The 72,089-nt window shown below is 43.4% G+C and overlaps 1 protein-coding gene across 2 annotated transcripts; it reads right to left on the reverse strand.

Annotated features, from left to right (window-relative positions):
• Nucleotides 1-13,559: 13,559 nt before the first annotated feature.
• Nucleotides 13,560-37,111, reverse strand: kazald3 (Kazal-type serine peptidase inhibitor domain 3). 2 transcript variants are annotated; one of them, XM_084307540.1, is made up of 5 exons: nt 36,826-37,111; nt 36,108-36,650; nt 25,965-26,125; nt 18,469-18,616; nt 13,560-18,176 (listed from the first exon to the last, which is right to left on the reverse strand). In XM_084307540.1, the coding sequence occupies exons 2-5, from the start codon at nt 36,634-36,636 to the stop codon at nt 18,082-18,084; spliced, it is 933 nt and encodes a 310-aa protein (XP_084163666.1). In that variant the 5' UTR covers nt 36,637-36,650; nt 36,826-37,111; the 3' UTR covers nt 13,560-18,081. The 2 variants fall into 2 exon arrangements, with proteins under 2 accessions (XP_084163666.1, XP_084163667.1); XM_084307541.1 differs by having other exon boundaries at nt 36,817-37,111.
• Nucleotides 37,112-72,089: the final 34,978 nt, after the last annotated feature.

The following is a 72,089-nucleotide window of genomic DNA, read 5'->3' on the forward strand; positions in this document are numbered from 1 at the left end:
GAACGGCAGCCTCTGGTACTCGTACGCTAAGCCCTGCAAAGGAAGCGTAGGTAAGCCCTAGGATGGAAGATCGGGATGCGAACACGCATCCTACAGGTCTATGGAGGAGAACCAGGCCCCCTGACAGCGTCTAACAGGTGGTAGACGGTCAAAATTCTGAACCTTCCATAGGACAGGTGCAGTATGGGTCCGATTTCTCGGGCACCAGAGAATACCGGGAGGAAACGCCACGCATCGCATCCTCCTTTGGGACCACGACGATGGCTTGCTTTGCCCACAGAGATTGGATCTCGTCGGCCAGAGCTGTCACTGCTGTTGACCCCGACAATAGGGTCTGTACCAAACCTGACCAAACAAGTCCCCACCTCAGCGTTCTCTCCATCCACCTTGACATATGGCACTGCTGTAGCCATATGTGATGATAATGCCAAGCGCACCCGCCGCCACTTGGCGCTGGTCCGCCAGGAACCTTAGATAGGCAGCCCGGTCCCACCCGCTGTGCGTTGCCAACCCTGGACTGGCCAACCGCGCGAGCAGGGCGTCTCGTGGAGCTGGGATACCGCACCCCGACACTACCAACGAGGCAATCGCACCCAAGGGGGGACCCCGACAGAAAGGGCCGGTTTGATACGGGGGAAGCTGACATCACACTGGGTGACAAAAGCTCCCCCACTGAACACCTCCCCGGCATGGATTGCTGAGGAACTGTTCTACAGCTGGACATGCAAGACGTGAGGTCCCCACACTGCCCGATAGGGTGGGTTCCTACACACCGTAGCCCTGCAGTGATATTACTACCACCCAAATCACGCGCGCCTGCCAGACCACCGCCGGTCTTCCGGCCGTGGGAGGCACTAACGTGATACCCGGCCTGGCGAGGGCGGGGCTGGGGGAACTCGCGCTGCGACCCCAAGGGCCTCGAACTCCCCCGCTGACAACCTTTGTTGTTGACAGACACAACACCAGGCTCACCAAACACAGACGCAGAACGTGTGGCGTGGGAGCCGCTTGACAGCACAACATTCTCACGGACAGACCCAGGCCTAGCCAGCAACTGGGTGTCAGCCCCTGTCCCCAGGAGAAGCGAAATGTGGGGCCGCTTGCGCTTCATTGAAGGCACGCGGCCCGCAGCCAAAGGAAACAAATCAGAGCCCTTATCCCGCTGGTGTTGGGGGGGGAGTGACCGGAGATCAAGCTAGACACAGCTAGACGGCGACGGTTTTTTAGGGCGTGCTCATCTAATGTAGCCGATCCCTCGGCCGCCAAGGCTGTTGGCCTTGTGATCACCTGTTTTCTTTGTGTACAGGGTACCTCAGGCGTGGGAAACATGGCAACTGGTTGAGGGCCTCGCCACAGCCGCTGGCGAGGCCGCGCCCTCACCTCTGGCTTTGCGGTGTGAGGCGGTGTGGGGCCTAGGTCAAATACCGCTTGCACTCCTGCGGAAAGACCAAAGTCACTCTGCGGAGAGGGGAGCCCTGAGGAGGGAAAAAACGTCTCTCTTCCTCAAGGGGAGACTGATCCAACCAAGATGTCTGTAAACAAGCGTTGACAGCATCCTAGCCCTCCCTGCGGTTATAGCTTGCGGCTAGGTCAAAGCTAATAACGTCAAAACCTTGCGCGATGTTTCGACGTCGGCTGGCCCTAAGGCCCCGCCACCCGACACCATTTTTGACAGAAAAAACAGCAATTCGAACAATGTTACTAGTCGCTGCTAATTCTATAACGTGGCGGTTTAGGCTTAACAGCCCACCAGCCACCTGCCGGGCTGACTCGCCTCATGGCGTCGGCCGGGCGGGACACCGTTCCACCATGTCAGAGGCAAAGGACTGATGCCACCTGCTTCACAAGCACGGAGCACCAGTGGTGGCTGCAACAAAAAACGACTACTAGTGAAAGCACTGCCTCACTAGTAGTAATGCAGCAACCTCCACTGTGGTGTGCACCCATGAAGGGGTAAATGAATAAATGAACGAAAACTCCACTAACACACTGCAGAATGGGCTAGCCCATACACACAATGTTAAGGGGATGCAGACCAGAGAAACACCAGTCCCGCACACAATTCATAGATTCACAAAAAGCACACCAGCCCTAGGCCTCAGCCCATCCACCCATGAAATGGTAAACAAGCCCCCATCAAAACTCCCAACAGTAGACACCGATTGACCATCAGCATGAATGGTTAAGAGGAGGGAAGACCTTTTAAAAAAGACAGCCCTCGGCGGGGAACAAGAATGGAGACCCAGCATTGTAGCATTAGCCGCGCGCACTAGGATAGCCGGGAAAACACCCAAAACAGAGTCATGACGACCATGTTTTCCCAAATATCCTGCCCCTCGCACCAATACACAACTCGGCTGTCTCATGGGACAACGAGCAGTATCACAAATGCTAGCATTAATGCCTGGCAGCGCAGGCCCTACCTGTGCGCGACCTAGCCCGACAGCTAGCCACCACGCGACGTCCCTCGGTCCGCTGTCACGAGACGAGGAAACCCAGGACAGGCCCGATGCGCTGTTAGGATGTGCCGAGAAGATTCCAGGGGCTGGTGAATCTCTGGCGAAAACCCAGCATTGTTCAATTTCTCTCTGCATTTCATAACAACTAGTTCATGGAGTGCACTGCAGCGTCCATGATGGAAACGAAAAAAAGAGGAAGGGGGAGTGTGACCATGTCCGGCGTCTTATAGGAGGACGCCGGGGCGTGGCCTGGTCAGGTGCATGGGTGCATTTGTTTTGTTCATGAGCACAGTAGGTGCTGGAGATAAGAGATATCTCATTATGGCGAAGAGCGAGACGCGATTGCCAGTAATGCTATATAACATAATATAACAGATAGAACATAAAAGAACAGAACAGAGTAGAACAGAACAGAGTAGAACAAACTACTCTGTTCCGTTCTACTCTGTTGTGTTCTGTTCTCTCCTAGTCTGTTACGTTCTACTCTGTTACAGATGTTCTGTTCTACTGTGTTCTGTTTTGTTCTATTATGCTGTGTTTTGTTTTGTATTTCCAACCACATAGTTGCAACACACCTCCATCAGATCTTAGATCGGAACTCTGGTTACTTTCAACAACAGGTTAAACATGTTTATATTAATATTTGCCTTTAATTTAATTGTTAATCACTGCTAATAACTGCACTCTGAATCGCTTTAATGTTCAGCTTTGCAATTTGTCTTTTAATCTTTTAATAATTTTAAGCTATTTCCTTTTTATGTATTTTATGTAAAGCACTTTTAAATGCCTATGTATGAAATGTGCTATATGAACAAATCATGCCTTGCCTTGTCTTTAAACCCTTCAAATACTCCCTGCCCCAGAAGTGAACAAGAGACTAGTGTTCTGATTTAAGACTGGGCTTTGAGGCTGAACCTTGAAGTGATGAAACCCAGCTCAATGTTTCACTAACATTTCAAAAAGTAAAGAAAAAAAACGGCAGGTCTAAGAGCAACAAACCAACAAAATGCTACAAATAGTATTTGTCTTGACATGAGATCCTTAAGAACAGTGTAAATCACAGTGGGGGGGGGGGGGGGTGAGTAATCCTGGGAACAGGGCCAGGAGGGAATCATGAGGGTTAGAACTCAACGTGCCAGCATCCCACCTCCCACAGTTAGACAAACACCAGGGAGGAAATGCCGGCAGCCTCCGATAGGGGGACTAAATGGATCCAGCAGATGTCTGTTTCCTGTGTTTTCCTCACATCGTTTGCAGTGAAAATGTTTTTTTTTGTTTGTTTTTTACAGCACATCATGAAATAGTTTACTGGCCATTGGTTTTCACACACAGGTCAAAGGTCAGCGACACATGGGTCAGATGTCAGGGGGATAGCCTGTCGTCGTGAGTGAGACAGAATCTGGTGGATCTGTACGCCAACTCTGTGCCCCAGTCAATTCAACCGATAGGTAGCCATAGTACCAAAGAAGAAAATGATAATAACAATAATAAATAAATTATACAGTACAGGCTTACCACCACAGATGAAGAGAGACTTTTAATGAGTCTTAAGTTCATAGCCGATGATAAACTTCACAACACATAAATGTGCAATAATAAAATAATCACCCAGCAAAGTATCCTACTCATACATGCTAACAAGCTCACGTTTACACCACACGACTCAACTGTACATTCTATGGCAGTGATACATGATAACGCATCATGGTTGCCAACAGGAAATGAAGTGAGAATGAGGGGGAAATATAGAACGTATCTAGGCAACAAGAGTTTGCCATGCAATCAATACAAATAGAGAGAGAGAGAGAGAGAGAGAGAGAGAGAGAGAGAGAGAGAGAGAGAGAGAGAGAGAGAGAGAGAGAGAGAGAGAGAGAGAGAGAGAGAGAGAGAGAGAGAGAGAGAGAGAGAGAAAGAAAGAAAGATCTGTCCCTATTGCTAACTAAATGCTATTGGTGTTTGCCGACGTGGCTTTAGTGTTAAAATGGGAAATATTTCACACCAGGCGGAGAGAAAATTGCAGGAATATTTTGAGTCATTTTGAGAGCCTTGTCCTCGTCCATTTTCAACATGTGACTGCACACGGTCACTAAGGGTTAGGGTTCGTTTCCAGGTTCACTCAGGGTTTGTGGGAATAGATTAAGCACAGTGTATGAAGGAGATTCTAACAAGTCTATCGATCTGATCTGGAACACAAATCTCACACAGAAAGCCAGATGTAATGTGTGTCACTACAGTATGTAATTAGCCATCTCAGCACCCAAGGTGCTTTTCAAACCATCGCACCACTTTTATGGAACCCCCTCCCCTTATCTGCAGAATCAGAATCTTGTTGTTCGTTTAAAAGCCAGCTAGAAATGTTTGTATTCAGGCAGGCTTTTAATTAAGCATCATTGATCTTTCTTTTATCTTTGTATCATGTGTGTGGTCATGTCTTTCTGTCCTGTTTCAGCTGGTTTTAATATGCTCTTACTTGATACCGTTAGCTACTGTGTCGTCTGTTTTATTGCTTTTGTTACAGCCACAGCCAGGGCTTTTCTCTCCCCTGTGTGTCAGCAGGTTCCCAGGTATGACAACCACTCTGTCTACCTGGTGGCCTACAGACCTGAGAACCCTCACATCATCAAGGATAAGTATAGGACTCTATTCAGACCTCAGTGTTCATGGAATCATGTCTTCTTGTGCTCAGTGACTATTGCTCTATACTAACTCTTGTTCTCTGATGTCCAGGACCTCACCTCTCCGGACTACACCTCAACCACGGATCCTGACCAGCCTGAACCATCATGGACCTCACACAAACACACACACACACCCAGTCTGTCACTCCTCCACTCCTTGATCCTTGTCTCTGAGCTCCTCTCACCACCTTGGACCTTGCTTCCCCATACTCCAATTAAATATTTTAAACCACTCTATTCTCCTGTGCCTGTATTCTGCTCCTGGGTTCTAGAAAAGACAACTCACCCTAACAGGTTTCTGCTTTTAATTATATGAAGCCTCTTGTGATTTTGTATCTGTGAAAGGTGCTGTACAAATAAACTGTACTTACTTACTAATAACAAAGGGAGTGCAGCGTTTGGATGGTCTTTAACCCTTTCACTACCACACTACAGAAGATGAACCCTTTCACTACCAAACTAGAGACAGCCGTCTGTAGTGTGGTAGTGAGACTACAGACGGCCTTCTGTAGTGTTGCAGTGAAAGGGTTAACCATCTGTAGTGTTGTAGTGAAAGGGTTAACCTTATGTAGTGTGGTAGTGAAAGGGTTAACCGTATGTAGTGTGGTAGTGAAAGCGTTAACAGTCTGTAGTGTGGTAGTGAAAGGGTTAACATTCTATAGTGTTGCAGTGAAAGTGTTAACCTTCTGTAGTGTGGTAGTGAAATGGTTAACCTTCTGTAGTGTTGCATTGAAAGTGTTAACCGTCTGTAGTGTGGCAGTGAAAGGGTTAATGTTAGCTACAGTAGCCGTAGTACAATACCAATTGTATTTTATCTGTAGCTGGGATCTTTATTAACTACAGAAGCCTTTAAAAGAGTTAAATAGTTAATAGTAAAGATTGTTCCATTTCATTGATAAAGTAGAACAGGGCGTCAGGCTCCAGATGGAGTATTATGATTCCACTGCTATTGTGGGAAAACACCTGACTTCAATTTGTGTCTTCTTTGTTATTTCTGTTTTTCTTTTTTCCCCAGTTGAAACTAAAGGTACCGGGTTCTTCATGTGCCGAGTAAGAACCTCGAGAACAAAAGGATGTTCCAGAAAATGTTTTTTTCAGAACTTCAGAAAAAGCTTTTAATAGATGTTTTTTTATAGTCACAGTCGGCTGGTTTCTATTCCCAAGGCAGCGGGGGGTTTAACTGAGACAATGATTTTACTGTATCTGGCGGAGCTGGGAGGAATAAAAACCTTCAATATCAAGTCGTGGAATGACAGTCAGTGATATATATAATTACCAACAACATCTCAGAAGTTGTTAGATACTATTACCGGTATTTAGAGTTTAAAGCTGACCGCTTCCCTGGAATAGCCTCTGGTGTATCTGTTTAGCTGTGGCTGTGGTCAGGCCCTTGTCAAACTACTCCTCCAGAGGGTGGGGTGACTGTCCCGCAGCAGAGGACACATACGTCAGAGAGACAGTAATAGTGTAATAATATTACACTATACAGTAAACCATAAGACAGACTTTGGTCACAACTGGAAGCAGTACAGACAGTGTAATGTACCGTATATGAGACAGACTTCCAGCTATAGGACAGCAACTTCAGTCACTAGACCTCCATCATGGCGGCAGTAGACAGTGTAATGTACCATATATGAGACAGACTTCCAGCTATAGGACAGCAACTTCAGTCACTAGACCTCCGTCATGGCGGCAGTAGACAGTGTAATGTACCATATATGAGACAGACTTCCAGCAGTAGCACAGCAGAATCAGTGTCTAGACTTCTGTCATGGCGGCAGTACAGACGGTAATAATATATTTTATACGAGGCAGACTTTCAGCCGTAGGACAGCAGAATCAGCGGCTAGACTTCCACCATGGCGGCAGTATATAGACAGTGTAATAATATATTGTATATGAGGCAGAATTTGGCCACAGCTGTAGGACTTGAGATTCACTTCTTGGAAACGGAACATGCTGCAGTATGGTTTCAATTCCCCCATAAGGAGAGTAGACTCAGGAGAGTTGTGTTTATCGGTTATGTTCCATATTTATCCCAGAGCCGGGAGACTTGAGCCAGTGCTGGTCCTGTGTGTTGGCTCCTGTGGTAAATATTGACGTTGAATTTCATAATTAATAGGTGTGAATAATTAGAGAGTCATAATGTAGGAGAGACAGACATTCCACACCAACCCCCTCTCATAAGAAGACTGCTTACCCAAATGGTATGTAGGAGAACAGTTGCGGTAATAAAAAGCCCCTCAAGCTAATGTAATCAGGGGACAACAAAGACTATGTAAATAAGTTGCACCCCACAGACGAAATGGTGACTCACTCTAAATCCTGGTATATTTATCACAGTTATATTATCTGGTAAATAAAGGTTGGTGTAGGTAACTTACAAAGAATACTACCATTTAGAATGTCACATGAAAGGAAGGGTGATTACACTCTTGTTATAGAAGTCTGGTATAAGTCATCACAGCTACTCTGGCCACAGCTACTCTGGCAACAAGCAGAGTGGGTTTTCAGTGTTAAATATGGATGGATACAGGGGTGACAGAGAGCCATTCTCCACCCCCACACGAGACTGTAGTACTGTATGGTAATAGGCCCCTCTGTTCACTGAAGTCAAGATCCACCACATCGACGGGGGCCACCAAGACCCCCCTTCTGTTCACTGGAGGACGACAACAACGGGGGCCATAGGCAGGCCCCCCTCTCTGTCAAAACATGAGAAGCCATAGCCCAAAGGAGGGGGCTATTGACACCAACCCCCACCCGTGGGGAAAGACCCAACCTCCCACAAGAAGAAGCCGGATTGGACCAACGATATTAGGAAAATGTGCTATTATTGGCTAGAAATTATAGGATATAAGGGCCGACATAGTGTTATTCTGGAGCCCAGACCCCCCCCAGGTCTGCGGCTCCAACCGATCCCCACCGAGAGACTACTGCTGAGCTGTTTTAATGTAAGTAAGCCGAATGGAACCACCATGTTTGGTTAGAATAGAATGTAAACTTAGCTTAGAAACCAGGCTTACTTATATACAAAAAGGGCTTACAGTATTGTCAATGTATGTTCAAATTATGTTAACGAGTGACTGTTTTCTGTACATATTGGGGTTTGAGATGCAAACCTTGTTGTTGATTCCTGTACACGGCAGCCATGTTAATGTTTTCTGATAATCCTTGTAATGTGAAAGGCAACCTTTTATTCACTCTTGGCCCCGGCTCAAATAAATGTTGAGTTGAACTATAGTTCTGGTTTGTCTGGCTACACGTTTATTCTTCATCTGCTTTAAGTCAGATGAGGAGACCAACAATTCTATCACGTATGAGTTCCATTTCTCCTCCTTCCAGATAAGCAATCCCATTGTACTGTACTACAATAACCTTAGATTATTGTAGGATTCTGTAGGAATATACTACACTCCTCTATTAATATGGACTAGTATCTGGTATGTAGTTATTGTCTACACAAGCACCACAGCTATTTAAAATGTAAGAAACAGATATTTTCCCTTGGCTGAGGCCCTTCTGTGTTCTATACTGTTTCCTAATCCCTGAATCCCTGTTGTACATTCACGGTCCTGGTGCTGATTACTGCTGCTGCGAGGAGCTGCTTCAGAGCGGGCAGGGTCTGCTGAAGTTGTTAGCTGTCAGGGTCAAGGTGAAGAGATGGCTCTTTGAGAGGATGGACAAGACACCTTGATGCAGTGCTACTTATAGATGAGTTTCTCGCCCACGTCAGACTCAGTGTGCGGACAACAAGGAGGCAAAAAGGAATCCTGGTCAGAACAACGGGCGGATTACAATATACAGTATTTGCATTTTATTAGTCTAAAAAACGATCAATCCATGCCAAACCTAGATATCGCTGCTGTCGGGACAAAACCTCATAACTCCAAAAACCCAACTTTTCAGCAGATGAAAAAAACTAACACAGATTTGAGGGTGAATAGAGTTAAGAGGTTTAGACAGATGATCGGTTTAATGCTTTCCCATTGTTTAAACTTTGTAAAACCCACACACACATATGGAGGATGATCTACGGAGTTGATTTATATAATAAAAAATAAAATAAAAAAATGGAGTTATGAGGTTTTGTCCCGACAGCAGCGATATGTGAAATGTGAGAGACTCTCACTCACAGCCATGCTGATTGGCTAAATGATATCCAGCCATTTTCACTCGCCTGATTTAAAGTACTGTATGATGGAGCTCTATGGAGAAACCATGGCACTCCCCTGACTAAAAGTATAATGGAGCTCTATGGAGAAACCATGGCACTCCCCTGACTAAAAGTATAATGGAGCTCTATGGGGAAACCATGGCACTCCCCTGACTAAAAGTATAATGGAGCTCTATGGAGAAACCATGATACTCCCCTGACTAAAAGTATAATGGAGCTCTATGGAGAAACCATGGCACTCCCCTGACTAAAAGTATAATGGAGCTCTATGGGGAAACCATGGCACTCCCCTGACTAAAAGTATAATGGAGCTCTATGGAGAAACCATGATACTCCCCTGACTAAAAGTATAATGGAGCTCTATGGAGAAACCATGGCACTCCCCTGACTAAAAGTATAATGGAGCTCTATGGAGAAACCATGGCACTCCCCTGACTAAAAGTATAATGGAGCTCGATGGAGAAACCATGGCACTCCCCTGACTAAAAGTATAATGGAGCTCTATGGAGAAACCATGGCACTCCCCTGACTAAAAGTATAATGGAGCTCTATGGAGAAACCATGGCACTCCCCTGACTAAAAGTATAATGGAGCTCTATGGAGAAACCATGGCACTCCCCTGACTAAAAGTATAATGGAGCTCTATGGGGAAACCATGGCACTCCCCTGACTAAAAGTATAATGGAGCTCTATGGAGAAACCATGATACTCCCCTGACTAAAAGTATAATGGAGCTCTATGGAGAAACCATGGCACTCCCCTGACTAAAAGTATAATGGAGCTCTATGGAGAAACCATGGCACTCCCCTGACTAAAAGTATAATGGAGCTCTATGGAGAAACCATGGCACTCCCCCGACTAAAAGTATAATGGAGCTCTATGGAGAAACCATGGCACTCCCCTGACTAAAAGTATAATGGAGCTCTATGGAGAAACCATGGCACTCCCCTGACTAAAAGTATAATGGAGCTCTATGGAGAAACCATGGCACTCCCCTGACTAAAAGTATAATGGAGCTCTATGGGGAAACCATGGCACTCCCCTGACTAAAAGTATAATGGAGCTCTATGGAGAAACCATGATACTCCCCTGACTAAAAGTATAATGGAGGTATATGGGGAAACCATGGCACTCCTCTGACTAAAAGTACATTATACAATGGCATGCAAATTTCGTGATTCTGATTGGCTGAAACAGTCAGGTTAGACGTTGTTATTTCGTATAACACACTCCACGTGACCCCAGATCCCTCCCACAACCGAATTACTTTTTTTTTCTGTCTGAATGAATCCGCCATAGATAGACAAATGGAAGTATGAATAGCCTTTCAAGTTAACGAATCCTCCAAAAAAGATACAGTCAACTGGAATATGTTAGTTTGTTACACATATGTTGGATTATGTAATTGGTTTGTCATGACCCATTGTGAAACAAAAGAAAAATTGCGGACTTAAAAAAAAAGAAAAATGGCTGTAGATCTTTTTCTTTCAGACCAGTGGATTTGATTGATTGATTGATTGAAGATTGTATTAACAGATTGCAGAATGGGTACAATACAGTACGGCTCAATACACACAATTGTTAAGGGGATGCAGACCAGAGAAAGACTTTCGTCTTGTTTACATCAGGGTCCCCCATTTTCAATCCATCATAACATATATGACATGATACATGACATACAGATAGACAGTACTGCTACATCTATACATTTATGACATATCAGATTTACAAATACAGTACTGTTTGTGATACAAAGAGTCTAAAAAAGAGAGTATATACATTTGACGAGGAAACTGTACATTAGAGGAGGTTGGGTAGGTGGGGTGGAGGTGGGGTTCGGTAGGTGGGGTGGGGAAACTGTACATTGGAGGTGGTTGGGTGGGGTAACTGTACATTGGATTATCGACGAAACCTTACTTGGTCCCAAGAAGGGGGTCTTGTGTATTATTGGGTTAGGACATTTACTGGAGGGGGTTGGGTTAGGACATTTACAGGGGCCAGTTTCGAATTGCAGTCTCCTGTAGGTGCTCTTTGAGAGTGGTTTTGAAAGTGGGTAGTGATTCACATTCCTTTACAGCTGTGGGTAGGGCATTCCACATTGATGTGGCATAATTGCTAAACGTGTTTAGTCCCTTGTTTGAGCCGAATCTGGGTTTAACATGGTTTGTGGAGCTCCCTCTGGTGTCTACTAGTGGATCTACTATTGGATCTACTTTCTCTGTGGATGGTTTTGTGAATAAATCTCCATTATGCTTCAATTACTGTGTGTTTATTGTATAGCAATAAGGTTGGGTGAATTGGGCCATTGTATAAAAGCATTATATCACTTGAAGTCGTGTGTTATACAAATTAGATCACGCTTAGGGGGGTCTAACGACCCTCCGCTGCGTGTCGGGCCTAACAACCACCCCTAGGCGTGATCTAATGAGTATAACACACTCCTGCGTGTGATGTAATGCTTAAGTACAAGGGAGCTCTATTGGTAAACCATGACACTCCCCTGACTAAAAGTAGTTTTAAACAAAAACAGCTGGATGCCATTTTGCCAAATCAGCATTGGCTGAGTGTGAGTCTTTCACCCTTTACATATCTAGCTTTGGCATGGATTGATTGTTTAGATCGCTAGCATGGCTAACAAATACAAATATGTTGTAGTCTGTCCTGTACTTCTGACCAGGATTACATTCCTTTTTGTACCATGAATACACATGCACACTAAGTCCAACATGTTCGGGAAACCAGTCTATAAAAAAGTCGGTAATCGTCGTACCCTAACCTCTCATGTGTGTGTGTGTAATGCTCACGATGCCTCGTTGAGTCATGACTATAAATGTAAAACGTAATTGTTAATGATACAAATATTGTCGTATTTATAATTATTATTATAATTATTTAATTCCGAGGATGTCTGTAGAATCGACGTGAACGCAATCACCAATGATTTCTCCCAAATTAAGCCCAAAACATTGTATGTTACTACTGCACTTTACTGTTACATTTGTACTCTGGTTGGACGCCAAACTTAATTTTGTTGTGCTGTATGATGACAACATTTGAATCTAATCTAATCTCATTTTGATCAGTCGCAAATTGCTTTCGCGTTGCCTCTGGACTCGTCATAGGTCATGTAGGTCACAGGTCATGTGCACACAGTCCTCACAGAGGGTAAGCACAACGGGAGGTGCAATGTTTAGCCTCTCCTTATAAGGAGCTGGCGGGGCGTTTCTGTATGCAAATTCAGGTGTACGAGAATGCGCTTCCAGTTTAAGAATGAGTGACGTTCTTCATTCATGGGAAGCCAGCTGCAATCATTTTGGCCACTTACGAAGACCTTTTCACACGTTCAGGCATCCGGAGGAGGATTTTTGTAAATTTGTTCGTACGAACTTCTTGTTCATGTTTGATCATGAGGTCCAATGTTCTCAGGAAGTTTCAGTCAGTTTTGGGCAATTCCAGCGTTATGTTACATTCAGAGAGAAAATTGGAAACTTAACTTAACATTGACAAGGCATCGATTTGAATTGGAAGTATAATTTACACATTTTAGTTACACTTATTGAGATAAAGATGAACCTGCAGTAAAAAATCATTTTACCTTTTGGATTTTGAGATAGGTGACAAAATACACAGCGTTATAGATGTTATGGAAATGGACAAGCTTTTTGGACTCACTGAACACATGATGAAAACTCTGTGAATATCTTTTTCAAAGAATAACATGTTTACTATCACTTTGTATGGAAGGGTTTGAGGTACCCAAAAAGCACATTCAGGAAAACCTGGCATTTCCTCTCAAGGAATGAATCACAAAAAAGTGCCGTTATGGATGTTACATTTTTGCGTTATGGATGTTACACGTCTGAAATAGACAAAAAACACTATCAAAAATAGGGCTTTACCCACATGTGTTTGACTTCGGTGGACCATTTTGAGGGTCAAACCAGTCTGGATTCATGTTGTAGTCTGAAAAACTTTCAGGAAATGGTACTTCCGGTTTTGCACTCAAACAGGAAGTGGACCGGAAGTAATGTTACTGTGACATCACAAATGTTCTAGAATGTTTGATTATGACATCATACTGTGACATCACAAATGTTCTAGAATGTTCTATTATTACATCATACTGTGACACCACAAAAATCACACAAAAAAAAATAATAATATATATATATATATTTTTGGTCTTAAATTGTTTCAAAATATCAGTCATTTCTGAAAATAAATTACAAAAAGTTTTTGGAAAATAGCTCTTTATTTGATTAACATAAAAAGTGTTTTCTATACAGAGATATCGACATTGGTAAATATCGGTATTGGCCAGAACAGCAATATTATTATCGGTTAAATCAGAAAATGAGTTTTGGAGCAATTCCTGTGAACCTCACCATGAAAAAGAAAGTTATAAAAAATCAAGTCCAATTCACTCTGCCTGGACTGGTTCAGAGAAATGGTATCTCCCTCTTTTAACCATGTGAGGATTGAGGTGTTCACGAATCTGATCAAAACTGACCCAGGACTTGTCCTCTTTGGTTGGAAGTGCAAAGACCAGGCCCGATTTGTAATTTTTTCGGAGAAATTGAATTTCAGCCCCTGTGTTGTCTTGCTGTGTGACCAATCCTACAAATTGCCTGTTTGTTTTGTTTGTTGTCTCAAACTCAACGAGGAGACAATCCCCTGTCTTGATGGTAGGTGGGTGACAGTCGACCTCGTCAGAGGATACAGGTGGTGGACGTCTGGCCTCCTCAATGTGACTACTGGCTTGTGTGCACGAGACAGCTGGGGGTCTGGCTGTTGACAAGAGAGGTGGTCTTGTCAGAGGAGACAGGTGGTCTGGCCAATTCAGAGGAGGAGAGAAAAGTGTGATGGTATGATGTATCAGCGGTGGAGTACAGCTTGTGTTTGATCTTCCCCCATGATACAACCGCGATGTGATGCACTCCCTGTGTGCCATGAAGGGTGGGGACATCTGCCCACTTGGCCTCCAGCTCCTGTTTCTCACTGAAGCTCTTGATCGCCTCAGGTATCACCTCGTCAACAGATATGTTTGGGCACCTCTGCCCAGCGACTCTGGCAAAGTCGGCAGCAGTGTTGACAACTCCCGCCTGTCTGCTGACCACGGCTATGCTGACTGCTCGCTTGACCGTGCCTCCTACTCCGTCAACGGCTCCCTTGCCATGGCTGGTGGCAAAAAAGTGCCACTCAACGTGGAGGTTGGGGAACATTTCCCGGAAACTTGACGATAAAAAGGCCCACACATTTTTTTTTTGAACTGTGTCATGTGGGGATGTTTTCTCCTGATGTTTTCTACAATCTTTCCCATAAAGGTTGCCACAGCCTTCTTGTCATGGTCCAGGCTGTCACTCACCACCACATAGGACAAGGGATCGGCGTCAGACCAGGCAACGGAGGTGAAGATGGAGATCTGCTTCTGATTCCAGTGGGCAGACTGGATCTCATCCTGGTACGCCGCCGTGTAGTTCTCTGCGAAGTCCACTTGCAGAACCACAGAATCTCCATCTGCTTGGGTGGTCGCCTTCTTCTCCTCAAACGCAGCACTTTGTTTTCTTTTTATGAAGCAGTGCTTCAGAAATTGTGGTGCACTGCTTGTGAGAAGACGAAGTACATCTCCTAGTACCCCAGTCTTCTGGACCTTCATTTGCACTCCACCGACCGTCTCCCAGGCATACCAGGTGGTCTTCAGTTGTTTATCCTCATCTGGTATGTGGTCCACAATACTGTTCCGGAACAGTTTTGCATCTCTGCACTCCTGGCAAGTGTTCAGCATGCATTGTGGCTCATCAGTGCTGCAAACCACGGAACTGACTAATTCTGTCGAGCTCTTAAAGACTTTGCGAGGAACATGGCGCTGCACACATTCCAGGAGAAGGGTAGTGTTTTCATGGTACCTACACAGACACATGTTCCTTGGCGTTTCTGAACAGAGACAGACATGAGGTGGCCGGAGTTCAGCAAACTTGGATTTGCCAATTACAATGTCGGGATTGTCCTCCTTAAAACAGCGGTAAGCCTCCATAAGGGACATGGACATGTGGCGTTTCTGAACCCTCTGCTTGACTCCTTCTCTTATGGTCACTGCATCCTTCATTCCTGGGGCCTGTCTTGAAATGTCGTCCCTGGAATAATACTAATTTACTTTCTGTTTGGTTTCATTTGGGGTTTCTGTGTTTTTTGGGGTGGGTTTCTTGTCACAATACTCGGCAAAACAATAACAAATACACATGTAGGCTGAGCAGACGCGAGGGGGAGATGGTCGACAGCAGCCGATTAGCAGTAGGCTAACGTGGACACTGCTTTGCCTAGACCAACAATGTGTGAAAAAGTTGTGTCTGGAAATATGTTGGATTTTAATCAAACAAGGAGTCATAAAATACTTCTGATTTAAATCAAACAAAGGGGTCATAATCGGACTTAACAACACACATTCGCAATGTAACATCCGTCACTCGCAATGTAACATCCGTCACGGTAACATCCATAACACTTGTAAAGAATACAAAAAATAAGACCAGAATGACTAATTGTTGCTAATATGTCATCTTTATAAAAGTTAGCTTTGCTTAGGAAGTTTGGTTGACATTGCATTCCAGATGCATGTTTTATGACAACTTTTCCTGGAAAACGTTATGGATGTTACATTCGCTGTCCCATAAAGGGGCATTATAACAGCATGCTTCACCTGCCAATAGAAAGACACAAAGTACATAATTGATTCACATATTGATACAACAGACCTTCATGACCAAAGGTGAGGTTAGAAAAATATCTCTTGATTTTTTTTTTGCCATTCTGGCCATTCAGAAAGTCATACAATTAGGTTTAGGAAATTAGGAAATTATTTTTTTTACATCATTGTGTCTCCTCCTGTAGTGTGAAAAAACATGCATTCTCATAAATATTACGATCAAATCTATTTTGTACTTCAAAATATAGACCTTGATGATACATTTGAAATTGGTTTGGTTATGATCATGTTATTTAAATTTTTTCATGGTGAGGCTGACAATTGCATGGAATTGCGCTTTTACAAGAATTGCTACTACGGGGGAAGGGGGTTAAGAGGAGCTACTAAGTTGGACATCAAGCTAAATCAGCTGGGTAGAGAGAGAGAGAGAGAGAGAGAGAGAGAGAGAGAGAGAGAGAGAGAGAGAGAGATAGATAGATAGATAGATAGATAGATAGATAGATAGATAGATAGATAGATAGATAGATAGATAGATAGATAGATAGATAGATAGATAGATAGATAGATAGATAGATAGATAGATAGATAAATAGATAGATAGATAGATAGATAGATAGATAGATAGATAGATAGATAGATAGATAGATAGATAGATAGATAGATAGATAGATAGATAGAGAACGAGAGAGAGAGAGATAATGGAGATGTCTCGCTACGTCATTAGAATTTTGCTCAGCTCTGACATATGATCACAAATGATGATGAAAAGAAAAACAAAACTACACCTGTGGTAACCAAAGAAAAACATTAATTTAGACCCAGCTTCTAATCCAGACCAGCCTTTATTAGTCAAAATAGTGTAGATAAAAGGTAAAGGGGACTTAAATGAAGTTTCACGGTATGCAGGGTCTATTATAAACCCACATTCACACTTTTATGTCTCTTTCTGTCCATTTCATGTATTATTATAATAACATCCGAGGTCTCAGGTTGCTGCCGCTGTGCTGCTCAGCTGGCCTCCTAACTGTTCCCAAGCTAGTTTAGTTCCAACTGTGCTGCTCAGCTGGCCTCCTAACTGTTCCCAAGCTAGTTTAGTTCCCACTGTGCTGCTCAGCTGGCCTCCTAACTGTTCCCAAGCTAGTTTAGTTCCCACTGTGCTGCTCAGCTGGCCTCCTAACTGTTCCCAAGCTAGTTTAGTTCCCACTGTGCTGCTCAGCTGGCCTCCTAACTTTTCCAAAGCAAGTTTAGCTGCAAACATTTAGGCTTTACATGTCGTGATGCCTGGCCTCACAGCGCCAACTGTGGATGGGTTTGTGTGCTTTTACTGATTGTCAAGCCAGTAACAACCAGTGCCGACTGAGGAGCTAACATGGGCGTTGTTGCCCCTGGTAGCTACGTTGTTCCCAGGCCTACCACAGTAAGAAATAGTACATCAGTCATTAAAAATATGAAAACATTCCCACATTTTTTATGTACGACAATATCTAGGGACATTCCTCGTTTTCTTTTTTTTGCCTGTTTTACAAGTTTCATACTCCTTGCTGTTTTACGGGAGGTCAGTCAGCGGAGCACTGATGATGGAGCTGAGACAATGAGTAGCTAGTTAGCTATTTCAACAAACATTCTGTAGACAGCTTCTAGCTAACAGCTCAACACTGATGAACAGTAGAGAGGCTGAAGCCAGTACGGAGAGTGTATAAGCCAATCACAGCGCAATATCGGAGGTCACAGCAGTTCGTCATGCTGGAGCTAAACTCACTTGGGAATAGTTAGGATGCACAAAGCTGTTGTTGATTCCGTTGATTGACCGGGGAGGGCTGTTCCATACGCTCTTCCTATTCAGAACCCTCAAACCCTTTTGGACTCCAGAACTTGAGAACTCTGAAAAACATCAGTCAAGTCTGCAACGGCTCAGTCTGCAAGTCCTTAGTCTGGATATTGAGATTCGGCGTCAGAGTGATACTGAAATGTCTGCCACAAAATGGCTGCAGATGGGAACTGTGACATTGGTTGAAGGCAAATGACTCTGGGAGACGTTGTAGTCCACTTCCTGATATGTCTTTAGTAATAATCCTCTTCGTATTCTCTGGGGTGGCTGTACTCCATCAACTCCCTCATCTCTGACACACTCTCCCTCAGATAGGAAGACAGTTCCTCTGTAGATAGACAGACAGACAGACAGACAGACAGACAGACAGACAGACAGACAGACAGACAGACAGACAGACAGACAGACAGACAGACAGACAGACAGACAGACAGACAGACAGACAGACAGACAGACAGACAGACAGACAGACAGATAAACAGCTGTTGAAGAATATGTATTCTGAAAATTGTTGGGAGGGTAAAAAACGCTTCATTGTATTGTATTATATAAGTCTAAATTGTATTGTATTGTATTGTATTGTATTCTATTCTATTGGATAAATAGTGTCATTGTGCTACCTGGTCCCAGAATGCCTAACACAGCAGAGGCGGAGACAGAGCCCAGGTTGTTACGGGCAACACAACGATAGGTCCCTGAATCCCCTGGCCCCGCCCCCTCAATCTGCAACCAACTGGAGAGCTCGTACTTCAGAGGACCGCCTCTAGACTGGAGAGAGAGAGAGAGAAACCAAGAAATAGACGGAGAGGGAGGGACAGAGATACAGAGAAATAGACAGAGAGGGAGGGACAGAGAGACAGAGAAAGAGTACAACCACAGTCTGACACTGTTGACCACTAGGAGCTGCCCAGTACAACCACAGTCTGACACTGTTGACCACTAGGAGCTGCCCAGTACAACCACAGTCTGACACTGTTGACCACTAGGAGCTGCCCAGTACAACCAGTACATTTAGAAACAGACTTATAATGGTGAAGGATTTTAACATGGTCTCTGTCCTGGTAAATACCAGTGGCCATTAGTGACTGGGCGGGTCCTCTCTAAACTGACATCAGATCAGCAGTGAACATGAACAACAACATGAACATGAACATATCTGCAGGTGATTTTCAATTTTTTCATCATCATGTATTTAGCCTTTTACTCGCTAGAATAGCCAAACCATTCGAAAAAAGATCGCCGAAAATTCTATTCAGCCAGGTCCCATCCGACTTTTAAAAATGCTTCCTAAGCTGTTGGCAGGAGACACTGTGTGAGTGAACACAGAGCACAATTGTGTTATAAGGTAGTAAATTATATTGTACAGTCATAAAACACAGTCGATGTCCTCTTAAAACTATGCTTGAATAAAAGGCCACTCAGCAGCCTGGTGCAGCAGCAGAGTAATATAACACTGCTCTAAAATTGATGGCATTCACTGCTGGCTTTGATCCAATCCTCTATACAGGATAGATGATTAGAATCAGTGCTCTAGTGACCTCTGACCCTGCCCAAGGTTCCACCTGTGACTGTTTCATATGGTAGGTTTGTTGGCAGCAGTTCAGTCCATTTTGTTTTTTTACTTCTGCATTCACAGTAGTTGTACAGAATGTAAGATTAACTGACCAATAAGATTACATAATTTTGGATGTAACAGACAAGCACTAGTAGCAACCGGTCTGATAGTCGTGTAAGAAAAACAGTTTAAAGGTGCTATAGATGACATTGCCACACTATTGAGTTGACTTTGTACCTTAGAGCGGGGAAAAGGCGGAATATATGAGAAAGACCTAGACAGCTCTCTAAACATCTAAATGTCTATAATATGTGTATCAATAATAATCAAACCGTAAACAAAGAGGCCTATTAACCCATTTAGACCTGAAACGCCTGCTAATTAGGGCTGAGCCCAAACGTTCTAACCTTCGTTCGTTACGTTGGCATTCGAATTCTAAATCAACATTTAAATTTTTTTCTTTTTTTTTTAATAATAATTATATATATATTTTTTTTCATTTAATCAGATTAATCACTTTATTCAAATTGAGGATTTAGTTTGAGGATATTTATAAAAAAAAAAGAAAAAGAAAATCTAAAAAAAAGAAATCGAAATATTTTTTGAACAATTCTTTTTTAATTAAAAAAGAATGTTCGAACGTTCGTTCGAAAAACCCTGACGAAGTTCGAATCCCAAAAACAGGCTTTGGGGACAGCCTTACTGCTAATAATTCATTATATAGCCTACATATACACACAAATGTGTTTCCCGGTTAGATCCTAATATGAAAAACGATGTGATTTAATGTTCTATGCCTTACCTTGACTTGTATGCTTGTTTTATACTTATTTTATGCCTGCACTTGCATTGCTCTTGATTTGCCAATTTTGTGCTAATTTTATGCCTGTCTTTGTTTACTGCTGTATGGAAGGTGCTATACAAATATAGTTTATTATTATTATTATTATTATTATTATTATTATTATTATTATTATTATTATTATTATTATTATTATTATTATTATTATTATTATTATTATTATTATTATTATTATTATTATGTAAAGTAATCATTTCAAAGAAATAATACATCCACAGAGCTTTTCGAACGGTGCAGAATAAAAGTATTGCTATTCCCTCCAAGAAATTACTGATTAAAATACTTGTGTGGGTCCAAAAGGAATGTTGTTGTTTATGTGTGCATGTATCCCCTCCCTACTTCCGATTTCCCCACGTAGAATGCACCTGATTGGATACATGACATGCTGGTGCTCTATTCCGACATCTAGTGGCTAAATGTTATCTATAGCACCTTTAAAGTTGTGAGGCAAATAGACATTGTAGTGTACAGGTACTGTGTGTATGTATGCAGCCCCAGACATAACATGCCTACATGTTAAAGTGGCTGAGGATCAGTGGCGTCGTTAGCCCTGGGCTTCCGGGGCTTTAGCCCCGGATGTTTTTCTCCTAGCCCCGGACCTTAAAAAAAATTGTTTTTTTTTATTTCAGCATCCCCATTGTCTGTGCTGAATGTTTGTTAGTGTTTGGTATTTTTTTTTGGTTTTTAGTACTTTTAAACATCCATTTTTAGTAAGTAGTTTTCATTTGATCCTATAATTTTTTCATTCACCGATTTGTGGACTTTTTTTTTAGTGTCCTGAAAGGCGCCTTATAAATCAAATGCATTATTATTATTATTATTATTATTATTATTATTATTATTATTATTATTATTATTATTATTATTATTATTATTATTATTATTATTATTATTATTATTATTATTATTATTATTATTATTATTATTATTATCATCCAGGAGGGAAAAGACACTTTGGATAGTATAGGGACTGCATCTCTGCCTGTCCTGACCAGGAAACACTTTGCAACTGTGATCTCCTCTGGCAATAGTTGGATATTGTAATGTGTGGCGAGGGGTTGCAGCAATTCCACTGAGAGAAACTGGTCTGAGGCTGGATAACATGCCTGTATGCCTCTCATAAGTTGTTATCCAACTCATGAGAACCTGCTCTCAAGCTCTTGCAGCATTCTGTCTGTCTCAGCTGATCTCCTGAGCTGAGGTCTGAGCTTGTGCCACAAGATGACTCAACTACATACTCGTCCATCCTTTTCTGCTTCCTCCTTTGGCTGGTAGTATGTTCCTCAATCCAAAGGCCCTTACATATGGCCTTTGTCCTGTCATACATGTCCACTGCCATCTCTGAGGTGCGATAACCTTTGAGTGTGTCCTGCACTGTGCTTTTAGATGTGCACTTTAACGCAGAAGCACCTGGAGCCATCCATACCCATGTCCAGTGTCCACTGACGACATGCTCATGATACTGTGATAAACTATAATAAGCTTTAATCGTACCCTGGTTCATTTCCTCGGACAGTCCGGTTGGTTTCGGGTGGTGTGAAAGCTCATTCACTCTTGCAAGTGAACCCTGCTGCGGTTCATTTGAGATGTGAATGCAAAGCGGACCAAAGGCAGGAAAAGACCCCAAAATCATTTTTTTTTATGAGAACACTGAAACATATGTATATAATGAAACACACAATACAGTTTTTTTCCCGATTGCTTAAAGCCCAACATCCAGGTTAAACCCTACTGATCAATTATGGGTAGTTTACATCATTGGTATATAATTTCATTATTTTTTTTTTCCATTTGACACCGGAAATGCCACTCCGAAAGAGTTAAAAAGGTCCACGCACGAATAACATGCACGCGCGAATCAAAAAAGCTTATCAAACGCCGACGTCACTACAGGTGCATATTAATGAGCCAAATCTAAAAGCTTATCAGACGCTAGCACGGCCGTGACGTCACTTCAGGAAACGTATGCGTTATGCTCGTCCGGGTCATAGTACTACTCGATATATGGCGCTGGCTAACGTATGTCTACTGTCGTGAACCATTTGAGATCGGGGCATGTAGAGGAGTTTGGGGAACGAGTAAAATCATGTGCAGGTCCTCTTCTCAGACCTGTGTGGCAAAGCACTACACACGCATCATGCAAGCTACACGTCGCTGCATGTTGATCAATGGTGGCCCACTCGGTGCATCACAGTGGGCTACTGTTGTGCTAACAACAACCGCGGTGTCCGGCTTGTCGATTTGGGGTGGTTCTCTCCTCTTTGTGTGCCCCCGTCCTCCCGGGTGTCCTGCCGGGGAGCTTGTGGACGCGACAACAGTGGCGGCCGTAGCGTTAGTTAGCTCATAGCTATCGTGTACCACTAGCGTTACGGCGGGCTCGAGCACCCTACGGCTGCCGCCGTTGTCGCGTCCATGGGCTCCCCGGCAGGGTACCAGTGGGGACGGGGGTGTACAGAGAGGAGAGAACCAACCGTCGGGATATGTTGTTAGCACAATAGCTACCAAGCTAAGCTATGTTAGCTTATAACGGTGTACACAATATGTACAACGACACAATGATTTACATTATTACAAATATGGTAACGTGGTTGTGGCTTTTACAAATAGTGGTTAGCTTTAGAGATGGATGGCTATGATCACGGAGCAATAGTGTTGTTAGGTGAAACAGATACATTTTCATTCGGCTAGTAGTAGCAAGGCTCTCAGTGCCTGCCACTAGCTGTGTGTGACTCTCAGCGCCCCCTGGTGAGCCCCCTGGTGCCCTGCACCTCTTGTGACGACATCATTTCGATTACACACGCACGTTATGAACCATTGATTAAAATATCCACGTGCGTGGTGATTGTGTTGGGCAGACAACATTTTTGATAAAAACGCTAAAACTGGGTCAATTTCAATACTTTTTTCCCCTTCTTCATGAAAGTCACCGTTGGCCTAGTCCACATTGTTTATTGAACAAAAATACAACATGAAGGTTGGCCTTTAAGCATGATTTTGAAAACGGGGCCCGGTGTTTCAAAACACACAATTAGCACAACCACACACACAATTATCAGAACACCTCAGATCCTTTGCTAAATTAAACACTTGTCAAAACCATACACTAATTTATAAAAACTACATTTTGTTACCATATGAAACATACGTTTCATATGACTTAATTCAGTTTGAACCAGTTACACACACTGCTGTGCTTAACCTAAAACACATTTAGCAATTCTACTTCTCAGTGATTAGAGTACTGTAAGTGAAGTACGCAGAGAATGTGCACATATACAATAAATTCACCAAACACTACACAAGACCAATGCTGTAGACTGATGCAAATATAATTTATTTATCTACATATACCCAAATCAATGATGCAGACTGATGAAAAAAAAAATCTCTCCATATACCCAAATCAATGATGCAGACTGATGAAAATATAAATGTTCTCTTAACCAAATCAGTCAACATTTCAACATGGAGAATCACAACAAAACATGTCCCAGTTTTCATGCTACTATATGTGCATAACACTGTAAGCTCAGCAAATATCAGACAAACATAAGATACTGTATCCAGTACAGGTTAAAATTACAGTAAAACAAAAACAATTTTGAAAAAGTACAGAAAATACTAGACATTATCTCTTTGCCTAGCTGGATCTGGCAAGAGAATTTTTTGTTGTGATTCTCCATGTTGACATGTTGACTGATTTGGGAAAATGTATATTTTCATCAGTCTGCATCATTGGTTGTCTTGTGTAGTGTTTGGTGAATGTATTGTATAATTTCACGTTCTCTGTGTACAGTACTTCACTCTCCTTCCATTTTGGTTGAAGACAGGTGAACTCACCTGCTGCATTTGTATAGTGCTTAAACCTGATTGGTGTATCTACAATTAAGCAATGGTGTGTTTGTGCATCTGATGGCTGTGTTTAACCAATTGGCTCATATGTGTGGTAATTTGACATTCTGTGTCTAATGTAATGCAAGTGTGTTTAGTGTTTTGCAAATCACTGTGTGTATTGTTTTGCAAAAAGTGTGAGGCTGACATTGTGCTTATAGGGGTGCAAATCTGGGCCTATGTTTTGCTCCTTGAGTGTAAGGTTTTGATAATTGTGTAATACTTTTGATTTGAGTGTTTATGCAATTGAAGAAAACTGTAAAGACTAGAGATTAACTGTTTATTTATTTTTGTACATAGGCTGTGCATATGTTTGTTTGTTTGTTTATTTGCTTATGTGTATGATTCTTAACTGTGTTTTTATTTTGTTATTGGTGTATGTGTGTATGTGTGTATGTATGTACAGTATATGTATATATATATATTATATATATATGTATATATATGTGTATATATGTATACTATATTTGTACTCCTGTTGGGGCCTCTTGTTCAATCAATGTTTTATCTGGCTAAATAAAGGTTAAATAAATAAATAAGAAATAGATGATTTGGTCCTGTTAACTTTGAATTTTCTATGGGGACTGCCCAGATCCCTCTCATGGACATGGACCTCACTTTGAGAACCTCTAATGATTCTAGTTCTTCAAGAAGAGACAGAGCCGGCTGTTCTTCCTTAGGAGGCTCAGGTATTTTAATGTGTGTGGGGAAATGTTGTTCATGTTCTATCAGGCAGTGGTGTCAAGTGTGCTCCTCTACGCCGCTGTCTGTTGGGGTGGTAATACCACGGCCAGGGATGCCAGGCGGCTGGATAAGCTGGTCAAGAAGGCTGGCTCAGTGGTGGGGAGGAGACTGGACCCACTGGGGACCGTGGTGGAGAGCCGCACGCAGAGCAAGCTGCTGGCCATCATGGGCAATGCCAACCACCCTCTCCACCACACCTTGGTGGGGAAGAGCAGCAGTCGCAGTGGACGGCTCATCTCCCTGCACTCACGGACTGAGCGGCACAGGAGGTCCTTTGTCCCCACAGCCATCAGACTGTACAACAGCGCAATATAGTGCGGGGGACCTGACCTCTGACCCACACACCTGTTTTTACACCTGTTTTATACACTGTTTTATACACCCGTTTTATCTAATCACGCTCCTATTAATATTGATGGATATGATTTAAATGAATTTTATCATGTGCTTATTTTTTATTCATGATGCAGACATAACGTGTAATAACTGAATGAGAATGGTCAATGTCTGTATACTGTGTGAGCTGAGATACCCTGAATTTCCCCAAGGGGATTAATAAAGTATCTATCTATCTATCTATCTATCTATCTATCTATCTATCTATCTATCTATCTATCTATCTATCTATCTATCTATCTATCTATCTATCTATCTATCTATCTATCTATCTATCTATCTATCTATCTTCAGTATTCATCTCTAATTACTCTAAAATTGTGTATTTCTGTGTTAAAAAAAGGGGGGGGGGGCCCCCCTTCCCCCACCCGGGCTGAAGCCCCCAATGTTTTCTAACCCTAAAAACGCCCCTGCTGAGGATAGAGAGCGACGTCTGGTAATCTGAAAGTTCCTGGTTCGATTCCCGGCTCCTGAGTGTTATCTAAGTGGTTATGGAAGCGGATATAGACCACTAGCTTAAAACTCCAGAGAGAGGTGTTTTTGGACAAAAGTTAGGCTAGCTGGTCTGTATCTGCTTTCGTAGGCTACCTTGCAGGCGGACCGTTTTCTACTGAAAGCACAGACATTTCTTGTTTGACTCTGGAGAATAAGTGCATTTCCTTGAATACCTGGATAGAGATGTGTGGGTCATCTCCAGGCAGGATAACATCCTGTCCTTCCTTCCTCCACTCCACCAGCGCCATTGGGAACGCAAAGACCTCACACAGGAACACCAAGCTGCTGCCTGTAGAGTTCATCTGGTTCTGAGGAGGCACCTTTATTATAGGAACTAGGGGAGAGGGGGAGAGAGAGAGGGGGAGAGAGAGAGAGAGACAGACAGACACAGAGAGACAGACAGACAGAGAGACAGACAGAGAGGGAGAGAGAGAGAGAGAGAGAGAGAGGAGAGAGAGAGAGAGAGAGAGAGAGAGAGAGAGAGAGAGAGAGAGAGAGAGAGAGAGAGAGAGAGAGAGAGAGAGAGAGAGAGAGAGATAATTGAGGTTCGTGTGAGAGAGCAGGGCGATTACGAGTGGTTTCCTCTCCTGAGGCACAGACTGGCTGAGACTATAAACCTTTCTAGAGAGAGAGAAAGAGAGCAGTAGCTTTGGGGGAAATTATAGACTGGCCTCACACTGCCCCAGGGTGGAATGGCATTTTGGGTGTGCGTGTGTGTGTGTGCGTGTGCGTGTGTGTGTGTGTGTGTGTGTGTGTGTGTGTGTGTGTGTGTGTGTGTGTGTGTGTGTGTGTGTGAGTTGGGGGTCCATAGTGAAACAGTCTAGCCTAAAGAAAATATCTGCTCCAACAATCTACGTGTGTTTAGTTTCAGCCAGAAGGCTGTTCTGGTCACAGTGAGCCACATTATGAACACACGTACAGAAGACAGGCTCCTCCCCCTTAACCCCTTAACCTCCGCAGAGACATCACACTCCACCCTAACTTACAGTGCAAATCAAGAGACGCTTTTGTAATCAGCAATCATAAAAGTTTGCTGCAACCAAAGCGTAGAGAAAAAGAAATTACCAACTTGATTCCATACTGTTGGGTCTATTTCTACACAAGGCAATTAATGCAATGAATTAATGAATCATTACATTTATATAGTGCTTTTCTAGACACTCACAGTGCTTTACAATGTAGAAGGGAAATGACCTCCTCCACCACCAATGTGTAGCAGCCAAGCTTGGGCTACGTGGGCTCAATGGCTGACACTAGCACCAGATACACAACACACAGACACCACACACCAGATACACAACACACAGACACCACACACCAGATACACAACACACAGACACCACACACCAGATACACAACACAATGGCTGCCAGACACTAGCACCAGATACACAACACAATGGCTGAAGACTCAGGACACAGGGATGGCCAATTTAAGCTGCTGTAAGTGGTATTTTGGCATGAGAATGTTTACATTGACATCTTTCAACAGTGAAATCTACCCTCTTCATCACAAGCATCACTGGTGGTGGGACTGGGGAGTATTGGGCAGTAAGACGTTATGTCATGTTATTACTTTCCCAGTAATACGTCATGTCATGTTATTATTTTCCCAGTAACACGTTATGTCATGTTATTACTTTCCCAGTAACACGTTATGTCATGTCGGAAACAGTTAGGAGCTGATCGTGGATTTTTGGAGAATACAGCAGGGGGCACTGTGGATAAATGGGGCTATCGTGGACAGGGTGAGCAGTTTTAAGTACTTGGGAGGGCTGGGCGATATGACGATATTATATAAATATCGGGTACAGTTCATTAACGATACACTTTTTAAACGTATCGTGGATATCGTGATGTTTTGCCCTCGCGTTAGAGGCCGCCGCGGCTGAGATGAGACTTACAAGCGCAGTGCTAAATGCTTTCCTCTCCCTAGTAGTTATGGTTAGATTTATATATTGGGGGGGGGTATATCATATTTTTCATATAATCAAAAAGTGGTGGAGCAAGATCATACCTTTGCTCCCCCAAGTTCAATAGTGGGAGAGCAGAGATGCTCCGAATGCTCTTATGGCCAGGCGTCTATGATTCACTGATACAAAGTAAAATAGTGCAGTGCAATAAAATAGTTAGTAAAATAGAATAAAATAATGCAATAGTGCATTGCAATAAAATAGTTATCATCGTATTTTTTCGGGAGGCCGGTAAAAAGTAGTCGAGTTGGCTTGAGATAAAGGCATGGATCTGGTTTTCAGCGTCCTTTTGATTTATAAATGGCCGTACTTTAGCTATGTTTCTAAGGTGGAAGAATTAAGTTTTTGTCAACTTGTTGATTGTGATTTAAAGCTTAGGTCTGAGTCTACCATAACACCAAGACTTAACTCACTCAAATACAGTTAGCAGCTGGATAGACCACAGATGGAAATTAGCCTCTGCTAAATCTGGTGCAAACATATTTTCATGTAACAATGATGAATTGTAAATTTTTTTTTTTTTTTTTTTTTTTTAAATAGATTCTGGGCTTTTCAGAATACATTCGGGGCTTGAGCCCAAGTAGCCACCCCCTAGCCCCGCCCCTGATCTACACGCACATACATGCACGCAAGCGCACACACCTAGCCAGAGACAGAGAGGCGGTGGCTCGGTGCTAGGGATGCCCCCTGAAACCCAGGAGTAAGCTCCGACGTTAACGGTACTGCTATCGGTAAGTTAGTCTATGAGCGGATTAGCTACGGAGCTAACAGAGTGTACCATCCATCTGCGACGCAACAGTGGCAGCAACAGTGGACACGGAGTAATGTTAACGTTATGTCGAGTTCATACTACACTACACGTATGAACTCGACATAACGTTAACATTACTCCGATTTCCATGACGTGTTTAATTAGCAGCAATCTGTTGTTGAAAATGTAACGTTAACCAGAGAACCGGAAATGGAATGCGAGGACAGGAAGCCGTCATGAAGTCGGCTTCTGGCCCTTGTAGTCATATATATTGTAGTCTTTTAGTCTTAACTAAAAGATTTTAACAAAATAAAAAGCAGCAGCACTATTGGATAACTGAGTCATGTTTGGGGAGTAGGACATTTGTTTCAGTTTTAGCATGATGTTTTATAGATGGCTAGGTTAAACACAGGTTTTTGTTTTTAAGAGGGGGGGTTTGATTTGATTGAAGTTTATTTCAAGTATGCAACACAACAAACAAACATCAAGTACAGATATAGCCTTAAGCCGTTCAAATAATAAATGTATACATACATGTAAATAAATAAATAGTTACAATATGTAATCTAATAATCTAAATCTAATCTAATATATAATCTAAAAAACGAAAGGCTAAAATGCTAAATATATAATATAAGAATCCAATAATCTAAATCTAATATAAAAATGCTAAATGCATGAGTCTTTTGTCTTTAATGTTCGCTTGCAAACTCAAATACTGTCTTGGTAAGCCTCATAATGAATTGTTTGGGGAAAAAAGGAAAAACATCGTGATGTGTATCGTGTATCACCGAAAGGTCAGAAAATATCGTGATATCATATTTAGGCCATATCGCCCAGCCCTACAAGTTGGGAGTCCACATCACCTGACATGGACAACACACATAGACTCTGTGGTAAAAAAGGCGAAACAGCGCCTCTATCACCTGAGACAATTAACTCTTTAATTGCCAAACCCGAGATAAGTCGGGTTAACTCGCCATGTGTTGGACACTAGAACCCGAGATATCTCGGGTTTTGGTCGTTTATTCTTTTATTCAATATTTTTATTCATTATTCATCCAGGGACCTTGGTGTTACCATAGGGAATGAGTCTGAGATCGCCAAAGTGCAATACCGGCCGCATCCAGCTAGACGGCGGTATCGAGCACCCTTTGAAACCTTATATCTTGGCCTGTGCAATGGTCAAATGTCTCCGGGCGCAGTTTTCTGGGTCGGGCCAGTCAAGCGGTTCTCCCGGTTGCATTGAAGCGCGTCAAATGCTCCTGATCCATATGTTGTGGTGGGTTATGTCGTGGACCAAATGGACATCGGATGGACCAGATGGCGATCAAACAATTGGAATATTATTTTTGGAATACTCCTGATCACAGGTAAGGACTATCTGACGTCAATTCTGGCTTGATCGTGCAATGCTTTTATACCGATCGAGCTGATCAAAGTTTTTAGTGTTCAATACGAATGCCGTTACTGGCAATCAAATAATCTGAAACGACCCCCCCCCCCCCCCCCTTTCATGCATTCATGATGAAACTTAATACCTATTATATAGATTTTATTTGGGAATAGTAGCGTGTCCAGGCAAGAAACGGCAACGCTTATAGTAGGATTCACGTATGAGGCTATAACACAGCCTTTCGGGAATTACCCCAGACCACTCTAAAACTATACTTATATTCACCACGGTATAACACGGGAACGTATGGATGAAAAAGATTATTCTTTTTCACATATTGAACGATAGATAGTTGATGTCAAATGGGCCATAGTATTGTATCCATAGCTATAATATAGAATATAGTTATAGCGCGGCTAAGTGGCGCAGTGGGCAAGGCGCTCGCCACTAGTGCAGGAGATGCTGGGTTCGAGCCCAGCTCTCGGCATTGCTACCAGCTTGGCTGGTCGTTCATACTAACACAATTGGCAGTGTTAGGGGTGGGAAAGCTTGTGGGTGGGTCCTGGTCATTGTAAACAGCGACTCCTACAGTTCGGTCGGGGCGCCTGCTCAGCGAGGAAAGGATCTAAGGAGGGTAGTGTGATCCTTCCACACGTTACACCCTCTCAGTGAGAGTCCGCGCTGCCAGGTGAAAAGAAGCGGTTGATTGGCTACACATGTGTCGGAGGAAGCATGTGATAGCCTCCACTCTCCCAGACCGACTGTAGGGGGTAAGTGCGCAGCGACCAGGAAGGGGATTGGGAATTGGCATTTAACGACTAACATTGGGATGGGAGAAAAACGGAGGAAAAAGGAGGGGAAAGAAGATTTAAAAAATAAAAATAAAAGAATATAGTTATAGCTCTACAAACAAGGTGACGCACTCCTATCTTTTAAAGCGTGGCATTGCTACAACGGGACCCGTCTAATAGCTGGCGCTGAATGAGTTAAGGAAGGTCAGAGTATCGGGGAAGATACTCCACTCCTTCTATTCCGGGGCTGTAGAGAGCATTCTGACTGGAAACATCACTGCCTGGTTTGGAAACAGCACGGCCCAGGACAGGAAGGCCCTACAGAGAGTGGTGCGCTCAGCAGAGCGTACTACATGTATTGGACTACCACCCCTGCAGGACTTATATAACAGGAGGCGCAAATCCAGAGCCTGCAGAATAATGAAAGACCCCACCACCCCAACAACAGCCTGTTCAAGCTGCTGCGGTCAGGCAAGCGCCTACGCACACACGCAGCAAGAACAGAGAGACTACGGCTCAGCTTCTTCCCCCAGGCCATCAGAACACTGAACACTTAACTCTCCACACACAAGCACACATGAGCACACACATACACACACACAACCAGGCACGGAAATCCCACGGGGGACATCCTGAGAAAGATATGATATGTCCCCCCCAATATATCACTGTAAACATAACTATGTAATTCAATGAAAGAACTTGTGCTAATTATAGACACTTAATAGCGAGTTTTTAAGTTTCCAGAGATTGCGACACCCCCCCCCCCCCGCATTTCCTTCACAATGGTTTGATCAACTGCCTCTCAGCACACAGTCAGTGGTGCATGATGCAGATAGGCTACACCACTACAGTGCGTGCGTGGGAATATCACCGTGCAGAGTCTGTCATTGGTCGCAGACCTTTCCAGTAAGTTGTTCAAACAAATGATATGTTATACATTATGTCATGTTATTACTTTCCCAGTAACACGTTATGTCATGTTATTACTTTCCCAGTAACACGTTATGTCATGTTATTACTTTCCCAGTAACACGTTGTCATGTTATTACTTTCCCAGTAACACGTTGTGTCATGTTATTACTTTCCCAGTAACACGTTGTCATGTTATTACTTTCCCAGTAACACGTTGTCATGTTATTACTTTCCCAGTAACACGTTATGTCATGTTATTACTTTCCCAGTAACACGTTGTCATGTTATTACTTTCCCAGTAACACGTTGTGTCATGTTATTACTTTCCCAGTAACACGTTGTCATGTTATTACTTTCCCAGTAACACGTTGTCATGGTTATTACTTTCCCAGTAACACGTTGTCATGTTATTACTTTCCCAGTAACACGTTGTGTCATGTTATTACTTTCCCAGTAACATGTTGTAATTGTATTACTTTCCCAGTAATGAGTAAAGTAAGGCTTTACAATTTCCAAAATAGTAATTATATTACAGTAACTAATTCAAGTAACGCTGTGTTACTGCGTTACATCGTTACAATGTGTTTTTGTTGTCCTCCTAACGTTAGATTACATTTATACGCAGGGGTGTAAAGTACTTGAGTAATTGTACTTCATCACAATACTTAAGTACTGTTTTGGGGGATTTGTACTTTACTTGAGTATTATTAGGTTTGTATACTTGTACTTTTACTCAATTACATTTCAGAGAAAAAATACATACTTTTTACTCCTTACATTTCAAATGCAGACCTACAAAGTACAAAGTACAACTATTTTAATTAGTATATTTGTTTCTCTGGCTGAACTAACGTTAACGTTATTAATAATCCTGCGGCCACACTTTATTTAAAAACAGCCAATCAAATCCCCATCAATGGAAAATGAACCCGCCCATACCCATGCTGATTGGTCGTTGTGCAAGACTAGAAAGCGGGGATCTTTGATTAAACACCTGCTATCAGAAGAATAGACAGTCAGAAAAAAAGTTTTTACTTTAACTTTTTAGTACTTAAGTACATTTAAAAGTAGAAACTTTTTTACTTTTACTCAAGTGTGTTTTTAGCCAGATACTCTGACTTTAACTTGAGTACGATTTTGAGACGGTACCCACTACCCATACTTTCACTTAAGTGCAATTTCTGGGTACTTTTTACACCCCTGTTTATATGCGGTCCTCGGTAGATGACGTGTGTGCGTGAGTAGGTCAGAGCGAAGTCACTTCGGCTACTAGCCAAAAAGCAGCAAGAGAGGTATCGTTATGCGTTCTATAGCTGTCTGCTGTAAACTACGTGGGGGGGAGCAAAAGGTTTGCAACCACGAAAAATACGACATCTAATTTGATGAAGCATTCTGACACAATGTGAAACTTGATGCTGACAGGGAAGCCTCTACCAGCGCCAGTGAAGGATGTAAACAAAACAGAAACGGAATCTTAGATCAGGGCAAACACCACCTGTGATTGGAGGAGGTCTGAAGAAGTTCGTCGCTGGGTATATCATCGAGGAGATGTTACCTATTTCCACAGTTGACTCGCCCCCATTTTGATGTGTGCTGGCTACCTCGAGAGAGAATATACAGTGATGGAAGCTAACCTGAAGGCCACACTCCTTAGTGTGAGAGGTAGACTTTGTTTTCACCACAGCTGACATCTGGACAGCTAAACAGGTTGTACATAACTTTTTTGGGGGGGTAAGCGAAAGTAGCGAGTAACGTAACTAGTGACGTAACTAATTACTTTGAATTGAATTGAATTTTGAATTGAAATCTTTATTTCGAACATGCAATGAATACAAACAAACAATAACAAAAGCAAAAAACATCTCAATCTACATGTTCGAAAAGGAGTAGGAAGAAGTATACACTTATTTAATCCTACCCCTTTTCCACTACTCAAATGAGTGTACTATTTTAAAACATAAAAAAGAAGAAAAAAAAATATATATGCAAAACAAAAAAAACAAAAACTATATATGTAAAACATGAATGAAATAAAATAAAAATGTAAACACCCGTGAATATCAAGTCCCTTCCTCATAATTTCCTTATACATCAGTTTGAATTGTCTCATGTTTGGACATTGCTTTAGCACCACATTTAGACAGTTCCACAGTTTCACTCCACATATCGAGATGCAGTGTCTTCTCATGGTAGTGCGTACATTTAGCACTTTTAAATTGTGTTCTCCCCTCAGATTATAACCCCCCTCTCTATCAAAGAACAATTCTTGAATGTTTCTTGGAAGTGCATGACTTTTTGCTTTATACATTAATTGTGCCGTTTTAAATTCCACAAGATCATTTAACTTCAATGTCTTTGACTCCAAAAACAATAATGTTAGTGTGATCACGATAACCTGCAATGTGAACTATCCTTATGGCCCTTTTTTGGAGTATAAAAAGTGGTTGTAGTGTAGACTTATAATTGTTTCCCCAGACTTCAGCACAGTAATTTAAATATGGTAAAACTAGTTAACAGTAGAGAATGTAGAGTGATTTTCTATCCAGAATGTGCTTTACTTTACTCATGACTGAAATGCTTCGTGAGAGTTTAGATTGGACATGTTTTATGTGAGGTTTCCAACATGTTTCCTAGGTCTATTATTACACCTAGGAATTTATTTTCATAAACTCTTTGATACAAAGTAAAGTAATTTGTATTACTTTTTAAAGGAGTAATCAATAATAAGTAACTAATTACACTTCCTGAGTAATTTGGCCAACACTGGTGGTGTGTAGTGTCCTCCATCCTGCATCTATCCTGCATTAGTACTACAGTGCATGGTAGCCATGGAAATAGCATTAGTACTACAATGGTAGTCATGGTAACAGTCATCCATCCTGCATCTATACAGTATCTTGCATCAGTGCTGCAGTCACAGCGCAGCATCAATGTCTTGGTGACATTCACAGGTTGTGTGAAGAGGGGGGAGGCTTGGATCTATCCAGTGCACTGTTGAGCTGTGGGCTTGTTTCTGGCATGAGGTTCCAGCAGTGTGACTACATGACATGTAGGGCTCCAGGCTCCATAACCAGAAGGTTGTGGGTTTGAGTCCCCAAGGAGTCTATGGTAAAGACTAGGGGTTTCCCCAACGTTCCTGGCCAAATTCAGGCCTCTTGACATCGAGGCCACCTAATCATCCCTCTCTGTAATTGGCTGATATCAATCCTTCCCAGCCATTGTATGTGTACTGACACTTGGTGGCCCACTCCGGCCAAGGCTGGCCTCTACACAGAGATGGTGGAGGAGGCCAACTACCCTCTACAAGTGCTGTATAAAGAAAAGTGCTGTATAAATGCCATCATTCATCATGTCACCCATTCATTCCACAGAGAGTACAGGAATATGTTTTAATGAACCTGGCTCCCAGTGTAAGAGACTACATCTACTCAGGTTGGGTCCCCCCCCCCCCCCACATGACAAGAGTACTAGTATGTTTTAATGAACCTGGCTACCAGGACAGGTTTAAATTTAGAGTCATCAACATAGCCAACATTCTGAACGCCCTTTGACGCCTTGGAACTTTAGGCCAGGGTTAGCTATATATAGCAAGGTAAGGGTAGCAGTAATATAAAGCCAGTGTTGGGTCCCCACCCAAGGCTTGGACATCACAACACTGATCTAAATGCCTTATTTCCTCCCTGAAACACATCGGTTCTGTCTCGAAACACTGGCCGCTTGTCCACGGATCAATAAAACGTTGTTATCCACGCCACATTAGCACATAGCGCTCTAAACACACCGGAGCCTTCACTTCTTAAAACGGGATCACGTGATGTTTTAATTCTCATACATCTGTCAGTGGCGTTTAGACAAACAGACTTCTCTCTGTTCACTTTTAAAACCCAGCGACACACACCTGCCACCAGAACACGTTTCCTCTGTTCAGAACACGTCTCGTGTCACAACCTCGTCGCTGTATTGTGTCAACATGTTAAAACATGTGCCGTGTTGGAAAGTAATCACAGCTGTGTAACCAGACAGACAGACAGACACAGACAGACAGGTACAGGTGGCTACAGGACTACAGTCTATATTGGTGGTTCTCAAAGTCGGGTCCTAAGACCCCCAGGGGTCCAAGGGGGGGGGGGGGGTCCTGGTGGTCCCCAGGAAAATGGGGAATTCATAGTTTAATTTCACTATTTGATTCAATAAAGTTAGTACCATGACAGAATAAGAATGACTCCCCTGCTCTCTCCTCTGTTAGTCTGTCTCTCCACCTACAGGTTATGGATTTGTGGATTATATCACATGTAACTGATGTCTAGATAGATGTCTAGATGTCTAGATAGATAGATAGATGTCTAGATAGATAGATAGATAGATAGATAGATAGATAGATAGATAGATAGATAGATAGATAGATAGATAGATAGATAGATAGATAGATAGATAGATAGATAGATAGATAGATAGATAGATAGATAGATAGATAGATAGATAGATAGATACCTGTTTTACATGGTCCTTTGGTTTTTATTTTCAGTTTGGGGTCAGAGAACGATGCCTCTTTAAACTGACAGCTGTTCATGTAAGTCTTGCCGTCGCTACCACACAACACCGCCTGCTCCTCGCAGACACACAGCGGCTCGTCTGCGCCCTCCTCCTCATCCTCCTCTCCTCCTCCATGACCGGGGTCCACTTGGCACCGGAGCCCGGTCCCACACAAGCCGTAGAAGACGTTCCTTTTCCCCGGGTCGCACGCTTGGCCCTCCAGGTTGCCACACTCCTTACAGCAGCCGCAGGAGTCAAGCACCAGCCCGGCGCGGCATCCCGTGTTCTCCGGACACAGCTCCGGTTCGCACGGCTCGCAATGGGTCCCGTTTCTGCTGTCGAACTCCTCGTCCATCCGATCGTAGTCCAATAACGGATCGATAATGTGGTCGTGTTGATCGGGGAGTTTATTGGGGAAGCCCCGACACTTGTTAATGCGCAGACACAGCCAGAGACAGAGTAGAAAGACTCCCCGCGGCGTCGGCATCTTGACTCCCTTCTCTGAAACAGTCATTAAAGGGTTACATGTTTAAATGTGTCTGGGTTTAGTGTTGGAAGCTCTCATGACATGTCTCATCATCACCAAGTTGGAGTTTTCACTCCAAATTAAAATAGTCATTCATCCAGAAGACCCGTAGTGTAGTCTGTTGTTGAAAACAATAATTACCCGGTTTACCTGTTGCGAGCCACACAGACCTGCAGTCTATAGATCCCCAAGAAGGCAAGGAATCTAATCTTCACGTTGTGTCTTTATTCCAAACCGTCCGTTTGTTCCTCCTCCTCGACGACCAAAGATTCCAGAAAGTCCAGAAAAAAAGTTCCAATAATCGATCCAAAAAGATTTCCAAGAAGAAAAGAAGTAACTAAAATCAGTTCAACACAACTGCTGGTGCTATTTCCAAACACATCAGCAAATGGTGTCAGATTTGCTTTTTCAAAGTTACACGAAACATCTTCAATCTCGACGCGCGGCACCATCTGAGCCGCGCGCGCCGCGCGGCACCACCTCTCCGTTGCGCTCCTCCCCTCGAGGCGCAAACCTATGAGAGTCCGCTACCGTGTCGGAGAGCAGCCGTTGAAGTCATTACATCTATCAACTGGAGTACAGGAGTAGACAATGGTATACACTACTCACTGCTCAAGTGCACATTAGGTCTAGTCCTCGGTTCTCCATGCACTGAACTATCATCTTTGTTCCAATTAAAGAACAAGGCTTGGGGCCTCCTAGCAAACAACATGGAGACCCTTCGGCCTTCGCATTCACTTGCTTTTAGACATTATTCACAATTTCACATTGTCACTCAGTGAGGAAAGATACATCTGATTATTCAATTAAATTCAAACCTTTATTTAAACTTGAAAGGCAACTGAGGTTTCTCTAATTTACAGTCACATCATCGAGTGCACGCAGAGTTAAAACCTTGATCTCCAACCATTGTCAATAGAGTTGTAGTTTTAATAGATTGTTATCCTTACTTGTCTTATTGTTGTGATTTGATATGCCTTTTTTGCCTAAACTCTGCAACAGAGGGGAGAATCTCAAGCTTCAATGACTGTTGGAGTTCATTCCATGAGCTAGAGGGGCATCATAGCAAAATGCAGATTTACCCTGTTCCGCTCGAGGGACCAGCCACTCTCAGAATGGGTTCCATATAGGTTCCAAAATTCCATTCCAATAATGATGTAGTATAAGGAAGTAGCTTATCAGGGCCTTAACATTTTATAAACACCAGTGTTCGTTGTGCCTCTCCATCAGCGAGGACCAACCAGCCTTCTCATAAAGGACAAGGTGATGAGTGTCGTTCTATCATTAGTGATGAATCTGAGGGCAGAGTGTTATACAGAGTCCAAGGATTTAAGGGATTTAAAGCTGGTTCTGTTTCTGTATAGGAAGCCAATTGTCTGTTGCAACCTGGAGGCGAGGTTGTCCACATGGAATTTAAATGTAAATTTCTCATCGAGCTACACACCAAGATATTTACAGTATATTCAGTGACTCGCTCAATGCTAGAACCACTTACGGTAATGATATGTGTAAACCATCATTATTCAATGTTTCTGGCTCTAGAAAACAGCATCAATTTGTTTTACTAGCATTAAGAACCAATTTAAGCTAAGGTGATTTAAATACCATATTTAGTTGTTATTCAAATCCAGCAAAATTCTGGAAGTTAGAATACAAATGTTATTTCTCTGTCCATGCATGTAAATTCTGGTCAGTCTGATCGCAAGGAAATATGCACAGCTTTTACTAAACATTTTGCTGCAGCTGGTCACCTTTTTGAAAGCGAGAGCATGGGATCTGGTAAATATATGAGAAATTCAGAACTGGATGTTTCTGTACAGACTGTAAGTCATGCCCCTCAGTTTGCCGTCCAACTACTCACTCCTAATGTATAGTTACTGGAGTAGTTGTGTAGTTCCTGCCATTTATTCCAAGAAAGCAACTGGAGGAGATAGTCTGGATGAATGAATGAATGAATGAATGAAAACTTTATTTAACAGATTGCAGAATGGGTACAATACAGTACGGCTCAATACACACAATTGTTAAGGGGATGCAGACCTGAAAAAGACATTTGTCTTGTTTCCATCAGGGTCCCCCATTTTCAATTCATATAGACATTTATGACATACACAACATACATGACATTTATGGCATAGGGACATATAGGTATTTAGTACTGATCCATTTGTGACATAAACGGTATTCAAATATATAGTACTGTTACCCCTAGATCCTGACAGAGTATATACATATGATGGGGAGGGGACTGTACATTAGGAGGGGGTGGGTGGGTGGGAGAGAAATATCCATACGGCGGGGAGGAGACTGTCTATTAGGAGGTGGTGGGGGTTTTGGGCATTTACGGTGGCCAGTTTCGAATTGCAGCCTCCCGTAGGTGCTCTTTAAGAGCGGTTTTGAATGTGGGTAGGGATTCACATTCCTTTACAGCTTTGGGTAGGGCGTTCCACATTGATGTGGCATAATTGCGAAACGTGTTTAGTACCTTGTTTGAGCCGAATCTGGGTTTAACATGATTTGTTGAGCTTCCTCTGGTGTAGTGGTTGTGGTATTCACTGACCTTTGGGAAGTATTTTGACATGTACATGGGTACCTTAGTCGTATAGTGTATCTTGTAGACCAGGCCCATTGCAAGTTGCTGTACTCTGTCGTCTACTCTAAGCCATCCTAGGTTGTCAAAGTGGGCAGGGGTGAGGTGGGTTCTGGGGGTAAGGTCAAGTAGTAGTCTGACCAGTTTGTTTTGTGATGTTTGTAATTTTGTTTTAAGCGCCTTTGAGGTGCTTTGGTACCATGAGGTGCACGCATAGTCGTAGTACCCTTGAATGAGTGCTCCTGCCAGAGTCTTCAGGGTATTCTTGTTTACCAGAGAGGAGATCCGGTACAAGAATCTAGTTCGTTGGTTGACTTTTTTTTATTACATTGGATGCCATTTTGTCACAGGAAAGATTTGCCTCTAGGATGGAACCCAGGTAGGTAATTTCGTCTTTCCTTGTGACAATATTGTCACCCACTGCAACTGAGAAGCTGTCGGTCTTGCTGAGTTTGTTATTTGAACCGAAGAGAATGGACTCTGTTTTGCCCATGTGTAATGATAGTTTGTTATCAGCGAGCCATATGCAGATTTTGCCTAGTTCCGAGCTGAGGGTTTTTTCAACCTGCAACTTGTTCTTGTCAGAGACCAGAAGGGCTGAGCCGTCAGCAAACAGGAACAAGTTGCAGTCACAGGCTGACGACATGTCATTTGCATAAATTAGGAAGAGTAGCGGTCCTAGTATGCTTCCTTGTGGAACACCACAGCTCACTGTGAGGGGGGGGGGGGGGTAGAGTACTGTTTACCTCTACCATCTGTTCTCTCCCCTCCAGGTAGGATTGCATCCAGCTCACTGATAAGCTATCAAAACCAATTGCTTTTAGCTTGTCAATCAGAATGGAGTGATTGACAGTGTCGAAGGCCTTTTGTAGGTCCAGCATGACCATGCCGCAGTATTTGCCCGCGTCCACCTCTTGTTTGATGTGGTCGTTCAAATAGAGGAGGCATGTGTCAGTGGAGTGGGACGTTCTGAAGCCAGATTGGAATTCGTAGATTAGATTTTTTTCCGCCAGGTACTTTTCGACCTGTTCGTAGACTATTTTCTCCATGACTTTCGAGATGGAGGTAAGAATAGAAACAGGGCGGTAGTTGCCTGGGTCTAATTTGCTGCCCTTTTTGTGCAGAGGGGTCACTCTCGCAATTTTGAAGTCCTTGGGGACGTGTCCCTGTTTTATAGAGAGGTTTATTATGTGTGTGATGACTGGGGTGATGGCGGCTGCTGCGTCTCTGAGGAATTTGGAGGGCTGTTTCTTTCTCTGGCTCTTTCTCATTTCAATATATATATTTAAAAATATATTTTTTTATTTAACCATTTTATCAGGTATAATTCCCAAAGTGTGGAAAGTTGTTCATGTTACTGCATCACAGATATGGAGTGATCTTAATACTTATTGTCCATTCTCTAAATTGTCCTGTCATTAATAAACTCAATACTTTTCTAAATAGGTATTCTGTGTTGAGCCTCACCAGTCTGGTTTCAGGGCTAACCAGAGGTGGGACCAAGTCATTGTTTTGCAAGTCTCAAGTCAGTCGCAAGTCTTGGTACTCAAGTCCCGAGTCACGTCCCAAGTCAAGACAGGCAAGTCCCAAGTCGAGTCCCAAGTCAAGACTGACAAGTCCCAAGTCAAGTCCCAAGTCCTAACCTTTAAGTTTCGAGTCCTAAACAAGTCATAATACGCGTTTCACCAAAAGGTTTCATTATCAACTTGTTGGCAAAACATAATCTAATTTCTATAAATGTAATAATATTCAGAATCAGTCTTACAACTAGATACAATTGGGCAAGAGCTGCTTGAAAACCAGTTCAGGAGTATATTGAGAAAAAAAAGAATAAGGATCACCATATCCATTTTAAAGGTATAGGATAACAATAACCAACATATTGTCTTCCCACTTGGACCAATCATTTATTTAACGTCTGCCTGCCCTGTATATACAGTCTAGGCACATGATCCATAATAGCAGACCTCGGTTCAACTAACCTTAACCCTTTATCAATTTTGGGGTATAAAAAATCTGTACTGAAATGACAAGGCATCTCTGCATTTCATATTAGGTAGTTTATTAGGTATTAGAATTAGGTAGGACCTAATTCGTGTGCGAGTTCTCTCTCTCTCTCTTGGATAAAATGACAAACTCAGCAAGGCCAACGGCTTCTCTGTTACAGTGGGTGACAATATTGTCACAAGGAAAGATGAAATTACCTACCTGGGTTCCATCCTGTGACAAAATGGCAACCAATGTAATCAAAAAAAGTCAACCAACGAACTCGATTCTTGTACCGGATCTCCTCACTGGTAAACAAGAATACCTTGAAGACTAACAGGAGCACTTATTCAAGGGTACTACGACTATGCTTGTACCTCATGGTACCAAAGCACCTCAAAGGCACTAAAAACAAGATTACAAACATCACAAAACAAACTGGTCAGACTATTGCTTGACCTTACCCCTGCCCATTTTGACAACCTAGGATGGCTTAGGTGCTTGTTACACTAGTGTTTTTGTCGTCGTTTTTTGAATACGTTTGATGTCCCTTTTACACAGAAATGCGTTTTTGGCGTTTTTTGGCGGATACGTTGTGGCCCTAGCTGAAACGCTAAATTGTGTTTGCGTTTTGGAGTAGCGCCAAAAACTCACCGACAACAGTCGTGTAGTCTGCACGGAGCCGTTGTTGCGAAAACGCCCATGCGCAGTAGATACCATCTGCGTGCCCTTCCGGTGACAGCAGAGCTGTCCCAAATAGCTGCAGCTACCATGTGTTGTTAAGTTATTGTTATAAGGACCCCAGTCCAAGCTACAACAGTCTGCATTTGTTTGTATTGAGCCGTATTGTATTGTACCCATTATGCAATATGTTAAATAAAGTTTACATCCATTCATTCTGCTAGCATTACCGATTGGTTGGCTAACATGAGCTAGCATTAGCTATCAGACCCTGTTAGCTCAAAGCTCCTCTTTCAACTTAAGCATTAAACAAAATGGCCCAGTCATCTATTCACCTTTGTTTAATACACACAGCGTTGTCTCTAATGTTATCTAACTACTGATAGCTCCCGATATCATCAGTTTGGTGCTGGCTAACTAGCGTGAGCTAACGTTAGCTTCTAGCCACAATGCTATATTGTTATAATGGCATATTCCATTGACGTTAGCATGCAGCTAACTGTAGCTACCGATCTTTTTTTAGACTAAACTATCCGCTCTTGGTGGTCACTTGTGTTGATGTTAGTTTTGTTTCATCAACAAATGACAGGCAGAACACACAGTGAATGTATCCGTTTTGTTTATTGCACTTTTATTAGACTTTGCTGAAAAAGAATTGCTGCATTGGGTAAAATAGGCAAAGATGGTGGCGCCCATAGGCGCCCGCCTTGTTGACATGTTCTTTGCAGGAAGTGTATTGGCACATTCAAGTTCTGATTGGTTGAAATTGCCTTCATGTTCGCCACCTACTGCCACCTACTGCTTTGGCAGTGTACTACATCACTGTGCTCAGGTGACAAAAACTAAAGTGTGACTCGAGGCTGCTACGTTGCGGCGAAACTCATCTGACAATGAAACGAAAATGAAACGAAAGGTGTAACCGGCGCCTTAGAGTAGACAACAGAGTACATCAACTTGCAATGGGCCTGGTCTACAAGATACACTACCACCTACATGTCGAAATACTTCCCAAAGGTCAGTGAATTCCAGGACCACAACACCAGAGGGAGTTCCACAAATCATGTTCAACCCAGATTAGTCTCAAACAAGGGACTAAACACGTTTCGCAATTATGCCACAACAATGTGGAATGCCCTACCCACAGCCGTAAAATAATGTAAATCCCTACCCTCCTTCAAAACCGCTCTCAAATAGCACCTACGGGTGGCTGCAATTAAAAACTGGCCCCTGTAAATGTCCAACCCCCCCCCCCCCCCCAACCCCCTCCAATGTAGTTTCTTCCCCTTCGAATGTAGTATATATTTCTGTTTCTTATGATCTATGTCTCTTATACAGTACTGTATACTTGTATGTCATAAATGTCTTGATAAAACAGTACTGTATACTTGTATGTCATAAGTGTCATGATGAATTGAAAATGGGGGACCCTGATGTAAACAAGATGAAAGTCTTTCTCTGGCCTGCATCCCCTTAACAATTGTGTGTATTGAGCTGTACTGTATTGTACCCATTCTGCAATCTTTGATACAATTTTCAATCAATACATTTTTTAAGGAGCAGCATTAATGTTAGGCTTTCATCAAGCAAGACATTGCTGATTGTTTATAAACCAAGTTACATACCGTTATTTATGCAGCTTCAAATGTAGTTGGAAGTTGTTGCGTCTCCATCTGTGATTTTCTGCAATTCGTTTTTTGTTGACCACCACATCGTTTTTATAAGCAAACGAAGCAATATTTGGTATAATTTCCCACTGGATCCGTTGTTCTTAACATTCGTAACTTACTTCTTCTCTGGCGCAAATTGATTGGATGCTGTCGGATTGTTTCAAACAAAGTGGGCAGAAGATATGATCTTTGAGATTACATTTAACTAAAACGATCTTTTCTGTGTGCTCGACAAAAGAGAAATTGTGACAATATCCATATGTAAAAACGCGACTAGTGGGGGCTGCCATGACGGTCAAATAGTAAACAACACCCCACAGCACAGCGTGTCTCCGCGAGTAGGGTCCAGCTGCAGCGCCGGAGACTCCTCTCAAGGGGCAAGCCTGTGGCAGCCACGAACCTACTACTTTCTGCAGCTGGGAGGTGCGCTGTTTTAAGTGAGCGACGAGCGTGTTATTGGATTGATTGATTGATTGATTGATTGAACATCCGAGCTGCTTCTATAGAAAGAAGGTTCGTGGCTGCCACAGGATTGCCCAGTGAGAGGATTCTTTGGCGCTGCAGCTAGACCCTATTGGTCTCAGACCGGAGAGGAGAACTGCGCTCCAGCTCGCTACCAATCTACATAAAAATAACGCAGTAACTAACGAACCATTCAGTATTTAATATAACTTATCTTTGGGCATGGGGGAAGCCAAGGTATCAAGTCTTCTCAAGTCAAAAGGCTCAAGTCCAAGTGAAGTCACAAGTCATTGGTATTGTTGAAATATGACACGAATCATGTAAATTTATAGCAGAGACATTCTCCCATCACCACACTATATAAAGTTTGTTTACGTCTCTCTCTCAGCCAGAGGGCCACTCACAGATCAGTGACCTGCTGACCCCTGGTGCATGGTTCCGTCCCTCTCACACACCAGATACACACACACTTACACATAGGACAAGCTCACACACACACACACACACACACATCCACACCCCCACACTCTCAAAGCACACACACACACAAACCTACACACACACACACACACACACACACACACACACACACACACACACACACACACACACATACATACACCCTCGCTCTCAACGCGCACACAGTGACTCCTTTGGTGCTGAGATCCCACCAGATTAGCCAGATCAAATAATTCAAACTCATTATGACAAAATGCCACAAGCCAACTAATATACGACCAGGTCAAACACTGGTCACATACTCTAGTCTCCATTAGTCACAGATCGTTATCATAGAGACACACACGCACAAAATGCGCACGTAAGTGTGCGTACCACGCACTCATGCACGGCTGACATACAGGCTGACCAATACACAAGACACACAACGTGCACTGAGGAGAGAGATCACATACACACTGGACTATGGGATCGCTAATAAAGATCACCCTCACAGGGAAGGGGGAACTTCTTCTGCTTTGACTTCTACTGGACACTGACTGGACGGACGAGACATGCTGGACTGACCCACAATGACTTGACTTTTTTCCTTCCTTTTATATACTCGACCGGCCGGTTGTAACAAGCTAGATTTCAATTGTACCTTGCTATATTCACCTTGTATAAATACTTTGCTTCTTCACTTTTTATATTACATTGCTTGTTAACGTTTTATAATAAATACCTTCAAAAGTGTTTAATCTCTTATATTTTTAAATATCTTATTACAACTTTCACGATTGAGTCTAAAACGTGACAATTTGGCGTCCCTGGTGGGCATTCATTTAGACTTACCAACCTGTTTGCGGACAATATTGACGGAACATCCACTCAGAGGATCCATTTTCAAAGGTAAGCCGAAAAACCTGTTACGTAAAGTCGAAATCTGCATAGTTAAAACAGCCGTTATGAGTGGATGCATTCTCATTATTGTCTTGTGAATAAGTTGCTAAAAATATAAGTAAACCCATTGAATTGTGTTGTTGAAATGAATATAAGCGAGGTGCAATCTACACTAAGACTTTTTTATTAAATTTTTTTCCCCCCTCACACCTTTCTCTTTCTCTCTCTGTCTTTTTTCTACACCAAGTTAGAGTGACCCATTTATTTAAGTTGGGGTCGTTTATTTAAGTTGGAGCCACAGGTAGAACTACCACTATTTAAGTATAGGGTAACCCTAGACCTCGGGGAGGCCTGGCTGTAATGTACTTAAGCATTACATCACGCGCAGGAGTGGTTTGTGAACAATAAACCATGCCTAGGGGTGGTCGTTAGACCCCCCTAGGCATGGTTTATTGTTCACAAATCACGACTGCAAGTGGTGTAATGCTTTTATACAACTGCCATATTCATCCAACCTTATTGCTATACAATAAACACACATTAATCGAAGATTTATTGAAAAAACCATCCGCCAGAAAAAGTAGTTCCCACAACTACAAAAAAGACAAGTTGCCTCCTTGTGGAAGCAGCTTGAAGTGCATCCAACCAACTAACACATCCAACTGTGTATTATTGGAATGATTGAGAGAAGTTGCCTCATGTGGAAGCAGCTTGAAGTGCATCCAACCAACTAACACATCCAACTGTGTATTATTGGAATGATTGATTGAACATTTTATTACCAGATGCAGAATGGGTACAATACAGTACGGCTCAATACACACAATTGTTAAGGGGATGCAGACCTACTTTCTATAGAACTTCATTCTTAGATGCTTCTATAGAAAGTAGGTAAAACAAATTAAAAAGTTTTCTTTGCCCTATAGGAAAAAAAAGTTTTCTTCGCCCTATTTTTTTATTTATTTTTTTAAACCTACTGTAGAGGGCCTAAACTTAACCAGTTGGAAACCAAGCGTACAGTAATAAAATTAGCAATCAATCAATCAATCAACTCAATATGCCATGCTCACTTAGAACAGGGCAGCACCCAGCTCTCTCTCAGTCTGACTATCCCCCGCATTGCAGACAGGTGTGTGTGTGTGTGTGTGTGTGTGTGTGTGTGTGTGTGTGTGTGTGTGTGTGTGTGTGTGTGTGTGCGTGTGTGTGTGTGTGTGTGTGTGTGTGTGTGGGGGGGGGTGTGTGGCGGTGGGTGGAGACTAGAGCCAGCGCTGACAGTCGAAAGGAAAAAGAAATTGAAAAAAAAATAAAAAATTAATCAATCAATCAATCCGCGATTTTTCTTTTGTTACACAATGATTCAAGACCCATCAATTACATCATCCAACATTGTTTAAAGCACTAAGACATTCGCTGTGACAGAATCTCTTGATATTTAGTCGTTTAGTCGTTATCAACATATCCATTTGTTAAATTATTGTCCGGCATCTTGTGATCCGGCGGAGTGATGTGATGTGATTCGGTTGTGGGCGGGTCCTGGGCCAGCAGCGTGGAATTGTGAAGAATAAACACGTGTAAAATGACTGTTTCAGCCAATCAGAATCGAGAAATTTGCATGCCGTTGTATAAAGGGACTTAGACCCTAGCCAGAGTTATTAAGTAGACAAAAACATATAGGATTGTAGGTCTGAAGTGCGTGAGAATTACGAACAGGTTACGGTAAAGGTGATCAGCCTTGATTAGTCCTGATTTAGTCTCTTAATTGCGTCAGCCAACTGCAATCCTAGTCTGCGAAATAAGCTTAGTCGATTAAAAAGGTCAGTTATACCCATATTGGATATGGTTAGGTTATGAGTCAGTTATGCCCATATTGGATATGGTTAGGTTATGAGTTACGTTATACCCATATTTGATATGGTTAGGTTATGAGTTACGTTATACCCATGTTGGATGTGGTTAGGTTGTGAGTCACGTTATACCGATGTTTTATTCCCATATTTCAGTGTTGTGTATTGTATTATACAGGCTTCTTAAATTCTAAGTGTTGTTACAGTATATGTCCAAATGTGTGGAATATTTATTATGTTTTAGAGGCTATATCCATAGGTCGTTAGCTGTTTCCTTATTTGTCAGATATTGTATGATGCAGGCTCCAGGCCTCGCCATCGGAGAACGGTGTGTGTAGAGTGCTATAGTAATGAATGGTATATTATATATACATTGCTATAACTGTTCTTGGTAAGGTGACCATTATCGTTATATTAAAATGAATATACTGGTGGTAGGGGGGCCAACCTATTGTTGAGTATATATCGTTCATATTGCATGGTTGTGCTGCTCTGCGAGAGAGGGGTCCTGGTTTCGTGGGCTTTTGAACCCTTGCAGCGGCCGCGGGAGGGGGCAGGTCTGTGGAACCACTGACGGTTGAACCCTCTTCACATTGCAGTTTCTGACTATGCGTTGACGATTAGATTAATGTATCTAGTTCATTAAAGATAGGCGGGTATATACTCCAAATCTGAGAAGGAGCGGGTATTATATTATATTATTATATTATGCTATATAAGCAGTTGTGGGAGCGGGTATTATATTATTATATTATGCTATAAAGGCAGTTGTGGTTAGTTTATGTGAACACCGCCGTGCGCACTGCCGGCCGCACTGATCATCATTCTATAATGAATTCTGATATTCTAATTAAATATATAATAGCTGGTTATACATGCAAGATGGACAATGGAACACTGGAACTGAAAATATTTAAAGACACATATGGACTATGCATTTACAGCTATTCGCTTTCAATGCAAACCCGCGAGTGTCTGAGGGCGTTTTCTGCTCCCAGCCGCTGCGTCCTAAATCAGGGTTTTCACGTATTACATATGCATGAATAAACGTATTATTGATAAACGCAAGGCACGAAGACCATAAAGTATGATACAGATATCATTTTCATCATTCATTCGTTTGGCTCTGACAAACGTAACCTTCCATGGAATAAACTATATACCAAAGGCATGAAAATTGCTTTAATTCCGGACTCATGGTCCAGTTTGTTGCATGCCGATTAAAGACCCCCTAAAGAGGTCCTGCATTATATGTTATTTACATAATTATAGTTACACGCACAGTGTGCGGACTGCATGACATACAAAGGGCCAAGGGGGGAGAAGGACTTTCGTCTTGTTTGCATCAGGGTCCCCCGTTTTCAATTCATCATAATCATCATGCTGTTGTTGTTGTTGTTGTTGTTAGTATTATTTCTGTGAGGTTTCGCCTGTTCCCTGGACCTTTAATTCCCTGTCTACTCTCCTCAACAGCCCCCACCCTTGCAATGTTTTACTCTCCTCTGCTCTTCTCCAGCCCCCACCCTTGGACTACCTTTCACAGCTGTTCATAGTTTATGATTAGCGCCCCAGAGGGCTTTAAATACCTGGACCTCCCCTCCAGTCCTCGTCGGGTCGTTCTGTATGCTGGTTCGGTGTTCTGGACTCTGTATCTTTATCTGTGTTCAGTGTTCATGGAGTCCTGGACGTTACCATCACCTGCCGCGTCTCCGGCGTGAGACGACGTGCCAGCCATCACCACCTGTCGCCGTTTGCCTGGAGTGGGACACCGTCTGCGCTCTCTAATCCTCTACGGGAGGTTTTCCTGTGTTCCCACTCCAGACGTCAAGCCGGCGCGCATCGCTTCCTATTCCACGGGAGGATGCGTCTCTTCGCCCCGGTCCTCTGGGACCCCGGTGTTCTGCGCTGCCCGTCTGCAGCTTCCGAGGGGTATCTCCGTGCCAGGCCTGAAGTGGTGTTCCCACTCCAGACGTCAAGCCGGCGCGCTCCCACTCCAGACCAGACGTCAAGCCGGCGCGCTCCCACTCCAGACGTCAAGCCGGCGCGCATCGCTTCCTATTCCACGGGAGGATGCGTCTCTTCGCCCCGGTCCTCTGGGACCCCGGTGTTCTGCGCTGCCCGTCTGCAGCTTCCGAGGAGGATCTCCGTGCCAGGCTTCCGCCGTCGGAACCCTGCCATCCCTGTAAGCAGCTCTGGCCCTCGCCCTGTCCAAGGCCTTAACCCTGTTCTCTGTCCCTGTCTCCAGCCCGCCTCTCCGGGCCTCTGTCCCTGTCTCCCTCTCCAGTGCCCCCTGGTCCTGCCCTGACGTTTTGCCCTGGCCCTGTCCCTTAGCCTTAGCCCCTTAGCCTGTTCGCCTCTTAAAGGCACAGTGCCGCATTTTCCCTATATTCTTTGACTCCAGTGTTTTTGTGTTTTCCCTTAAAGGGACAGTGCCGCATTTTGTTATGTATTGAATAAATGCCCTGTTTTGGCTTACTCTCATACCTGTCTTGTGTTGTGCGATTGGGGTCGGTTACAAACCATAACAATTTCTTTGGACTGTTAGTGCCGCTTGCGGGGACCACGCACATAATTCACACAGGACTGCATTGATGAAGACGCACATATTGGAATATAGAGCATACAATACTGGGACGCGCCGCCTATTTTATTGGAGCAACGTGCGCTCGATCGAGGCATGTTCCTGCCGGCCCCGGGGGCAACAGGGAGCCGCCGCGAGCTGTTCATTCATTGTTTTCTTTTGGACGATGTGGGCCCCTTGCGCTCGGTTCAGCCGACGTCCACAACTTATCATTACCCGGCCCGAATAAGAACGATATGCGTCGGGTGCGTTGTCAGGATGGGGGGTGTGACAAGCAGTCACCACACCAATCATAGAACATTATATTAATGAAATGGAAATAATGATACTGCAATTACTATGATTAGGAGAAGCGGAGGTGTTTTGTTTTTTCTTTTGATAAATAGACGTTTTTATTTGCGCAGGCAGCGCCGCCACGCTCCGATGCAAGACGAGCATGCATTTAGCTGTCTATAACGACGGAGTAGTGAGCAATCATACATTTAGTCATTTTACCTATTATTTGGTTTTATTTGGGTTTATTACGGATCCCCTGGCTGGTGCCATAGCCTGCTGGTCTTTCTGGGGTCCACCAGGAACAGTAATTATTATTGCGATTCTTTGTTTTTTAGAGACAGTACCAAACACATATTGCATGATGGAAATAACGGGTTGAATGAAATTACGTGCGTGCACAGTGACGGAAGAACAAAAGTAGACAGGTCAACATATTTTGTATGCTTTTTAATAACAGTATTAAATACAATTAGAGATTATTTTTTAAAGTGAATCTGCTGTAAATACAGCTGAGGTTTGGAGGCAGGTTAATCCAAGGAGTTAATGCTCTACAAATAAAATATATCCTTAGAGCGCTCTGGTGTACTGCTCATGCACAGTATTACAAATAACTATCTGTTTATGTATGGTTACAGGAGTTTTTACTGCTCATGACCAACTTGGACAGCATGAGTGTATTATAAGACGATCTATCTTCGACGTTAGGCCAAGAGAGGCGCCTGGCGGGCATGCATATACGGCTCACATTAGACCTTGGTCAGCAGCCCATGTAGTACTAACCGTGCTGCCCAGTTCGGGGCAACCTGGAGCTTACAGAGGTCACCGCTGGCAGTGCCACATCGCAGAGCGATGGTCAGGATGACGTGTAACTAAACGTTGCACTATCTGACATGAGTACGTCTCCTGGAAATACCGATTGCTCTTCCCATTTTAAAAACAATATAATTAATATGCTGAGATCAAGACAGAGTGCTATCCAGCTTCACTCCAAGAAGATTAGTACTTTAGACTTGTTGAACTGCCGAATTACACAAGTTTAAATGAATCTTTGGATTTGTAGATTACCTGCCTTGCACAGTGCATTTGGTTTTGGGGATTTTGAGGGCAGGTCTGCTGCATGCTGCCCAGTCATGCGCGGCTTTACACCGCTCACGGCTTCAGTGTGCATTGTTGTATGATGGTGCAGCGTGGACGCGTCCCCCTCTCTCTCTCTCTTGCATCCAACGAGTCATGTGTCTGTATTTTGTAATCAAACTGACAGATGGCTGGATGTGCGCGACGAGGGACAGGGGGCGCAGAGCGACAGCGGAACCTCGCGTACTGCTATGCCTGCGGAAGACCCGGCCATTGGGCCCGGAACTGTTGGGACAGGGGAACCCACGAGGGAGGTCTAGAGTTTTTTGGCCCCTTTTCACAACAGGGTTATCAACAGCGGGTCCCGCCCCGAAACACACTGGCAACATTATTGAGGATAAAGAGGAGGTCACCTACCTGGGCTTTATTTTAAATAACAAACTTTCTAACGAAAAAATTGCACAAAAAGTTATTACTAAGGTCAATCAAAAAACCAAATTTTTATTTAGAATTTCCTTGTTCATAAATAGAAACGCTCTGAGGACCCTAGCTGGAGCCCTCATCCAATGTCACTTTGACTATGCTTGCACTTCATGGTACAGCAACATATCAAAACAAATGAAGACAAAGCTCCAGACCTCCCAAAACAAACTAGTGAGACTCCTGCACAACCTTCACTTTAGGACTCACCTGACGCCAGCCCACTTTAGCAGTCTGGGATGGCTTAGGGTTGAAGAAAGGGTACACCAGCTTATAATGCTACTGGTTTTTAAAGTACTGAAAGAAACGGTCCCCAAGTACCTAGTAAATTATTTTAATAAAGTAGGAGATGTCCACAAACACGCCACAAGAGGAAGCCCCACGGACCTGGTCCCGCCGAGAGTCAGGACATGCATGGGGAAAGATGCATTTTTTTACTCGGCTACGGTAATGTGGAATGCCCTGCCAACATTCATAAAACTCCTGAACTCCCCTCTCGGATTTAAATCCACCCTAAAAACATGGCTCAGCAGCAACTCAAATTGGTCTTAAAATGTTTTTTATCTCTTTTATCATAACTTGGCTTTTATTTCTTTTATCATGAGTTGCTTTTAAGGGTTTGCGGATTTTCTTTTAACATTAGTTAACTGTATGAGTTGTCAGGTTAGGTGTTTTTATACACATTTTTAGGATGTATCCTGTCTAGTGTACATGTCCATTTGTGTTTCTGTGCCTTTTTATGTTCCATGTATGGACCACAATGGAAACACGCCTTGGCTTATTGTGTTTTATCCATTTTTGACCAGCGTTGTGGACACTGTTATTGTCTTGTCTTTTAAAATGTATTTTTTGTCCTACGATTTGTGTCAAAATAAAGTATTCAATCAATCAATCAATCTACAAGCTCTGACGCACACGCTGATAATCTCACTAGCACACGCCCTTACACTAGCACGCACGATCACGACACACACACACATACACACACACACGTTGTCTGCACGCACACACAACCTAATACGAACACAGGCACACATACACACACACACTCTGATACACACACACGTACACTGACACATGAACACACACACTCTGATACACACACGCGCTGACTGCGCGCACGTCGCACACGACACTCCGCTTCGCTTCGCTCTCTCTCCCTATTTGGTCCTTATTTTACGTTATTTGAATTTTTTGGGTGTAGATTTTGTATTTTTTCTTTTTACTCTTTTTGGGTTTTGAGTCTGGTTCATTTTAAGTTTGCCGTTTTATTGTAATCTCTGTCTGGATGTAATTTTAATGTGTTGGATTGATTGGTAATGTTGGCGGGGAAGGCCGCTGTTCTATTCTTCTCTCTCTCTCTCTCTCTCTCTCTCTCTGTGACTCTGGGGCGGGCAGCGGACTTGATCCCACACGGACCCAATACTCAGCCATGGATATCCTCTGTCAAGGGGGGACGGGCCATGGTGGGACGGGCCATGGTGACAGCTGGTCCACACTGACAGTAACAGGTCCGGAAGCTCATGGAGGAGAGGAGGTGGAGTATGAGACATTGGAACACTAAGTAGTGACGTTACATCCCCCGACGGCTCTGTGGTCGAGGTCCTGCTGGGCCTGGCGACCTGGAGTCATGGGCTAGCACGGAGCAGTGGTACAGAGGACCCCCCGCTGTGAAGCCATGGAGCGGTTTGGACGAATACGGGTCTGTCTTTGTCGGATATGTTTGTGTCACTGATGCTAGTGCTCTTATCATCCTGAAGGGTGGTTGCTGCTGCACTTACCGAGGACAAGGACTCCTCCTTCTTTCCAATGTTGAAGGGAGCGGCCGTTGGGATGGACGCTCACTGAGGTTGACAGAGGACGTGCGCCGCTGCTACATCTCTCTGTATCCTCCTGAAAAGACGTCTGTATCCTCCTAAAAAGCCATCTCTCAGTATTCTACCAAGAGCCATGACAGTCCCCACCACGGTGCTATCTCTCCTCCCCTCTTCTACTCCTCCTCCCCCGTTTCTCCCCCACTGACTGTGCAGGAAGTGGAGCTGTCCATTGCCACGTATTACCAGATCGTGATATCCAGATATGGGAGGAAGCTATGCATAGTCTCTCCTCACCAGATGACATGGACTCTCCTGTACCTGTACCGGGAGAAGAAGCCTCATATTATAGGACTCTGTCTCCTACTCTCATCTCTCTCTGTCCCTCTCATTGACCGCACCAAATTCTCTCTCTCCTCTGGGCCCCCAAATTTATGTGCTCACACTCCACAAGCCCAACTAGATTAGTGTTCGTCATCCCATACGTTGAACATTGTGATTAGAAATATGTCCAGAGATGTGCTGAGATCCGTCACGGACGGCGGACGGCGGTGTCCTGTGCCAAGGACGGTTTTTTCCTGGACTTCAATATTAGATATTTTTTGGCCTTTTAACGGGTTCATGCTTAGTGAGGTTGAGGTCTGTGGTATGTGTTTATGATTCATCCGCAGCCTTGTTCTTGCTAGGTGTTGGTAGGAACATTAGAGTGGTCTCCATTCCTGTGTCCTTTAGAAGTAGATATTGTGTACATCATTTGTTTCCTGTTTTGACGTGTCATTTTGTTTTCATACAGTTATTTTGACGGGTGGACCGGGTTCACATTTGCTCTGGTGAGGGAGTTGTGGCCACGACCCCCCCACCGGGCTATGTGTGGCTGGTTCTCCTTTTTCCACTTGATTGTGGTCCGGGCTGATGTACGGAGCCACGGATTGCTGTTGTTTGATATTTGGGTTGTTTTTATTATACACTGTTATGTTATGTTTGACAACTCACGGTGAGTCTGATGTGCTGTGAGCTGCGCCGAGGGCCGTTACCATAATAGCGGGACTATGGGACGATGTGTGCCTTTTATCCTCCAATTATGTCATAGTATTAAGCAAGTTATTATTCGAGTGTGTTCTTTAATAGGCCGTTCTTTCTAGGCCGTGGATTGTCTCGGGAGGTTTTTGGCCACATGCAGAACTCTGTTTGATGTGACCGGTGGAGAAGTTGATGATTGTGCCATTTCTCTATTGACTCTTGTGCTTTTTACGGTGTGGATTGGGTCGGCCGGTTGGGTGTGTTTTTTATTGTATGGTTGTTTGTTGATAATTTTGCATATGGTCCCCCTTCTATTTCATTTTTTCCCTAACTGAAGTTAGGGAAGGGGGGACTGTTGAAATATGACACGAATCATGTACATTTATAGCAGAGACATTCTCCCATCACCACACTATATAAAGTTTGTTTACGTCTCTCTCTCAGCCAGAGGGCCACTCACAGATCAGTGACCTGCTGACCCCTGGTGCATGGTTCCGTCCCTCTCACACACAAGCATACACACACACATACACACAGGACAGATACACACACACCAGATACACACACACTTACACATAGGACAAGCTCACACACACACACACACACACATCCACACCCCCACACTCTCAAAGCACACACACAAACCTACACACACACACACACACACACATACGCATACATACACCCTCGCTCTCAACGTGCACACAGTGACTCCTTTGGTGCTGAGATCCCACCAGATTAGCCAGATCAAATAATTCAAACTCATTATGACAAAATGCCACAAGCCAACTAATATACGACCAGGTCAAACACTGGTCACATACTCTAGTCTCCATTAGTCACAGATCGTTATCATAGAGACACACATGCACAAAATGCGCACGTAAGTGTGCGTACCACGCACTCATGCACGGCTGACATACAGGCTGACCAATACACAAGACTAAAAAATATTACATTGCTTGTTAACTTTTTATAATAAATACCTTCAAAAGTGTTTCATCTCTTATATTTTTAAATATCTTATTACAACTTTCACGATTGAGTCTAAAACGTGACAGTATTCAAGTCAAAGTCGAAGTCAAAGTCTTTTTTGATTTGGTCAAGTCAAGTCCAAAGTCATTAAATTCGTGACTCGAGTCTGACTCGAGTCCAAGTCATGTGACTCGAGTCCACACCCAGCTAACCACTGTCTCACTGGACTGGTTTCAGGGCTAACCACTGTCTCACCAGTCTGGTTTCAGGACTAACCACTGTCTCACCAGTCTGGTTTCAGGGCTAACTGTCTCACCAGTCTGGTTTCAGGGCTAACCACTGTCTCACCAGTCTGGTTTCAGGACTAACCACTGTCTCACCAGTCTGGTTTCAGGACTAACCACTGTCTCACCAGTCTGGTTTCAGGACTAACCACTGTCTCACCAGTCTGGTTTCAGGACTAACCACTGTCTCACCATTCTGGTTTCAGGGCTAACCACTGTCTCACCTGACTGGTTTCAGGGCTAACCACTGTCTCACCAGACTGGTTTCAAGGCTAACCACTGTCTCACCAAACTGGTTTCAGGGCTAACCACTGTCTCACCAGACATGGTTTCAGGGCTAACCACTGTCTCACTGGACTGGTTTCAGGGCTAACCACTGTCTCACCAGACTGGTTTCAGGGCTAACCACTGTCTCACTGGACTGGTTTCAGGGCTAACCACTGTCTCACTGGACTGGTTTCAGGGCTAACCATTGTCTCACCGGACTGGTTTCAGGACTAACCACTGTCTCACCAGACTGGTTTCAGGACTAACCACTGTCTCACCAGTCTGGTTTCAGGACTAACCACTGTCTCACCAGACTGGTTTCAAGGCTAACCACTGTCTCACCAAACTGGTTTCAGGGCTAACCACTGTCTCAACAGACATGGTTTCAGGGCTAACCACTGTCTGTCTGGTTTCAGGGCTAACCACTGTCTGTCTGGTTTCAGGGCTAACCACTGTCTCACCAGTCTGGTTTCAGGGCTAACCACTGTCTCACCGGACTGGTTTCAGGGCTAACCACTGTCTCACTGGACTGGTTTCAGGGCTAACCACTGTCTCACCAGTCTGGTTTCAGGACTAACCACTGTCTCACCAGTCTGGTTTCAGGACTAACCACTGTCTCACCAGACTGGTTTCAAGGCTAACCACTGTCTCACCAAACTGGTTTCAGGGCTAACCACTGTCTCAACAGACATGGTTTCAGGGCTAACCACTGTCTGTCTGGTTTCAGGGCTAACCACTGTCTGTCTGGTTTCAGGGCTAACCACTGTCTCACCAGTCTGGTTTCAGGGCTAACCACTGTCTCACCGGACTGGTTTCAGGGCTAACCACTGTCTCACTGGACTGGTTTCAGGGCTAACCACTGTCTCACCAGTCTGGTTTCAGGGCTAACCACTGTCCCACCAGTCTGGTTTCAGGACTAACCACTGTCTCACCAGTCTGGTTTCAGGGCTAACCACTGTCTCACCAGTCTGGTTTCAGGGGTAACCACTGTCTCACCGGTCTGGTTTCAGGGCTAACCACTGTCTCACCAGTCTGGTTTCAGGACTAACCACTGTCTCACCAGTCTGGTTTCAGGACTAACCACTGTCTCACCAGTCTGGTTTCAGGACTAACCACTGTCTCACCAGTCTGGTTTCAGGACTAACCACTGTCTCACCATTCTGGTTTCAGGGCTAACCACTGTCTCACCTGACTGGTTTCAGGGCTAACCACTGTCTCACCAGACTGGTTTCAAGGCTAACCACTGTCTCACCAAACTGGTTTCAGGGCTAACCACTGTCTCAACAGACATGGTTTCAGGGCTAACCACTGTCTCACTGGACTGGTTTCAGGGCTAACCACTGTCTCACCAGACTGGTTTCAGGGCTAACCACTGTCTCACTGGACTGGTTTCAGGGCTAACCACTGTCTCACTGGACTGGTTTCAGGGCTAACCACTGTCTCACCGGACTGGTTTCAGGACTAACCACTGTCTCACCAGACTGGTTTCAGGACTAACCACTGTCTCACCAGTCTGGTTTCAGGACTAACCACTGTCTCACCAGACTGGTTTCAAGGCTAACCACTGTCTCACCAAACTGGTTTCAGGGCTAACCACTGTCTCAACAGACATGGTTTCAGGGCTAACCACTGTCTGTCTGGTTTCAGGGCTAACCACTGTCTGTCTGGTTTCAGGGCTAACCACTGTCTCACCAGTCTGGTTTCAGGGCTAACCACTGTCTCACCGGACTGGTTTCAGGGCTAACCACTGTCTCACTGGACTGGTTTCAGGGCTAACCACTGTCTCACCAGTCTGGTTTCAGGGCTAACCACTGTCCCACCAGTCTGGTTTCAGGGCTAACCACTGTCCCACCAGTCTGGTTTCAGGGCTAACCACTGTCTCACCAGTCTGGTTTCAGGACTAACCACTGTCTCACCAGTCTGGTTTCAGGACTAACCACTGTCTCACCAGTCTGGTTTCAGGGCTAACCACTGTCTCACCAGTCTGGTTTCAGGGGTAACCACTGTCTCACCGGTCTGGTTTCAGGGGTAACCACTGTCTCACCGGTCTGGTTTCAGGGCTAACCACTGTCTCACCGGACTGGTTTCAGGGCTAACCACTGTCTCACCGGACTGGTTTCAGGGGTAACCATAGCACTGTCTCACTGGTTTCAGGGGTAACCATACTGTAGCACCATCTATGCAACATCTTTAATTGTAGATTATATTGTGACTGTGCTGCAAAAGAAGCATTGTGCTGCTCTATTCATCAACCTGTCAAAAGCCGTTGATACGTAACAATTACATTTACATTTAGTAATTTAGGTGACGCTTTTATCCAACGTGACTTACAAGTTCTGTACGACAAGTCAGCAGGAAGGGTACAACTCTTTCAGCTGAGTAACAATGTTCAGTAAAACAGTGTTGAAACGTGGGTGCTGCAGTGTTGAGTGCATAGCAGTAGAGACATCATTTAGTATAGTAGATTATACAATGGCATGCAAATATCTTGATTCTGATTGGCTGAAACAGTCAAGTTAGATGTTGTTATATCATATAACACACTCCACGTGACCCCAGATCCCTCCCACAAAATTTTTTTCTTTTCTTTTTTGAATGAGTCTGAATGAGTCCGCCATAGATAGACAAATGAAAGTATGAATATCTTTTGAACGAATCCTCCAAAAAAGATAGTCAACTGGAATATGTTAGTTCGTTACACATATGTTAGATTATGTAATTGGTTTGTCATGACCCATTGTGAAACAAAAGAAAAATTGCGGACTTAAAAAAAAAAAAAAAAAAATTGTCAGACCATTGGATCTACTATTGGCTCTACTTTATCTGTGGATGGTTTTGTGAATAAATCTCAATTATGCTTCAATTACTGTGTGTTTATTGTATAGCGATAAGGTTGGGTGAATTGGGCCATTGTATAAAAGCATTAAATCACTTGAAGTAATGTGTTATACTCATTAGATCACGCCTAGGGGGGTCTAATGAGTATAACACACTCCTACGTGTGATTTAATGCTTAATAGTAATAGACAAGGAAGATTCATTAGTGGAAGAGTGCAAGATACAGTTGATCATTCCCTGCGTTTGCATTTATTGATCTCAAACTTGTGTTAAATGCTGATAAAACTAAATATGCTATTCACAAGAACTAAGAAAATCGATTATAGCAAACCAGATTAGCAGATTAGCACAGATTAGCATTGGTACAGCCATTGAAAGAGTGCCACCTTATAAATATTTGGGCATCTAGATTGATGATGCTTTCACTTTTAAATGTCATGATGATGATCTGGTTAAAAAGCTGTGAACAAAACACATCTTCCTTCATATACAGTGTAGCGGCTATCTTGATGTTCTGATAGACGCTCGGTTGGGTGCGGGGATTCCTCGTCTTTGACGCGCAATTAGAAAAAACACAATGTCGAGTCCGTGTCACCTGCCGTTGGGTGAAGTTCCCATTTAATTGAAGTATTCAACTTAATACATGTGATGAGCCAAACAATAATTTCTGCATAATGCTGTTAATAATACTGAAAACGAGCGAGGGTACGTGCGTGTGTTCGTGCGGTAAAAACCGTGAGATCTCTCCGTCACCCATACCTAGATACCTTGATTGACATAGCATACACCTGTGCCTTTATTCAAAACCTATGCGCTCCGTGCTGCCACCCAGTGCTCCGTGCTGCCACCCAGTGATGAACTTAACAAACTACAAACTAAGCACAAAAACCATCAAATAGCTCCTACACACCAGCCCCAAATGTGAAGGTGGAAAACAATTACATTAAAGAAGAAAAAAGGAGCTATAACAAGTGTTCTTGGTTCTTCTCTGAGCCAGAGGTTACCAGCACGTAACTCAACGTTGGGTCGTGACCTTTATCGCCAGACCTTACACTACTTCTTGAAGCAGAAAGAGCTTGGATATGGGCCACTCTAACTGCCCTGTCTTGGTCTTCAACCGTACTGCCCGTACAAGCCCTTTGCCCATCGTTGTGAGAATGTCTGGGGTATGGGGTCATCCCAAGACATGTTCCTTTGACACATTTCTTGCAACAACAGTTTTGGTAGCAAGGTGAATGGTGACGAGAACCCCAACTGGTCACTGGGACTGACGATTGGAAGAATTCTACGTCTGGTGTGTGCTCGCTTTTCCACTCTCAGTCTTTCCTTCTTTGGGTGGCACACCCAGTGATGAGGGCGATACCACACACTGCCATTTTTGTAGTCCGACTGGACTTGAGGCACAATTTCTCCGTAGCCACTGTCACTCGCATGAGTACGAAAATCTGTGTACTCATTTTGGTAGTCCTTATTCCGTTCACACTTTATTTTCGGACTCTGAAGGTGCTGTTCCACAATGCACCTGTTGTTTGGCATGGTGATGTCATCCATTTTAAAAGGCAAGTCCATGCAATAATGTCCTTCCTGCATGCAAATAGACTTCTCCAAGATCTCCATAAAACTTGGGTCCTCTCTTGACATCTCCTGCTGCTCCTCCAGTGACTTCTCGTTTAACTCTTGGTTGTACTGAGAGACCAACAGCTCCTCCAGTTTGACAATGGATGTCCTATTGGCATATATGGTCGAGCAGCTTCTCTGACAACCATTATTACCCCTCAAAGGACCGTTGACGACCCACCCCAATAGGGTCTTCACGGCATAAGGTCCATCACCTTGGCTGTTGATAATTTCCCAGGGTTCCATGAGTTTTGATGCATTAGCTCCAATCAAAAGTTCAACATCAGCGTCCAATTCTGGGATCCTGATACCCTTCAGATATTCCCATTTTTCAATATCTTGCCGAGTAGGGATGTTACTCTTTGAAACAGGGATTGTTTCATGTGTGAACGTTTCTGGGAGCTCCATAAAGTGGTTGTTATCCAACTTGGACACTTCCAGTCCTGTAAGGATTTGGCTTTCAATGACCTTTTCTTGACCCATAGTGCGCATAAGAATGTTGGTCTTTGTACCCTGTAGATTCAGTTTCTTCATAACATGGTTGGTACAGAAGGTTGCTGTACTTCCTGGGTCTAAGAAGGCGTAGGTCTGCAGCACTCCATTTCCTTTCCTCGATCTCAACTGTACTGGAACAATGGAAAGGGTACAGTTGTGGTCTCCGGCCCCAGTACAACCACATGCCTGAAGAGACACAAGTGCACTACTGACTGGTGTTTCTTGTGACTTGGTCAATTTGTCGTTGTTGTGGACATGCAGAATAGTCGGGTGTTTAAGATTGCATTCATCACAGGTCAGACGACTTCTGCATTCCTTACTCATGTGGCCAGACTTCAAGAATCCAAAACAAATTCCTTTTCCTCTCAGAAAATCAATTTTCTCCCTTTGAGAAATCGTATTCAGTTTAAAACACTTAGAAAATGGATGTGACTCTTCACAATAGAGGCAGGCCTCTGAGGACAACTCCTTATTTACGGTAGGCTGCTTTGGCATCATGTGCACTGTGGGCACAGTTTCAGCTTGGTTGGTTGCGATGGTTATTGCAAAACTGCTTCCTTTAATGCTGCTCCTGGGTAGCGGCGTGCTCTTATCTACAGGCTTTAATGTGATGCTTGGTCGTGCATCTGAAATGTCACCAAAAATGGGATGAGACAATATTTTTACTTGTTTCTCCAAAAAGTTTACCATCTCTGGGAAGGTGGCCCTGTAGCCTTGCCGTTCTTGTATCTCACAAGCTGTAGACCTCCATCTTTCCCGCAGCTTGTATGGCCATTTCATCATAACATTCCTCATGTTTGATGGAACGTTCATCTCCTCCATGTACTGTATCTCTGTTATAGCGTTGCAGCACCCTCTTAGGAACAGCGTGAACTCCTGCAGCGCCTCTACATCCTCTGCTTTAACAACAGGCCAGCGAAAGGCTTTTTCCATGTAGGCTGTTGCTATCCTGTGCTCATTACCAAAGTGTTCTTTCAAAAGACCTTTTGCTCTTTGATATCCTTGTTGTGGTGGCATGTGTAAGCAGCTTCGCACCAGCTCTCTGGGCTTTCCCCTGGTGTACTGCTCCAGAAAATACAAACAGTCTTGATAACGGCATGTTACCTCTTCAACACAATGTTCAAATGTCCTAACAAAGGAAATTAAGTGCAATGGATCACCATCAAATACGGTTATATCTCTTTTTGGTAAAGTAGATAACATTTGCTGTTGAATGAGCAATGTGGTGAGTTCATTCTGCCTTTGCATGATTCCACAAATGGCATCCTGGTCCACTGTATTTTGCACTGCAGCGTTCTGTGTAGATCGTCGTTCCTGTGCAGCCACTGACCTACGAGGTGCAGCAGTGGAGGCTGTGAAAGCGTTTTGAGACTGATGCTTTAGAGTAGTGGTGAGACGTCCCAGTGTTTGGTTGCCACTGTGGCATGAGAGTAGTATCCTTTGCTTGTGGAATTCCATGATGTTGTACTTTCTCCTGAAAGTGTGTGTGCATATTCACCTTTGGTCGCACATCATATGTGGAAAAGATAGGTGGCGCTCTTGAGCCTTGATCCGAAATCAGGGTGTTCTCCTTCGGCACAAATGCAGTTGCCTGTAGGTTGAATTGAGGTCTCAGCTCTTTAATAGATTTGCTCAGGTAGGAATTCATTTCATCTGAAGGGGCCTTTCCTCCAACAGCACTGCCTTCCAGCACAGAAAGTCTTGCAGTAACAACAGCCATTTGTGTATCAAGCTCCAGTTGCTCCTTAACTTTTCTGAGTTTCTCTTGTTCCTGGCTGAGTTTCTCCTCTTGTGCCTCTATTTCATGTTTCCTTTGCAGAGCAGCGGTTTGCTCCATTAAAGCCGCTTTCTCTGCCATGGCATTTAAACGTGCAGATGCAGTACTAGAACCTGATGCTCTACTGGCATTGCTTCTTCTGCTTGACCTTTTACTAGACACATTAGACGCACTGTCTCCAGCTTTAATTTCTTCATGCAAATCAGATTAAATTTTTTCCAATTCAGCATTATCATCATTGACCTGAAAAATCCCATTTTCGCTCAACCATGTTGACACTTCATTTACAAATGTATCATTTGTTTCCTTTGTTGCATAAAACCATTCGTCCTGCTTTCTCTGCGTATCCTCAGTTGTAGGATACTCAGTCATCAATGTATTATGTGCCTCAGAGGCAACTTGACATAGAGCTTTGAACTGTTTTAGATTTTGGTGCACAAGATTTACATTGTCATTGGAAACTAGAAGAGTGATGATTTTCCTTTTCAATTTCCTTGCTTGTGTACAATATGCATTTCTGTCCGTTTGGAGCCTTTCAATCAAAATTGATAATCCCTTTAAAGAAGGCTTTCTTATTCTTGGCTCACAAACATTTTGCCCTTGGCTGGGCTCCACAATATCATGACGTAAATTCATTTTTGATAATACGTACTGTTCCTTTAAGAGACTGGAGTCTCTCTTGTGAAAAAAAGTCAATACAATAACAACAAAACGTTCAATGCTGCTGCTCCATTAGCAAGCAACCCAGTGCGATACACTAACCAGTCCTCCTTTGGTGTGCTATCTCGGGATGATGATCTTTATCCAGAAGCAGCATTCCAAGCCAGGTTCCAAAATCCTCCATTGTCCAAGTAAGATCGGGTTTTTACTTGTGTAGCGGCTATCTTGATGTTCTGATAGACGCTCGGTTGGGTGCAGGGATTCCTCGTCTTTGACGCGCAATTAGAAAAAACACAATGTCGAGTCCGTGTCACCTGCCGTTGGGTGAAGTTCCCATTTAATTGAAGTATTCAACTTAATACATGTGATGAGCCAAACAATAATTTCTGCATAATGCTGTTAATAATACTGAAAACGAGCGAGGGTACGTGCGTGTGTTCGTGCGGTAAAAACCGTGAGATCTCTCCGTCACCCATACCTAGATACCTTGATTGACATAGCATACACCTGTGCCTTTATTCAAAACCTATGCGCTCCGTGCTGCCACCCAGTGCTCCGTGCTGCCACCCAGTGATGAACTTAACAAACTACAAACTAAGCACAAAAACCATCAAATAGCTCCTACATACAGTAAATAGAACCTGCTTTCATGTTTAATAGAAAAATAATAGTTGAAACTGTATTACTCTCTGTGTTTGATTACTGTATGACAACTTAATATATAGACACGCTGCTGTTACCACTCTTAAGCCCTTAGATGCTACAGTATATATCACTCTGCTCTTAGATGTATTACCGGTGATACCAGTACCCATCATTGTACTCTGGCCCCCTCTCTCTGTGATTTCATGTTGGTACATGTGTACTGTATTTACAAAGGGCTCTAAAACTAAGACAACATGTTTGCAGCAGCTGGCCTTCATCAGGTTATAATTGTTATAACCGTTATGCCCTGATCAAGACCAGCTGGTCTAAACATGTTTTCTTTCTGTCTTTGTTTTAAAATTATGTAGTTGTGCCACAATAAAGGCTTTTTAATGTGTCCTCCTTCCTGCAATACTTTCTTTTAGAGCCCGGGGTCCCACGTCTTGTTCCAGTTATCTTCCCAAAGACCCAACAGCACCTGATTCCAGAACCTACTGTAGTTGAACTGAAAAAAAATAAACGTGCTTTTAAATAGTTAAAAAAAAAAATGTATCTCTCTTTCTCAGATTTTTCTCTGTTTTCTCCCCGTCCCAATTTTAGTCGTTGTGCCAATTGCCCCCCCCTCCCCTACCTGGTTGTTGTGCGCATGTTCTCCTACTGGTCGGTACAAGGGAACCCTGAAGTATCCGCACGCTTCCTCCGACACGTGCCTCACCTGGCAGCGAGGGCTCTCATTGGTGAAGTGTAGCGCATGGGAGGTCACGCTGCCTTCTTCAAGTCCTGCCTCCGCTGAGCAAGCGCCCAGACCTGACCTGTAGGCGTCGCTGTCCACAACGCCAGTTTCCCACCCACGACTTCCCTCCCCCTAACCCAGCCAAACGAGTTAGTATAGCGATCAGCCGAAGCCAAGGCAATGCTGACTCCGGGAGTCGAGACCGCAGCCTCTTGCATTGGTGACGAGCGCAATCTCCGCTACGCCACCTGACCGCCCTGTGCTTTTAAATCTTAATGTTTTTTAATGTAATTGTTTTAACTAGGAGTGGTTTTAACCAATGTTAATATTTCTGTCTTATTGTCTGATTTATCTTTGTTTTTGTAATTTGTTATTTCTTTCGACCTATTGTAATTTCTGCATTATTGAAAATAAAGGTCCACCCTCAATACTCTGTTCTGTTCTCATTCGAGCAGCCTCTATACCTCTCTGGTTCAGTCCTGTTCACATTCTAGCAGCCTCTATACCTCTCTGTTTCAGTCCTGTTCTCATTATAGCAGCCTCTATACCTCTCTGTTCAGTCCTGTTCTCATTATAGCAGCCTCTATACACCTCTATTTCAGTCTGTTCTCATTCTAGCAGCCTCTATACCTCTCTGTTTCAGTCCTGTTCTCATTCTAGCAGCCTCTATACCCCTCTGTTTCAGTTCTGTTCTCATTCTAGCAGCCTCTATACACCTCTATTTCAGTCCTGTTCTTATTCTAGTAGCATCTATACCTCTCTGTTTGAGTCCTGTTCTCATTCTAGCAGCCTCTATACCTCTCTGTTTCAGTCCTGTTCTCATTCTAGCAGCCTCTATACCCCTCTGTTTCAGTCCTGTTCTCATTCTAGCAGCTTCTATACCTCTCTGTTTCAGTCCTGTTCTCATTCTAGCAGCCTCTATACCTCTGTTTCAGTCCTGTTCTCATTCTAGCAGCCTCTATACCTCTCTGTGTCAGTCCTGTTCTCATTCTAGCAGCCTCTATACCTCTCTGTTTCAGTCCTGTTCTCATTCTAGCAGCCTCAATACCTCTCTGTTTCAGTCCTGTTCTCATTCTAGCAGCCTCTATACCTCTCTGTTTCAGTCCTGTTCTCATTCTAGCAGCCTCTATACCCCTCTGTTTCAGTTCTGTTCTCAACAGGCTGTTTCTGTGCCTGTAACGAGTGAGATTCTTTTATCATACAAATACAATAATTATTGTACACCTAGCAGTAGTGCGCAAGCCTGTTCCATCTATACATATTTTAGGTCAAACTTTAGGTAAAAAAGAGAAGATTTGCATGTGAGCCGGCATCTTGCACGTACATTTCTATCAAGATATCTTCACACGAACATACACGCACGTTAATAACTACGGCGATTGTGGCTGCAATTCCGATTGGCTCGTTTCAAGAGGAAGGGTACTCATTTCAAGTTCAAGTTCAAGTTCAGGTTTTGTTTTATTTGGCACGTATAAAGTACATGTACATTACAATGAAATGCTTGGTTCTGTATGAGCCCCCTGAGCTTCATACAGTAAAAAAAAAGTAAGTAAAAGAGGAATAAAATCCCAACACCACTAGCGGACTGACCATCGGGCGCACTGGGAGTTTTCCCGGTGGCCTGGCAGACTGGCATGGCCTGGCCTTGTCAGACTGGCAATGTTTTTTATTTTATTTATTTGTATATTATATTATTTTGTTGCCCGCAGTCAGGCCACTGAAATCTGAAGCAGGCCGCAGTCAGTATAAGTGTTTCTAGTTGCACGGAGATGAGCCCTCTAATATACGTTCGTTCCGCAGGCAGGAATGAGTTAACTTGTCTGTTGTCACCCAGCGCGAGGCAGCGCAGCGCGCCTGCGCGGGCATGTCAGATTGATGTTTGTAGCAGATCATCCTCCGTGGAGCACTGCTTTGGGTGGTGCAGTGCAGAGAGGGAAAGACACACAAAAAAAAGGCACTAGTCAGAGATGCTGCTAAAAGTTTTTTTTAGCAGTCCTTTTATCATCTATTTGACTCGAAGAAGACTTGGAACTAGCGATTGAGACCAGGCATAAACTCATAAAGAAAGAAAGAATAAGGATTAAGAAATCGATAAGTTGGGTCATTTTCCTATTGACTTGTATACAATCAGAATTCTTTTTTCAGCTGTTGACTGCATGGGCGAGTTATATACAAATGCACCCCTGTTACGATTAGTACGCTTCTTTGGCATGGTGAACCCAGATGGCAGAGTAGGGATTGATGAGACCGGAGACAGAACGTGACGAAGAACAGTTTACTTCACAACAAGGTACATAAACGACTAACACACACAGGTAACATTTAACAATGATCGCGCCCAGCAGGGCAGGACAGACCACACTAAATACACAGACTAATTGACAAGACACTGATAGACACAGAGGGTAATTTACAAACAAGACACAGGTGTGGTAGACAGAAACAATAGAACACAGAGTACACTGGGAAAACAATAACAAATAAACAACCAGACTAAAACATAATTACAAACCACAGACAGGGGAACACAAGACTAACAAAGTGGAGACAACAGACAATAAACACAATAAACATAACTGACAATAAATCATAATGAGTTGATGTGTGAGCTGATGCCAGATCTGCATCAGCCCACCGGTTGGCAATGTTGACTGAGGGTTATTGATGGGAGATTGTAAATGTGAATGTCTGGGTCCTGGTCCATAGGACCAGGACCGGAGGAAGTGTTACACACCCCCTGCAGTTGTTATGAACAGTGAAATTAGCTATAGACAGTGTTGGTTGCTGTAATTAAACGAATTACAATTTTACTGTTTTCTTATTTCTGCTCATTGAATAGTAAATTCCAGATGTTTGTTTTTTTCAAGTTCAAGAGTTTTAAAAGAAAAGGATTTGCCCATCACCTTTCCACAGAGTTCACACACTAATATATAATGTTTGCTGTGATTTGAAGCTTTTCTACAGTTGCATGTTTTGTTTTTGTTTTAACTTTTTCCTGTTATACTTGCAGTTATGTAGGCAATGTTGAATTATATTATAGTGAACAAATAGGTAACTTGTAACGTCATAGCATTCCTACCCAAGAATAAATAAAGTTATCCAAAAACAAATTAATTTAATTCATTAATTTGTTTATTTCAATTGAGACACTAATGGAAACAAATAAAAAGATAAACATTTAAAATAAAACAGCAACATGTAAGAAACATTGTAAACATTAATTGTAAGGTCACTATGTCAGGGAGGAACTAATCACCTGTATCTGTTGGTTTTAACGTGTTCTTTGTTGTCATAACACACGGCGGCTCTGTATAGCTACAACTTAAGCTAGACTAGAGACATTTCAGACAAAGCTGACCACCTCTCCAAATAAGGCAAAAATGAATGAATGAATGGAAAAGGTGAAGTTGTGGGATGCATGCAGCAGGCGTGGTGCATCTAAGGTAAGGGACAATAATAACGTTGTTGTTTAAACTGCCGCCGCAAACTTAACAGTCGAGTCATTCCTGCTCGTTAATTTGCCCGCCCCCCCCCCCCCCCCCCCCCCCCCCCTCCCTTTCATTTTATTTCCCCCCCTCAGCATCCCGTTATAAATGCGTTCCGCGGCTATGATTATATTCTGTTGGCCTGGCCTGGCCTGCCTGAGTCAAATTCCCGGTAGGAATTATGGTCCCAGTCCGCGACTGCCCAACACTATACAAATATACAATATACAATATACAAACTAAAGTACAACCTAAGTACAATGAAGTAAACAGCACAACACACATATTTAACATTTTCTCGATGTTGGGACAACCCCTCATTCGGTTAAAAACAATGCAACTCATAGGAAAAGTCCATTTTCAGAACAGGTCTTTCTTTTGTGTCTGACTGTTGGAAGAACATGTATGATTATGAGCCACATTCCTACACACTGCAACAGATGTAGGCATTTGACTCAACAGGATGTCTTGTCTCTAAACACATACAGATGAGGACAACACATGTCCTAAAGATGTCTGGCTTTGTACTTGTATGTGTCACTGCCTGACTGCCTACAGTATCTGTCTGTCTGTTTGCCAACCAGACAGCTAAAATATAGACCGTACTGCTAAAATATATTTTTTCTCCCATGTCTTTATGACTATCCAAACATGGAAGTGAATCAATATAGGCTATAGGCCACATTATGAAAGATAAATCTGTTTTAGTTATTGTGCAAGTGGTTAAAATGTCACTGCCTGTCTCAGTTGAGCCGTAAACCTCACTCGTGATTAAAATACCATCTTTAGTCTGTGTGATACATGTATATACCAAGCACCCAGCTGGAATACACTGCTCCTCTGCTGCATGTGCAGTTACTCTGGGCTAGATCGACAATTCAACCTGCCCGGTGATTGATTGAATGAAAATGTTATTAACAGATTGCAGAATGGGTACAATACAGTACGGCTCAATACACACAATTGTTAAGGGGTTGCAGACCAGAGAAAGACTTTCGTCTTTTTTACATCAGGGTCCCCCATTTTCAATTCATAATGAATTGTAAGTAAGGGTGCAATTAGCACCATGCAATCCATTCTTTGTGGATCTAGGTCTTGCTTTAAGACATGTCCGTGAAAAATAAATAAGCAATCAGGAAACATGTACGAATGAGGAGTCTGTTGGGGATTTTACCAATATCAGCAACTCCATTAGTGGTGCTATAGATACCTTTTTTATGTAGAGTAATATATATATATATATTTTTTTTTTAAAGAATACACCCACAGAGCTTTTAATTTCACTACATGTCTTGTGTATGTACAGTATGTGACAAATACATCTCTTGAATCTTGAAAGATGCGGAATAACAGTATTGCTTTCCCCCCAAAAAATTATTGATGAATGAATTTATCAAAAAACATTTTAAATTAATGTTGTTGTTTCCATGTTACATGCATGTATCCCCTCCCTACTTCCCATTTCCCCATGTGGAATGATGCACCTGGTTAAATGACATGCTGGTGCTCTAGCGCGACATCTAGTGGCTGAATGTTATCTATAGCACCTTAAAACAGATACTGAAAGAATTTGAAGATGACCTGATTGGTTAATCAGGCGATATAACAATAAGAAATTAATCCAACACGGAGGGTACTTAGTAACGTGACTTTACTTCGTTGGTGGTCAAATCATGACAACCACAGGTGCGCAATCGCAACGTGCCAACTCGAGGTGAGTATGGCAATAGCCCTGGGACAAACCTAACCCAATACATAACATCTCCTCTCCACTTAGCATAATGGTACCTCTAGTTGCAACGGCACACATGGGCAATACAACATCATTATTGTTTATATTTTTTTTCATTTGCCGGGTCAACACATACAGCAATAACATTCCAAATAACTCTTACAGTCCCCTCTCCCCCTTTCCTAATTTGGACACTGACAACAGTCTCAACATAACCTCTTTAAAATTTTTTTACAAACACAAGTCTTTCACTTTAGGTAAGTCTATAGGTCCAAACGAATGGGTGGCCGCCACCCCCGACTTGGATATCGGCGGTCACCACTGTCCATTTGTGGTGTTGGTGGCATGGATATCATGCCATGGACGCCAGCCTCTATATAAATTGCATTTATCAATAGTCCTAATTCTGTCACTGTTTGATGTTACAAAGAAAGGTGGATCCGAAAGCTGTCTACAACATTTGTAACAGGTGATGAAAAAGTCAACAAATAAAACTGGATAGGTGGCTGGGTAGCGCAGCGGACATTGCGCTCGTCACCAACGCAAGAGACACCGGGTTCGAATCCGACTGTCGGCGTTGCCTCCGGCTTGGGCCGCCCGTCATACTAACTCAATTGGCAGAGTTAGCGGGTGGGAAGTCGAAGGGTGGTAGTTTGGTCGTTGTGAACAGCGACTCCTACAGGTTGGTTGGGGCGCCTGCAAAGCAAAGTCAGGAAAATGGCGGGGGCAGTGTGATGTAACGTTCGGGAGACTATCCTCCTTAGGATAGTATCCTACTGTCTACCTGGGTCACTCTTGTTGTTATGGGTTCACTTCACCTTGTTGTCACCACTGATTGCTGTCGTCACTAATTGTCTGTCACACCTGGGTGCTGTCATTGGTTGACAGACTGCTGTCACTCATTGACAGCGTGGAATGTTGAGTATGTGACCTATTTAACATTTGCTCTATTCCTTGTTCCTTGCTAGAGCTTCACCTAATCCTACGGACAGACCTACAGCTGGACAAGCACAGACATATTGTCTTTCTCCCTGTAAACTATATTATACGCTTTTCCCTGTTAATAAACAGTACAGCTGTTTTGGAAGAGTAAAACATTCTCCGTCTCGTTCTTCTTCTCGACAACTTGGAAGTCACTTACCCGTTCGTAACAGAAGCTCTAGCCATCATGACTTCCAACGAGGAGATACGGGACGAGATGGTGAGCCTACGGGACCAGCTCAGGATAATGATGGAGCGGCAGATGGCAGTCGGTGTCGAGCTGGGTCGACTGGGAGATGTTTCCCTGGCTTCTCAGGAGACGGCGGAGACAGCGTTGGCGGCGGTGAACCAGGCCCGCTCTGCGGCCGCTGGGACGACATCAACGATGAGATCCGCAGCCGGAGCATCATCGATCGGCGGCGAAGGCGAGCGGGGGTATCCGGTAGATCGGGAGGACTACCGAGAGCCACGCCTGCCGGCGCCGGATCGCTATGGAGGGGCTCCAGCCGGCTGCCGTGAGTTCATCGCCCAGTGCTCTCTCATTTTTCAATTGCAGCCGCGTACTTTCCCCAGCGATGTGGCTCGGGTAGTGTTACAAAGGATCAGATTAAACCGAATATATATATTTATTTATTGATATATATTGCATAGTATTTGTATATCGTTTGATATCCCCTGTATATTCCTTGTACATATACACGGAATATCCCTTTAGCCCAGACCATAATAGTTCATTCTCCTATTGGACAGCGGTCCACCGGCGCCAGGGACCGGCCTCCGGAGTCAGGTTCAAAGTCACCGTCAAGACGTGTCTGGACATGCCCGGCCTTGCCCAGGGATACGCGACAGAAATGAGATTGGAACTAGTTTGTTCACCGTGCGTATAAATACGGCGCAGGTGAATATAGAAGCCCCTTACCCCCTTCGCCCTTCTTAGCCTTAGTATGTTACCAATAAGTTGAAGCCTCACCCACGATACAACGTGCGGTGAAGTATGGCCTGTTTGGCCCCAGAATAGAGCATTGAGACCGCGTGCGAATTAGCAACTGAATTGTCAGAGTTTGGCGCTATACCGTCGAGTGCGACATATTTCTATTAAGTCAATAATA

This window comes from Notolepis coatsorum, assembly GCF_963971535.1.
Source record: "Notolepis coatsorum genome assembly, chromosome: 2".
Classification (NCBI taxonomy): Eukaryota; Metazoa; Chordata; class Actinopteri; order Aulopiformes; family Paralepididae; genus Notolepis; species Notolepis coatsorum.

Bases quoted from the DNA above. Each gene is read 5' to 3' on its own strand.
- kazald3 (XM_084307540.1), bottom strand. From the start codon at position 36,636: ATGCCGACGCCGCGGGGAGTCTTTCTACTCTGTCTCTGGCTGTGTCTG. The intron at 26,126-36,107 runs GTATCTATCTAT...CCTCTCCCCTAG, and splicing joins CAAAGGACCATGTAAAACAG to TTCCTATAATAAAGGTGCCT. The intron at 18,617-25,964 runs GTATTCAAGGAA...CTCTCTCTCCAG, and splicing joins ACCCACACATCTCTATCCAG to TCTAGAGGCGGTCCTCTGAA.